Source organism: Ambystoma mexicanum, chromosome 7p, assembly GCF_040938575.1.
Source record: "Ambystoma mexicanum isolate Mex_15411 chromosome 7p, UKY_AmexF1_1, whole genome shotgun sequence".
NCBI classification, from domain to species: Eukaryota; Metazoa; Chordata; class Amphibia; order Caudata; family Ambystomatidae; genus Ambystoma; species Ambystoma mexicanum.
The window spans coordinates 468,904,717-468,976,805 of record NC_090939.1 but is presented as its reverse complement, the minus strand read 5'-3'; positions in this window follow the sequence as shown (position 1 = coordinate 468,976,805).

The following is a 72,089-nucleotide window of genomic DNA, read 5'->3' as shown; positions in this document are numbered from 1 at the left end:
GATGGAACAAGGGGGCACACTCAGAAAGCCTGCCATTATGTTCTGACATGTACCAAAGAAAGGGAGTGAAAAAGCAGCACTGCTTTCCTGCCAGCCAAAGTTCCCATTTGAAAAAGGGAAATATTTCCAGTTAAAACGGATGCCGTTTTGATGCTCTTTTCCTCTGATTCCTCATCAAACTACTTTTATTAATAAGGCCCTGCCATGCCCATTCATATCCCCACGGTACCTCAGCAGAAGAAAGCATGACCCCTGAATGTCAATCTGTGTCAGACCAAGGCTGGGAAAATAACAAAAGCCTTCCTTCAGCCATACAGAAAAGCGCTTGACTTTGTGCTACAAAGTGTCAAAAATAAACCCTGCAAAAGAAATCATAGCTCTGTGCACATGTCAATTTCAGGAGACCTTTGACTTGTACAGACTGTTGTGTAAAATAGGCTGGCTGCAGCTACAGAACAACATTGGGAAGTAGATGGAAGAGAAATCCGAGCAACATTTACACATGGAAAAATTGGCTTTTGCAAAGCAGAAAAAATGCCTGTTTTAAAAAGTGCCATGTTGAACAAAAACTTGTCCATGCCTAGCAATAAAAAGGGTTTTGTTTCTGTGGAATATATAGGAGATGTTTTATCCAACAGGTTTGTTTTGATGCAGGACAAAATAAAAGAAAATAAAACTGTTAAACTGCATGGGCTGGATTTTGCAAGCTACACAAACAGGTTTTTCCTGTTGCTCAGAGCTAAGGCTTCCCCCAAATGGAGCCACCATAAACTTCCAGGACACGAAAGTGATAATTGCTAGGTTGGAAAACTTTGACTGACCAGGACAAAGAAACTCCACATACTAATCAGACTTGGGTCTGGGCTGAACCATCTAACACTGGAACTTCCAGGACACGGATGTGCGAAGTAAAAAATCACACCTACTCGGGACTTCTACAGGAAGCTTCAAAGGAAATATCTGTGACAACCCTGGATTGAGAGGGTAGCTTGGAAGCTATGCCCATATAAGGGAACAGTGCTGACCATTTGTTTCCAAAGACTATTTTATAAATAAAACTTGTACGATTTTTATCTTTGCAACCAGACTTTGCAGAAATGTAAATAATTAACAGCTTTAATGTAATTTTGTGGGTTTTCATTTAAGATGTCATAGACTTCGCTGACACATGGGAATAGAAATGGCAGAGAATTGGGTATTATAAGGAAAGTATCCATGATGCCGTTGCAAATTTTTATACTTACATGCCTAATGATAATCCACACCCATGTATAAAGTTATAGAAATTTTAGGTAATATCATTGTCACTGAAAAGCGCAAAAAACTGGTGGAAGGGCAAAACAAGGTCCCACAACCGTGAGGATTGGACTGCTATGCTCTACCTACATATATAATCTGCCCATGTGATTGGTTAAAGTGCCACAAATGTATACATGTGTAAATTAGTTTATGACTGGTTTTTGGCAAAAAGGACTGTGGGATGGCTTTTTACATCATAAAATGCAACCTCATAAACTGGGACTCCTCCTTGAGGAGGCAGCCAACATTGATTGTCCAATCCGCTTCTTGGAGGTAAGCCTAGCTCAGTCATGCTCACCAATAGTTCCGTGATATCACCATGCTCTATAAATAAGAGTGGTTGACAGAGCTCCAGGACAGCCTCTCGTGAATTCCTGCACTGAGTTCCTGATCTGCTACATTCATCTTCCTGATTCCAGATTTCCCTACAAGGCCAAAGCATTGCTGGCCCTACTCCAGCAAGGCCAAAGCATAGCTGATTTTCTCCCATCAAGGCCATTGATCCAGAAAAACCCACTGAATCCCATTAAAAAGGGGAAAGCTGTGGTACCTTAAGTATCCTGAAACCAGACGGCTTCTTACCACTACCTGCATGCCCACTGACCCTTAGCATCCGGCGACCAGATCTTGCCCAGCTGTCTTTTGTCAGGAGAGTCCACATCTGGTGACCAAAATCTTTTGTAACCAGAACCTGTTGACTGTCCAAAATCCCTAGACTTAAGCGTGAACTGTGAGTATAAATCCCCAACCCATAGAAACACATAGCCTACCTTATCTTGACCCTTTCTCTGTATTACACTCTCTAGGCAATCCTATTTATACCCTGGTAACTTGTTAAAACTGTTAGAATTCTCTGTGCACCCTGTCCTTGATTTCTAATTGCTAGAACCATCTGTCTTTTCATTTCTGTCTGGTCTAAATCCTAAGCCCTTAGTTATATTTTGAGTAATCAAACTAATTTCCAGTTAAAGTTGAGAACTGGGGTGATAAGGGTGACCTCGCAAATCAACCTTGGAGCCTACTGTGTTCCTCTTTAACAATATAGTCTAGATAATTTAATAGCAGTCAAATTTGCCTTTCTTTCAAAACAGATTTTCTTATTTTTAACTGTTCTATTTTCCTAAAACGAACCTCATTATACCTTCCAAATCTCCCTCAATTCACCACCTATACCCATCCTTTCACCTCTATATTGTTCCTGTGATATATATCTATCCCTCAGCCTAAAAACCGCATCCCAATTCAGTGATTTTCACCCGTTCTTTAAAAAAAAAGGTTTTTGCAGTTAAAACTGCTTCTGTGTTAAAAATGCAACTTTCCAACATGTGATTTGACTGCACTGGGTTTTACATTTTAACTTGCTTTGTGAACTGTATGCTTCTGTGATACCTTGCCTGATGGTTGCTAGTGATATAACATCCCTGATACTGTGATAAAACATATGCATAGCATTATTTAAACACAAATATAATTAATTATTTATCAAAATCTGAGTGTCATTTCAGGCCTTTGCCAAGGGTAAAATCTGTTTTTCCCTCTTTATTTGATTCTGTTTTCTGTCTCTTATCCCTGACTACACAATGCTTCTTTCTATCCACTCAGAATTCGATTATTTGTGGGTTGAGGGAATATTGCAGGGGGAAACCTTAACTTGGGTGCTATCTATCCTAATTCAAAAAGTGCTCCTAGGCAATTGTACTTTGGATATGTTCTACTAGAAGGTTAACCAAGTGCATTTACTCCATTCCCATTGTAATTATAACCCCTTGGTGATTTCTGCCCAATATTAAAATTTGTGTGATTTTTGTGAATTTTCAAAAAAAAATAAATTTATTTTTCACCAACTGGCCTGGTTCCTGTTCAATTGTGACCTTGGGTATTTGTAAAAGGGGGCTTGAGACGGGTCAGGTATCGAATCAATTTGAATTCATTGAAATTAAAGAAAAAGCATTCCTATTGAGCGCCACATCCCAGGCTAAGACCAAGTGTCCTGGTCCAGTGTGTGACGCTCGATTGGTATCCTTAACAAATATAGCTCAAGACAAGGTCTTGGAAGACTGCACAGTAGGGCCGTTGAGGGCCCAGCCTTCTTTTGAGCATAACTAAATGAGGCAGAGGGATAAGGTTATCCCGTGGGGAACCGGAAGACAGGTGTATTTTTGTGTTGTATTGTGGTTTAATTGATTAAATTATTGTTTGCCGGCATTGTATTGTGTTGTGAGGTAGGTCCTTTAGAGGAGATTTTTGTTGTATGTTGTGAGAGCAGCAGATAGTATTGTTTGGTAGAGTTTGATGGGGTAAGTATGAACATTTAGATTGTGAACAGATTTTGTTGTTGTGATCCAAAAGTAGGATTTGGATTTTGGGGTGTGGCCCTAAGGGAAGAGGGTAAAATAATTGTCAAATAATTTTCAAAAAACTATTTCTGCTCTAAAAATGTCAGTAAGCTTACAACTATGTTTGCATTATTTTTCCTGTGTAAGTGCCAAGCTGCGCGCTGCGTAAAAGTCATCGCCATATCAGATGCACAAATAATTCACATATGTAAAGTGTTCCCTAGATATAGTGCCAAAATCATGATGAGTGGATGAAGGGGACTGCTGGAAATATATACCTGTCGTGGCCACAAGAGGGCACTTACTGTAAAAATGTACTCCAACACATGTGCCCATACTTACAATCCACACACAAGGGCAGGGAGCACAAGAACAGGCTCAGGGTATAAGAAGTCTGGAAGGCCTGTGAGGAAGAAACAGAGGGGCCTATGAAGGAATGGAAGCTTAAAATGTGTCAGGGGAGCACGAGCAGCCCACAGCCCCGCCAGCCCCTCCCTCTGAGGAAAGCGCTTACACGTAGTCAACAGCTCCACCAGTTGAGGCAGGCAGCCACACACAATTCAGAGTACCACCTCCATATAAGGACAGCACACCAGGCCCCACCATCCCAGGAATATACATGGTGCAGGTAGCAGCTGTAGGGTATAGTAATCCCCTGTATGAATACCCTGATGAGGAAAGTAATCAAAATAGGGAAAGGGTGAAAGTGGTAAAAGGTAAAGCACCATTAGTGCAAATGGAAATTGAAGCATGGCACAGCTCAGAGACACAGTTAAGGGAGGAGGAAGCATATAGAGGGCTACATAGCTTAGAAAAGCAGCTAAAAGCAGCTAAGGAAGAGCTCCAGAGAGTGAGAGGCATGCAGATAGATGGCCAAAGGGCGAGAAGCATACCCATAAGTAATGGGGATAGTGGAGAGACCAGGATGAAACAAGAGAAAAGCGTAGTAGGAAAGTTAATGTTAAAACTAGATGGAAAGGCACTGAAAATAGGTATGTGAAGAGAGTAGAGTATGAATAAATGAAGGAAGCAGCCAGGGAGAAAGTCAGGCGGAAGACACAGGAAGAGATAGTGCAAAATGGACAAAGGGAGAAAGAGAGGGAACAGAGAGAAGCAGCAGAGAAGATGCAGAGAGGGGAACAGGAAAGACAAAGAAGGAAGAGGGAGGTAGGAGAAAGGGATGAGTATGTAAAGAGGCTAAATAAGAACAGGAGAATGACAAAAGAAAAGGAAGACATTGAAATAATAAGGAAGGGATGAGAAAAATGATGAATAGGGGTATGATGCCAGAGATGTGGGGAGAAGGGAGTGGGACAATAACCCCAAAGACCGGGGGCAGAGATGTGTTACCAGAGAAAATGAGTGGAACATATGTAAGGGAGCCTGTTAAAGGAGTGAGTTTTGATCTCATAATTAAGGATGAATAGAGCGGAGAAAGTGACAGGGAAACAGATTGGGTAGACATGGATGGTGAAGAGGGGGGAGAAGAGGAAGTGCAAGCCCCACAAATGGATACCACAGGAACAGGCATAGGAGAGAATAGCAGATTTACTGGGACCAGACTTAAGCATGTATCCACCCCTTACTTCAGAACTGCCCATAAATGAAGACAATAAATCACCATATTTCTTAAGAAACATGCCAAAACACCAGCAACACCATGTAGCTGAGAAATTGAAAAGGAAAACCTGCGCAGCATCACCGTTGTGGAAGAAAGGGGTAACGCAATTCCTACTGCTCCTCAAAGGATTAGGGCAACCCCACTACACTCCATGTAATCAGATAGACAAAAATAACTTGATGGATAAGCAGCCATCACTGACAGTAGGCACGGGCCTTTGGATCTACAAGCTAGAGTAAGAGACAGCTGGGATAGCATTAGCTGCAGTAACAGAACATAACACCACTAAATATGATGGGTCACCCATTAATAATTACAGAGCTAATGTATGGAAGGCACTGAGGGAGCTATTTCTAGATCAATCTGACACCATAATGACTTGAAAGACGGGGCCTACTATGGACCCCACTGCCTATATTCAAGACATTAAAGAACATTGGTATTTGAAAACTAAAGACAATTGGGATACAAATATACCAATGTTTTATCATAGTCTATGTCTAGGCCTACCTGAAGAAGTACAGAGACAGTTGGCCAGCAATACAACTGACTATCATCCATCACTGTAGGTTAAAGCAGGAGAAGGATCAAAAGAAAGTAGAGGAAAGGTAAAAGGAAGAGGCAACATTTTCACAGAAGAAATTATCCAAAATGGGAGTAGAAGGAGTGGTATTGATAAATACAGAAGACAGGAATAATGGGCGGGGAGTTATTATGCCACAGCAGGGCATGCATGGTTGTTTTGCAGGAAGAGGGGAGCATAGTTTTTTTCCCCCAGAGGAGGAAGAAGATTTGTTCACAAAGGGAGAGGACTTGGGTTTGATGGAAGGACAGCCGCGCTTTGGAGGCCCTGCGGAAACTGGGACAGTATGTTGGACATGTGGGAAAATAGGACACACTTCATGAGTGTGTAGAAGTAGAGGAACAATGCAGCAAGGTGTGATGCAGTATGGGCCAAGAGGGTGGAGGGCATATTCACCACCATATGGTGCACCGCAGCAAATCTATGAGTACTATGACTAAACACAGTATTCACCAGATCAGACACAAGCAGAACAGGTGTAGCAACCCCAAGGGCCACAGATACAGCCACAGACAATGCCACAACAACCACAGCAGGAATTGACACAGAAACCCCAGAGTGCAGTGCAATAACAGCAAGCAATAACACAGTGGGATACCAATATTCTGCCACACACACAGGCACCACGAGATTGGAGGAGTGACAGTGGTTGGGGGAATACTTTAACAGGGACAGGAGTGAAATGTATCCCCAATATGACAGCTCACAGAATAGCTTGATATGCCCTATCCTATCAGCAACCACAAACACTGAACAGGATCAGAGGGTGGTGGTATCTACAGGTGGCCAGACACTTTCTTTCTTAGTTAACACTGGGACAGCAACATCCTGTGACAGTGGGAGAATCGACGGTAGCTATCACATTCCTCTATTCCAGGAAAACACCTGTTAACATACTGGGAAGAAATCTTATGGCCAAATTCAATATGTAAATATCATTAACAGAGGACAGCATAATATACTGTACACCGGGCATATATTTCCAGATAGCAAAAGAATACACATAAGCCTTAAATTGAAAATAGAGCATACAGAGGTGCCACAACAAATAATTCTAGCTAAAAAGGTACCACCATTTATGGAAAAAGATTTGGCAAGGGTACTCGGCACACTATGAATGACCAGTCCATAAACTCTGGGGTTGTTAAAGGAATTGAAGCAGTAAAAATAAAATTAAAGAAAGGGTCAAATTTACCTGAAGTGAAATAGTACCTAGTGTCCAAAGAAACAAATGAGGGTATAAAATTGCTCATTAAGAAGGGAGTGATAGTGCCATCAGTATCTCCTTGCAACACTGCTGTATACATAGTGAAAAAATATCAAGGAGGGTCATAGAGATTTACTTATTTATTTATTTTCCTCTTATAAAAAGCACAAAACAATTGGGCATCACGGGTTAGCAAGATCCGCAAGATTGCACCTGGCTCCTTATGAGTTGGTGACAGGTTGTAGGATGCATGTGCCCATTACCTTGCCCATGCGTGCGCAGACAGATTCCCAAAGCACTGCGACTGTTTGTAAATGTGTTACAGGACTATTTGATGTCCATGACTAAATACCCTCTCTTTTTTGGTTCCTGACAGGAAAGGAACGACGGGGAGGTATCGCTAAAGGCACAGAAAAAGATTAAATAGAATACCACTGCAGTTGTCAGCGTTCTTTATTAAAAAAAAAAAAAAATTCTATGGGTCAACACAACAAATATAAAGACGATAAAAGAGTGCTACCTCCTTGCCCAGCTACCTGCATCCCGAGGGAGAAGAGAAGAAAAACAGACCCAGGACAAGAGCTCAAGTTCAAAATAAAAGGAATAAGGAACTTGAGAGTAAAGTTGACATAAATGACATTGCACCACTTGAGGAACACTGATGCTGAAGTATTTCTGCTGCTGAGGATTATCTTTCACAAGGACAATCATCTATAACAGACAATTTTCTCTACCTTCCTACCTCAACATTGCATCGGGAATATTTTAAATACTATTTTTCACAATGACAATCATCTATAGCAGACTATCTACTCTACTTCCCTACCGCAACATTGTATCGGGACTAGTTTATATACTATTGTTCATGGAAACAAATCTTTAAAAAACTATTTTCTACTTTCCCATCTCCATATTGTATTGGGGCTATTTTCTTTTAAAATATTTTTCACAGTGAGCTGTTTTTCCTATTTTTTTATCTTCACATTTTTTATTGTGACTATTTCCATTTTCCAAATTTTTTATATTTTTATGTTTTTAACAGCCCTAATTTTATATCTTTATATTTTTCAATGAACCACATAATAGTGAAAGTGGTTTGGAAATCATCAATCAAATATTTTATTATTATCATTGGATGCCAAATATTTTGAAAAAGTATATAAAGCTCGCTTCACTCACTTGAAGAAATACAAATTCACTATTGTCTGGTACTAAGCAAACTGTACGAATGTTTTCATATCCTTATGTACCTCATCTCTTCATAACACCCCGATCAATACACCTCAGGACACATCTGCAAACAATTGACATCATGGCTATTGCAGCACTTCTATTTTCCTTTCTCTTTTGTTGTTTTGTTGCTTATTTTATCTCACATTACATTTAAATTGATTATTATAAGGTGAATGTGTCCCTATGGCATAATGTTAGCGAAGAAGTTAGAAAACAAGTAGATTTCCAGTTAGAGCAGGAAATGGTATTCCTCCCAGTTGTGCAAACACTAAGAGCTAGGAGAAGTATTTTGATAATTAGATATGGATTGAAACCCATGGTATAGCTCAATGGAAGAGTTGGAGAGAGAGAGAGAAAGAGAGAGAGAGAGAGAGAGAGAGAGAGAGAGAGAGATATCAAGGGAACGTTGTTTTGTTTGCTCACTTATTCCATATTCCATGACAGCCTCTCGAGTATTTATACTTCAAGAAGTACCTGAGGACGGAGCACACTTCTTGGTACATCTTGCAGTATGCCAGACTAGAGGACAATTTCAGGGACAGTAGGCCATGATAAAGTATGTCACAGGATCAGAATCACCATACGTAGACAACTATGTGAATGAAGCACATATGATGGAGAATATAAGAATGAAAAGTAAGGTACTGCAGTACATACTATCAGGTCCAAAAGGAGGAGATGTTGAAGTAGTGGATCAACAAATATTAAGGTGTAGAGATGCCCAATTTAATTTGATACCTCATTGTACCTACAGACCACAAATACAAATAAAAGAGAAAGTATATTCCTCAGGAGGATGGGCTGATGGAATAATGGGATGCAAAGGAGAGGCAGTATGGACTGCACCGATAGAAGTGATAAAAAACACAGTCAGAGTGTGCCTTGAGGAATGGAAAGAAACTGCAAATGTTTAACACGGGTGGAAGATGAAGCAGGACCACTACCCACAACCAAAAAACAAGCACCAACATTATGCTTCTGTTACGCTCACCTGATTCCCACGGGGGCGTCGATCTGGACTGGCCCGCTGTTGCTTCCACCAGAGTAACACGTAGAGCCGAGATGACAGACTGGACAGACCCACTTAGCTTCGTTTGTTGGACTCATACGAATATCTTTCTGCAATGGAGAAAGGGAATTAACCTCCCGTAATCTGAGCGTTAACCCGCCTTCCCACTCCCCTTGTCTGCCCACAGAACACTCCTGAAGTTCCCTCTTAATCTCACCTGAAGATTTGGAAAGATGAGCTCTCCATCCTGCGTAGAGCGCAGGGGCGCGTAGACGACCAGTTACTTCACTGGCGTGGAGAAATTGGTGAGTTCCAGAATTGACTCTAAGTCCAATTGTTCGTAAGAGTTCAAAAGTCTGATCTTCACTCTGCCAGATTCCTTGCAGGTTGCGGATTTAAACCACCAGAAGAGTTCCAAGTGACAATTGGTAAGATCCTGATAAGTCTATTGTGGTTCTCCCCTTTGGGGCCGGGGTACAGCGATGATGCAGAATTAACTGCACCGACCCGAAATGAGGTGAGTACCCCCCTGTGGTAAATCAGGTAAGTCTTTGGGGTTAGGTTGTATTGTCCTTGTTTTTTCCCCTTAGGGGCTGGGGTGCGGCGGTGATGCGGAATTGACTGCATCGACCCGAGATGAGGTGAGTACCCCCCTGTGGTAATCAGGTAAGTCTTAGGGGGTGATTTGTATTGTCCTTGTTTTTTCCCCTTAGGGGCCAGGGTGCAGCAGTGATGCAGAATTGACTACGTCGACCCGAGATGAGGTGAGTACCCCCCTATGGTAAATCAGGTAAGTCTTTGGGGGTGGTTTGTATTGCCCTTGCTCACCTATCTGTTCTTGTCTCCCCCAGGTGTTGAAGAATGGCCTGGAGATGCTGGATTCGCGATGGAGTAAAGGAAAGCAGCCTCGGTTGGTGAGTTCAACGCGACTCTGCGAGGTGCGTGGCAATGCACCTGAGAAGGCCTCTCTCTTCCAGATCGACGATGTGCTGGATCAAGGATTCAGGTAAGGGTTTTGTTCTGACCTCTTCTCCTTCTCCTTTTCTTGTTTCAGGTGTTCCAGGGCTGAAGCGGGCGTGGCTGAAGACTGGAGCTGCTGAAGACACGGTGAGCGTTACGCAGCAGCAAGCAGAATAACACGAAGCACGTGTGGCTGTCCGGGTGTGGCTTAAATAGCCTTGGAAGAAGTCCCAGGTAAGTATTCTTCCACAGCCCCACCCGAGAGCAAAGGAGTCCCTGAGGTAAAGTAGTCCCTTTAAGCCTCATTTGGCTTGTGGCTTCGTGCAGCATGGTCTGCATCAGGTAGGTATGCAGCATGGTCTGCAACAGGTAAGATTTCTGTAATGAGCCTGGCGCTCATGGCGCCAGGACTGACTTTATTCTTATGAGCCGGGCGCCATAGGCGCCAGGACTGTAGCCAAAGAGCCCCTAACTGGGGTTTTTGGGCATGCTTCAAGTGGCATGATGCCTGCTTCCGGAGTTGCTTGGCCTGGTCTGGCTTTCCGGGGGCAGGCATCGTGACAGCACTCCCCCTCAAGGCCCCTCCTAAAGCTGTTCTCCCTCTCGGCCTTGGTTTGTCTGGAAATTCTTGGTGGAACCTTTTCACTAATTGAGGTGCATGCACATGGTCACTAGGCTCCCAAGATCTTTCTTGTGGACCATACCCTTTCCAATCAATGAGATAGAAGAGTTTTGATCTCACCCTTTTAGAGTCCAAAATTTTCTTGACTTTGAATTCGGGTTCCCCGTCTATGAGGATAGGTTCAGGTGGGGTGGTTTGTCTAGTTCCTGGTTGCACAGGCTTCAAAAGAGACACGTGAAAAACAGGATGAACACGCATATGACCAGGCAGGTCCAACTTGACGGCCACTGGGTTAATAATAGCCTTAATAGAATAAGGTCCCAAGTACCTGGGGTTAAAAGTCCGTGTTCCCTTGAGTGGTAAGTACTTGGTGGCTAACCATACTTGGTCCCCTACTTGGTATTGCGGTGCTTCACTCCTGTGTTGATCAGCATCCTTCTTGTATTTATCCTTAGCCTTTTGTAAATGTGCAGTCGCTTCTTTAAAGGCTTGTGTGATAACAGCGTGGAGATGGTCCACCGCAGGCATCTCTAAATGCTGGGGAGAGTCTAAGTCTGAGGTTCGAGGATGATGACCATATATGGTAAAAAAAGGGCTTTGTTTAGTTCCTGAGTGTACAGAATTATTGTATGCATACTCGGCGATCCAAAGAATGTCTTTCCAATCCTCCTCAGATTGATGTAGCATACAACGTAGGTATTGCTCAAGAGTCTGGTTGGTTCTCTCAGTTTGACCGTCGGTCTGGGGATGGTGGCTGGTTGAAAGCCTAACATCAATTTGTGCCAGCTGGCAGCACTTCCTCCAAAAATGTAAAATAAATTGACTTCCCCGGTCTGAAATTAACACGGAAGGAAAACCATGTAGACGGACAACATTTTCAAGGAACTCCTTGGCCCGGATTGAAGCTGAAGGTATTCCTTTTAAAGGAATGAAATGGGCCATTTTAGAAAAAAGATCTACAATAACTAGAATGGTGTTATAACCTTTGCACAGGGGTAAATCCGTGATAAAGTCTAATGACAAGGTATGCAAATGAGTAGGTGGTATGTCTAACGGTTGTAATAATCCAGCAGGTTTTTTCTTTTCCCCTTTATTTTTAGCGCAAATGCCACAAGACATGACAAACAACTTGACATCTTTTCGCCAGGTGGGCCACCAAAACTGTTTCTTGATTTTGGCTTCAGTTTTAGCAATGCCAGGATGTCCTTCCATCAAGGTGTTGTGGTAATGAGAAATGACAAGTTTCTGTAGTTCCTCTAGTGGCAAAAATAGCCGGCCTTGGTAATAAGGTAGATTGTTGGTGACAGAATACTCTGGGCCTTTCCTTGCCCAGCCCTGTAAGTCATCGGAATCAAAGAGTTGATGGACCTTTTCTTGAATGTCCTCCAGAGAGTGTATGGATGTCAGACCAAGGATCCTCTGTTCAGGAATTATGGGTACAGGTTCTAAAGCTCTTTCTGTTTCTCCCATTCCTATTCGGGACAGGGCGTCAGCTTTTCCATTTTTACAACCTGGTCGATAGGTTATTACAAAATCAAACTCAGCGAAGAATAATGCCCAACGGAGTTGGCGTGAAGATTGGGCCTTGGCTACCTTTAGGTATTGAAAGTTGCGGTGATCAGTGATGACCGTAATGGTATGCCTGGTGCCCAGCAGATAGTGCCACCAAGCCTTGAAGGCGGATTTGATGGCCAACAGTTCCTTGTCGGTTATAGCATAATTTAATTCGGGAGCCGAAAACTTTCTTGACCAAAACGCCACTGGGTGCAGCTGGTTAGTTTCGGGATCCTTTTGAGAGAGCACTGTTCCCATAGCTGAACTGGATGCATCTGTTTCCACTATGTAGGGAAGCTCTGGGCGCGGGTGTCGTAATACAGGAGCGGACGTGAATTTCTTTTTTAACTCTTGGAAGGCGTTCTCGGCTTCTTCTGTCTATGTAAAGCGTTTATTCTTTCGCAATAGTGTTGTAATGGGATGTACAATGTGTGAGAAGTCCGGGATAAACCTACGGTAGAAATTGGCAAAGCCGAGCATGCTTTGCACTCCTTTGACTGAGCTTGGAGAAGGCCAATTAAGAATTGCGTCCACCTTCCGTGTATCCATCCGGATTCCTTTCGGGGTCAGAATAAATCCAAGAAACTCTACTTCCGTAGTGTGAAAGATGCACTTTTCCAGTTTAGAGTATGACTTATACTGGCGTAACTTTTCTAGGACTGCTCGGACGTGCTTTACATGATCGGATTCTGATAGGGAGTATACTAAAATATCGTCGATGTAAACGACTACACAAACATCGATGAGCTCTCGGAAGACATCGTTCATGAAGAACTGGAAGGCTGCTGGTGCGTTACACAGTCCGAAAGGCATCACCTGGTACTCAAATAATCTGTACTTGGTGTGAAAAGCAGTCTTCCATTCGTCACCCTCTTTGAAGCGTACCAGATGATATGCCCTCCGAAGGTCTAGTTTTGTGTATATACAAGCGTTCTTTACCTGGTCTAGTAGTTCAGGGATCAAAGGCAATGGGTTACGATTCTTGATAGTTATCTGATTCAGCGCGCGGTAGTCAATGCATGTTCTAAGGTCACCTTCCTTTTTTGGCACGAAGAACAAAGCAGAAGATGCAGGGGACTTGGACGGGCGGATGAAGCCATTAGCAAGATACTGGTCTAGGTACTGGCGCAAGTGGAGATTTTCAGGTTCCGTGAGGGCATACATTCTGCTGCAAGGTGGTTGTGCTCCTGGTATGAGATCTATTTGACAATCATATGATCTGTGCGGCGGTAAGGTGTTTGCCTGCTCCTTTTGAAAGACATCCTGAAAGTCTTGGTATTAAGCAGGTAATTGTATGGCAGCTGGGATTATTGGGGCCAGTACTGAATTTAGAGTTCTCTTTGGGTAACAGGTGTTAGCACATTCTGGGAAGGTTAGTCTCTTCTCTCGCCAATCAATACAGGGATTGTGTTTTTCCAACCAAGGGATTCCCAGTATCAGTTGAAACTGTGGAGCCTTGATTAAATCAAACACCATAACCTCTCGGTGTCCATCCCGACCCAGCAAAGTCATCTCTGCAGTGGAATGAGTTACTGGCCCAGAGGCAATTTCAGTTCCATCAACAGTGGTGACGACATCGGTAGTGGTCTTTCCGGTGAGAGGTAGATTCATCCTGGAAGCCAATCCGTAGTCCAAATAGTTTCCTATGGCTCCACTATCTACGTATGCCTTTACCGCGTGCATGCGTGATGGCTGCTCTGGATCTATAAGGACCATGGGTATGGTGAAATGCGAGGTCAGAGTGTCCTTCTTTAAGCTCGGCAAGCTGGCCTCTACGCTTGCCGGGCGTGATCGTTTCCCGAGTCAGGTTTCAAGTGGTTTTCGTCTGCTGCTCCTATAGTTTTCTTGGGTGGTTTTACAGGGCAGTTGCGAAGGAAATGACCAGTAGCTCCGCAATATAAACATAATTGCTGTTGCCGTCTTCTTTCCCTTTCCTTCTGGGTTAAGGGTCCTCTAACCCCCCCCGATTTGCATGGGTTCTGAGGCATCTACCCCCTTCGAGGGTATGTAGGTTTTAACCAAGACCTTGTTTTCAAACTTGGTTCGATCAGCCTTTCTGGTTTGAAGTCTGTGATCTAACTGGACCACAAAATCTATATATTCAGCACAGTCTAAAGGCGGGTTCACGACTTGGGCTAAAACATCCATGAGTTCTCCCCGAAGCCCTTGATGGAATAATGTAATTCGCTTGGCTTCAGGCCATTTGGTTTCCACAACTAATCTACTGAAAGTTGCAATGTAAGATAAAAGATCCTGATTACCAAGCCGTAAGGATAAAAGTTCGTTATCCAAAGCCTGTCCTTGGGAATGTCGGGCGAACAGTCTTTCCATGCTAGTTCAAAAACCTTGGAAATCTCAAAGAATCGGGTCATCCACTCTAAGGCCTGTTGGGTGCCTGCTAACCCCCTCACTCCACTCTTCCTCATCGTGGGGCGAGGGCAGGAGCCCCCCCAGCACCCCCAGCCCAGCAGAGGAACCACGCGACAAGCGGGGAACAGGACAGGGCCTGCCTGACCCTGTCCCCACACGGCGCCTGACTCGCCCATGCCGGGCGCAGCGCGGCCTGAAACCGAGGCTGAGCCTCATTTACATCAGCGGTAACCGCCGGCAGGCGGATCACGCCGGCGGCCAGCTCCAAGGCCACTCTAAGGCCTGTTGGGTGCCTGTTCGGAGCCGTAGGAGCCAGGGGCCAGGATCTCTGCCCTTTCAACTCCAGGATCTCTCACTATCAGAAGTTGGAGACGCCCTCAGCCGCATTATACTGATTCTAAACATGTATGGTACATTGGCCATGTACAGCACCATGATACCTATCAGCTTAACTGAACTGTTTTGGTGAGTAATGCTTAACTACATAAGATGGCTAAGTTCTCTTAAGAAATAACTGAAGCGATACACCTACATTTGTAATTGTTGATTTTCTAACAACAAAAGCGGTAACAATCACCAGCTGCGCAAATTCTGAGATTTTCTAACGTTAAACAAATTGTGCGCATTTCTTAATGTGTGATTGGAGCTCTCTCACTTACTGAACAGCTATCATTCTATAGTACTCAAGAAGCAAGTACAGTAGACACGAATACATGTTTACTCATACACAGCAATGCCCTCAACACCACAGATCCTTCTTGGTATCATGCGCCCCCCCGACCATGTGGTAGTCTTTTTCTACTAACTGGTCCAACTTGCAGAGTTATCTATATGTCTGTAGCCATTTCTAGCCCAAATGTGATTACCGAATTTAGGTGAACCCCTTGCCTACTTGCATCTACTTGCACATGCCATTTTTAGCCTAAATGTGATTACTGTTCTTAGGTGAACCCCTTGCCTACTTGCATCTACTTGCACATGCCATTTTTAGCCTAAATGTGATTACTGTTCTTAGGTGAACCCCTTGCCTACTTGCATCTACTTGCACATGCCATTTTTAGCCTAAATGTGATTACTGTTCTTAGGTGAACCCCTTGCCTACTTGCATCTACTTGCACATGCCATTTTTAGCCTAAATGTGATTACTGTTCTTAGGTGAACCCCTTGCCTACTTGCATCTACTTGCACATGTCATTTTTAGCCTAAATGTGATTACTGTTCTTAGGTGAACTACTTGCCTACTTGCATCTACTTGCACATGCCACCTTTAGCCCAAATGTGATTACTGTTCTTAGGTGAACCCCTTGCCTACTTGCATCTATTTGCACATGCCTTTCTTAGCCTGAGTTGCGAACTCAGGTAAACCCCCTGTCTATTTACACATGCCAAACCGTACAATGTACCTCAGCAAGAGCCAAACAGCCACCCTACTGTATCTCCTCATACATATATTACACCTTACCATCTTCATTGCCACCATAACCATGTACCCTGCAGAAAATGCACCCTGTCCAACCCTAGAAAGAAACACTAGACTACGAGCCAGACTACCCCGTCTCTACGAGCCCATCTACCACAACAAGAGACCCACCCTGCAACACACCAAAATCCACCCGAGCCACATCACACCCTGCTACAACTCCACCCAACCCAAACTCATCCCTATAACAATCCAGGATACACCCAACACTACCACTATATCCGGAGCTTTGATCAACGCCAGATCGATAATGGCCCACGCCACAGAAATAGCAGACACCTTATCCTCAAACAACCTCGACCTCCTAGCTATCACTGAATCATGGCTGCACGAAGCAGCAGGCCCAGCACTCTCAATAGCCATTCCAGAAAATTACCAAATAATCAGAATGGACAGGCCCAACAACAGAGGAGGCGGCCTAGCCATCATAGCTAAAACAAACCTCGAGCTAAGACCACTGCCTCAAGCACCTCTCAAATCCTGCGAACTCCTAGTAGCCAAACTACCCATCTCCAACTGTCGCACCTTAACCATCCTTCTAATATATAGGCCACCCGGCCCCATTGGCTCATTCGAAGCAGACCTATCCAGCCTCCTAGCCAACAACATAAAAGACACCACCCAAATATTATTGCTAGGCGACTTGAATCTAGGACTAAACGACCCTGACGACAAATCAGCACAAGCTATAGCCAACATGCTAGATGAACACGGCCTAATCCAAAGAGTGCTCACCCCCACCCATAATAAAGGTAGGACCTTGGACTGGATCGCCACTCTAAACTGCGACACCGTCATTACCAAAACCACTCCCCAGCACTGGACAGACCATCACCTCATTGACTTCACCTTATCTCTCAATAAAGAAGTCAACAAAAGAAAAATCATGGCACCACCACTACCCACTAGAGCAAAAAAAAACATAACCCCTGACAACCTCCTACCACTACTACTGCCAACCCTCAATGCTCTCCCCGATAATCTAAAACCAGAACGCCTAGTAGAAAACTATAACAATACCATAAAAAAAGGACTAGACATCATTGCCCCTCTAAAACTGCAAAAAAGCAAACAGCAAGCCCACCTGAACACCTGGTTCACCCCACATCTGAAAGAACTTAGACTGCACAAAAGAAAACTTGAAAGCCAATGGCGCAACTCCCCTACAGAAGAGAACAAATCACAACTCAAACTTTATGCAAACAACTACAAAAAAGAAATTCTATTCACCAAAAAGAAACTATTCAATGAAAGAATCGAAAAATCGAGCTCCAACACCAGAGAACTATTTGCTATACTAAGGGAACTAGAATCCCCTATACCCCCACCAGACAATATAATTAAAGATAAAGTATGGTGCACCAGCGTCCAAAACGCCCTAACTAATAAAATCAAAACTCTCCAAACCAAAATCGCTCTGAAAAAAGACTCTCTCACCACCAATGAAGCATCTCCCAGCAACCACGACAAAACAGCCAACCGTCCAGGCCAGAATCTCTTCAGATTTACCAAAATATCTATCCCAGAAACAGAAAAAGTTATAGCCTCACTTAAACCATCTAACTGCAAAGGCGACAACTGCCCTCCCCAGATAATCAAGGATGCTGCTAGGGATCTAGCCCCCTTTATAACCAAGCTGATCAACGCATCCTTCTCCTCCAACACCATACCAAGTAACCTCAAAGAATCTTGGGTCCTGCCTCTCCTCAAGAAGCAAACCCTAGACCCCGCTATTCCCACCAATTACAGGCCCATCACCACGGTGCCATTCCTGTTAAAGATAATAGATAGAGTAGCATACCTGCAGATTCAGCAATATCTTGAAACTCACAAACTACTAGGCACCCACCAATCAGGCTTCAGACCGAAGCACGGCACCGAAACAGCCTTAATCAATCTTAAAACCCAGATCAATGAGATTAACGACAAAGGGAACACTGCCATGTTACTACTCCTCGATCTGTCGGCAGCATTTGACCTGGTAGATCACGCAGTCCTGTGCGAACACCTGGCCTCAGCAGCCCACTTCTCGAAAGAGGCCATAGCCTGGATCCAATCATTCTTGGACAACCGAACTATGAGGGTCTTCTCCACCCTAGCCTCAGCAGACTCCATTAAAATAACCTGTGGGGTGCCCCAAGGCTCCTGCGTCTCTCCCACCCTCTACAACATCTTTACCAAGCCCCTATTTGACAAGTTGGACAGACTGGGTGTCTCATATACCAATTATGCAGATGACACCCAGATCCTCATACCCCTTTCAGGCAACTACGCTTCAGATACGGCCTTGGTAAACAAAATATATCTCATCATTCAGGCATGGATGGCCACACACGGTCTATGTCTAAATGATGAGAAAACCGAAATCCTGCTCCTCGGATCCAATACCAATCTCAAAAAACTCAGTTCCAACTATAAGGCCTTCAACATTGATGGCAACACCATCACAGTGGCCAAAACAGTGAAAACACTAGGCTTTCACCTTGATGCAACCATGTCACTAAAAAAACAAGTTAACTCACTAGCATCCTCCACCGCCTACACATGCAAGCTAATTAGGGCAAGTAGAGCCTTCCTCACCCAAGCTAGCTGCATCATCATAGCCAACGCCCTAATACTATCCAGACTGGACTATTGCAACGCCATGTACCTAGGAGCCAACAAATGCATAACCAACAAACTGCAGACACTACAAAACAACGCTCTCAGAACAGCCCTCAACCTACCCTCCAAGGAACACATCTCCAACAAAAGGAGAGAACACAAATGGCTTAAAATCCACGACCGCATCTCCCTCAAAACGGCATCACTCACCTACAAATGTTTAAACAACGCAGCCCCCCCCTATCTCGCATCCAGAATAAAGAAAAAAACGTCCACCCGCCCCACCAGATCGATTAATTCCTACTGCCTGCAGGTACCCAATTTCAGACAAAAGAAAACCGGCGGCAGCAGCTTCCCTGTCTTGGCAGCCCAACACTGGAACGCCCTCCCACTCTACATTAGGACAGACCAATCCTACTATAGCTTCAGGCGAAACACCCTCACTTGGCTGCGGGCCAATGATCCTCACGACTAACCCTGCCATCTAATCTGATCATGCCAGTGCTATAACCTGACTACCATGCACAGCCTTAAATATGTAAATATGTAAATGCAACCGAACTGCCCCCATGCACAGCACTAATTATGTAAATTTGTAAGCTTTCGCTCAATTATATGTATATATGCACATCCCACACAATGTAACTGTAAATGTAATGCTCTTTTTCTCATGCCTATCTTATTCTGTAACCAAGTTTTTATGTAATCCTATCTTCCTGACCTCTGTTGCGCCCTGTTACCTCTGGGTTTTGCGCGCTATACTAAATAAATAAACAAACAAACAAAAACCTTGGAAATCTCAAAGAATCGGGTCATCCTGATTTACTAGCGGAATGGACCAGTCCGCTGCACTGCCGCTGAGATATGACAGTACAAAAGCTACCTTGGCTTGATCGTTTGGGAAAGCTCCAGGTCTACATAAAAAGTGTAAGCGACATTGATTCATGAATATAGCAAACCTTTTAGGGTCTCCGGCAAAGCGTTCAGGCAGAGCCAAGGGAACGGCTCCAGGAAGGTTTATCTGCACAGGGTTACTCGGTGGCACCGGAGCTGGGCTGGCCCCGAGTCCAGGTAGAGGTGTTTGTCCAGCCTGGTTTTGTAATAGCTGTCTGGCCAAATCATCTGTTCGTTCTTTTGACACTATCAATTCCCTCCTGAGGGCATTGGTTTCCTGTCGGGCGGAATGCACTTCGGCCCTTAGTTCCCCTAATAATTGGGCCAACTGATCGTTTTCCGAGGTCTCCATGACGCCCAGGTGGGTATTTGTGGGTAGGCTTCGCGTTCTGTTACGCTCACCTGATTCCCACGGGGGCGTCGATCTGGATGGCCCGCTGTTGCTTCCACCAGAGTAACACGTAGAGCCGAGATGACAGACTGGACAGACCCACTTAGCTTCGTTTGTTGGACTCGTACGAATATCTTTCTGCAATGGAGAAAGGGAATTAACCTCCCGTAATCTGAGCGTTAACCCGCCTTCCCACTCCCCTTGTCTGCCCACAGAACACTCCTGAAGTTCCCTCTTAATCTCACCTGAAGATTTGGAAAGATGAGCTCTCCATCCTGCGTCGAGCGCAGGGGCACGTAGACGACCAGTTACTTCACTGGCGTGGAGAAATTGGTGAGTTCCAGTATTGACTCTAAGTCCAATTGTTCGTAAGAATTCAAAAGTCTGATCTTCACTCTGCCAGATTCCTTGCAGGTTGCGGATTTAAACCACCAGAAGAGTTCCAAGTGGCAATTGGTAAGATCCTGATAAGTCTATTGTGGTTCTCCCCTTAGGGGCCGGGGTACAGCGATGATGCAGAATTAACTGCACCGACCCGAAATGAGGTGAGTACCCCCCTGTGGTAAATCAGGTAAGTCTTTGGGGTTAGGTTGTATTGTCCTTGTTTTTTCCCCTTAGGGGCTGGGGTGCGGCGGTGATGCGGAATTGACTGCGCCGACCCGAGATGAGGTGAGTACCCCCCTGTGGTAATCAGGTAAGTCTTTGGGGGTGATTTGTATTGTTCTTGTTTTTTCCCCTTAGGGGCCGGGGTGCGGCAGTGATGCAGAATTGACTACGCCGACCCGAGATGAGGTGAGTACCCCCCTATGGTAAATCAGGTAAGTCTTTGGGGGTGGTTTGTATTGCCCTTGCTCACCTATCTGTTCTTGTCTCCCCCAGGTGTTGAAGAATGGCCTGGAGATGCTTGATTCGCGATGGAGTAAAGGAATGCAGCCTCGGTTGGCGAGTTTAGCGCGGCTCTGCGAGGTGCGTGGCAATGCACCTGAGAAGGCCTCTCTCTCCAGATCGACGATGTGCTGGATCAAGGATTCAGGTAAGGGTTTTGTTCTGACCTCTTCTCCTTCTCCTTTTCTTGTTTCAGGTGTTCCAGGGCTGAAGCGGGCGTGGCTGAAGACTGGAGCTGCTGAAGACACGGTGAGCGTTACGCTGCAGCAAGCAGAATAAACCGAAGCACGTGTGGCTGTCCGGGTGTGGCTTAAATAGCCTTGGAAGAAGTCCCAGGTAAGTATTCTTCCATAGCCCCACCCGAGAGGAAAGGAGTCCCTGAGGTAAAGTAGTCCCTTTAAGCCTCATTTGGCTTGTGGCTTCGTGCAGCATGGTCTTCATCAGGTAGGTATGCAGCATGGTCTGCAACAGGTAAGATTTCTGTAATGAGCCTGGCGCCCATGGCGCCAGGACTGACTTTATTCTTATGAGCCTGGTGCCATAGGCGCCAGGACTGTAGCCAAAGAGCCCCTAACTGGGGTTTTTGGGCATGCTTCAAGTGGCATGATGCCTGCTTCCGGGGTTGCTGGGCCTGGTCTGGCTTTCCGGGGGCAGGCATCGTGACAGCTTTAGAAATAATGGTTCAGTAAAGCTTGGTGACAATGAAGGTCGCAAACGCATTATTAATTTGCCACGAATTGAAGTTGGCACAGCTGTACTAATGGACCAATACTGGGCTTGCCTTACAAGAGTTTATGTGCAGCTTCCACCCAACTGGGGTGGCATATGTACCCGCACATGATGAGGAGAAGGGGACCTTGACAGAGGCCATATACTCCTTGAAGGAACTACAGGATAAAATGGAGGAGGAATTAAATGACATTGAGGATGCTAGCTGGTTCAGTGATCTATTGTCCTAGATGCCTACATGGCTGACAGATGTATTCAAATTTCTGTTGGCAATTTTGGTACTGTCCTAATGGCTTTTGCATCTTGAGAATAGCAATAAGCCAATGTAAAAAGACTGGCAAGAAGGCACTCCAAATGACAGTAATGGTTAATGTGGCCGACACCGTACATCAGTACACTCAAATGATGATGAAGTTTACTGTCTCATTTACCCATTGGGGCCGCCAGTTAGACAATATGGAACATTGTTCACATGCCCAAATGATACCCATAACTACAATGAGCACTGGATGAAATGTGACGACAGTGGTGAATGCAAGCTTATGACATGCAGTGCAGCAGAATACATAGCACAAGGAGGTAACATGAGGGTGGTCACCAGAGTGTGGCTGCTCAAGGATGGCTATAACATGATTAGAAAAAATGAAGGTGTGGTCAATGACTCAACCAGAGGGGGGAATGTAGTGGGGCAATTGTTGGCTAGAAAGCAGGTGCCTCCCTGCATTCCCGAGAAAACTCAGAATTATAACATCAGAAAGAACACATTTGAAACTGCACTTTAAATCCTCCTGGAAATGCAGCTGGAACAAAGAATAGTGAGCTTTGCTACACAAGTAGGAACAGAGGAAGCATTAGTTTGCACAATTAGTGTGTCCTTTTAAATAGAATAGACTAGGTGACAGGAGCGCGCGTACCAAGAGAGGGACTCACTACACATGTAGGAGCACCATGGCTATAATAGGTAGGGTCATGTTTCAGCGTACCCATAGATAGAAAAATCATGTGTCAGGCATGCACCAGGCCTCGGTAGGGAGCAAATAAAAGCAGTCGGCCCCGATGGTATTTCAAACATGATGCTAAAAAACCACAGCTCTATATGGGCAAATCTGATGAGTATCCTATTCGAAAGAATTGCTCTGGAAAGAGCACTGCCTCACTCTTGGTCCAAGGCGGTGGTTGTTCCGATATTCAAAAAGGGGAATCGGGATGATCCAAACAACTATCGCCCGATTGCCCTTTTGGATACTATCGGGAAAGTATTTGGGTCCTTTCTCCAGAAACGTCTTGCTCAATGGGCTGAAGAAGTTGCAGCTGTTGATCGACGTCAAACCGGATTTACAAAAGGTGTGGGGGTTGAGCTTAACTTGGTGCTTTTGAACTGCCTAAAACTAGATGCACTGAGGCGTAAGACAAAACTATATATCGCCTTTATAGATCTGAGTCAGGCTTTCGACAGTATAAATCGCAACTTGCTGTGGAAAAAACTTCGTGATTGGAAATGTCCAAGCGAGCTGCTGGCCCCTCTGATTGCGCTACATTCCAACACATCCATTAGAGTTCGGCTAAACGAGCAAGGCGACTTATCTGATGAGATAGTGACAAAACGAGGAGTCAAACAGGGTTGCCCTTTAGCAGCCCAGTTATTTAAGCTCTTCCTTTCTGATCTACCTCTAATATTAAGTGAATTAAGAGTCTTTCCTCCGTTGGTGAATGGTCATGAATTAAGTTGGGCTGTTTACGCCGACGATATTGTGTTTATGGACTCTACTCCTATTGGACTGCAGCGCCTGCTAAATGAATTCCAGCAATATTGCATGCAAAATGACCTACAAATTAATATCAAAAAGTCAAAAATCATCGAGGTGGGTCAGAGTAAACCAAAGAAGCCAGGTAACTTTGAATGGAAGATAAACAATGAACTTCTCACGATAACTGACAGTATAAGATACTTAGGTGTTTTGTTTAACAACTCAATTCGAGAATGGGAGTGGTCTCAAGACTTGGTGGCCCGGATGAAAATGTTTGCATTGCAAGGGGCAAAATTGCATGCAGCTTACGGAAAATTCACTCTAAAGCCGGTTCTATCATTCTACCTTCAAAAGGTAGTTCCCGCGATAACTTTTGGGAGTGAAACATGTTGGAATCTACCAGAAGACTTGTGGAACAAGCTAAGGTAGTTTTTGGCGTAAAGTGTTGAGATTACCAAATAGCTCATCAATTGTGGCAATACGATATGAGCTATGTATTGAGGCCCTATATGGAACTGTTCTGTGGAAATCAATCTCCATGTTTAGGAAAATGCGGACGGAGACGGTAGTAAAACCATATGAAATACTACACTCTGTTTCTGAACATTCATCTGCCTTTTTATTAAAGGAGTGGGAGAAAAAACTACTTCTTGTATTAGTAGATGCTGGAGTTTCTGTAGAGACTGTAATACTTCGCCCCCAAATTGCGAAGAAAAAAATTCGTCACCATAATTGGCTAAGAAATGAAGAATACCGAAACAAAATGACAACTTCTCCGGACCTCGGAAGTGCGCTAAATAAACTTGATGCAATTCCAAAATACTTGGAGAAATTTCCATCACAATACCATCGTAATATGTTCCTGCGGATGAGACTTAATCTATATAAAACTAGGGAGATACAGCTCCTGAGGTATGATCCACTGGTGCAGACGGCAGAATGTAGATTCTGCAAACTTGGCCATGAATCGGTGAGACACCTAATATTGGACTGTGAAGCCATTACAGCGCAGCGTAGTCTGCATTTAGACCGCTTTGCTCCCTCGTCAGGAAACATGGATTCCTGGTGGTGCTACCTGATCGCAGGTTTTAATACTCAGTTAACCTGCGCAATAATAAACTTTATGGACGCACTACAGTTAAACAACTTGTAATGTAATTAGTGATTTTAGTTAGTGAAGATTTTGAGGACTTGAGGTACAAATGTAACAAAAAGTTTTTCTTTCTTTTGTAATAAACTAATGTTACAATACAAAAATAAAAAAAAAAATAAAAGCAGATCAAATATGTGCTGTAGAAGAAACACAAGGTGCCATTTTAAAAATTGCACCAGCACAGAATTCAGCTTTGCAACTTTAAGGAAAGCCCAGTTGAACACACTTGAATAAATCAGGGAAAATGCTGTAGCCGGCTAGATGGTGAATAGCCAAAGGAATGTTGAGGCCGAGCAAGCCTTGCAGGAAGTGTACATGGTGGAATAAGATATTATTGTGTTTGGTCAGCTGTCAGATAAATCAAGTTGCAAAGACATTGCAAACCGTTTCAAGTTTATAGCATCCAAGGAAATCAGAAGGAGGTGACAGATTAAGACCAAGAAGCGGCCTAAGAAAAAACAACTAAAATGCCTTGATGAAATCTTAACAGGATGACTCCCAAACTAATTATTCATAAATCTGTCAAGAGCAGGATGGCGATTACAGATTGCGAACAAGGCCTTGAGCATGGCATGGGAGGTAAACATGGGCTATTTGATTTAATTAAAATAAGGCACTTGTCTCTCCCACTCTCTCACCTACACAAATTTGTCATCATACGGCCATTTTCATGGATAGTATTGTACCCGATTAGCACATGTCTTTTTTCACTGCAGAAGTAATTCAGGGCCTACTAATTAATTTCCAGGTATGATGAGATAGCACTTTTCTAGGGGAAGGTCTATGGGTCGGATTTTAGATAACGATAGTCCAATCCCTGGGTGCACACATATAGGTTCCATATGTAGCTTAGATGAGGGAGCCAATGAGCAGGAGTGATAGTTTTACATAACTATGACATCCATCACAGTGACCCTTTCTGTACTATATAAACTCCTGTTGTCTGTTCAAATGTTGGGGAATTTCGGAGTGAGAGCTTGGCTTTTATATTGATTTTTTCCCCCAGTATATTGCGACAAACTTGTTACATTGCATTTCAGCATACCACACTCTGTGTAGTCTCTTTTTAGACAAATGCCAGCTAGAGGGCAATTTGGCCTTTTCTGACCCTTTTATAGTTAGGATTGGTGGTCTGAAAAGGTAAACCAATGATAAAACACTTTCATGCTGGGAGGGGACAGGATTATCACAAATACAGTAACTAATGTAGGGAATGGAAGAACGTTGTAATTGCTTTAGTGCTGGGGTTTGGATCTGGCATTCTGCTACATGCTTTGGACTAGGAATTCCATGATCCCTCACAATTGCTTATACTGGGGAGCGCTAGTGGAAGTTGTAATGTAAAACCTCTGGCTATCCAAAGGTTTCAGAATCCTACTGTATTACATCTGAAAATGCAGATTGCTATGTGCAAGACCAACTTTCTTTAGTTATGCTATCATTATTTACAATGCTTGACAAATGTTTTCGGACATTCATGGCATTTTGTATCTGTGCTAGAATGCACTCTATATCGTCAAATGCAGATCAGAATGTTTCCCTATGGCTGGTACTTACAAGTAAGGTCATTGTGTAGGTCCTGGTAGTGTCCTAAGTGATTTCCGATATGATGTCATCACTGTTTGTAACTGACATGTTCAAAGTGATGTCATCGGAGCTGTCATTTGTGATGTCATCAGTGTGCTTAGGGGCTGCGCAATGGGGGCCTCATAGTTAAGGTAGTCTAGCTTCCAACACCTGTCGAATTTCAGGGGTTTTGTTGCATTACATCAGCAACCTAAAGTCACTTCAACTAAAGTTTTGTCACTGAATTTCAAAGGTTTTGTTGTGTTACACCTCCCACCACCTGTAATCTGCCTTTTTTCTGATAACACAACATAGTTATCAATATCTGTTCTTCAGCTATGCAGCATTGGCTTTATCAAGTATTTCATTTATTTGTGTCCATGAGATAAGAATGGATTCCTGATGGCGTACTGGCATGAGGAAGAGGTATGTGGGGATAATACTAGTGATTACTTTTGAGATACTACGACAAGGAAGAGTGAGGTAAGGGTGGTAGGGGAATGCGACGAGGAGGAGTGAGATGGGGTAGTGGGGTACTGTGATGGAGAAGAGGGAGATGAGAGTATTTGCACACTGTGAAGAGGAGTGAGGTTGGCTATGGGGCACTGTAATGAGAAAGAGGGAGGTGGGGTAGTGGGAGACTTTGATGAAGTAGAGCGAGAAGGGGTAGTGGGCTACTGTGACGAGGAAGAGCGAGGTGTTTTAGTGGGTGGCGGGGGCTGTGAAGAGAAAGATTGAGGTGGGCTAGTGGGGGACTGTGATGATGAAGAGTTAGGTGTTTTAGAGGGTGACTGTGATAAGGAATATTTAGGTAGGGGTATTGGGGAACTGTGATGAGGAACAGTGTGGAGCGGGTATTGGGGACTTTGATGAGTGAAGTGGGGTAGTTGGAGACTGACTGTGGTGAGGAAGAGTGGTATGGGGATAGTGGGGAACTGTGACAAGAAAGAGTGAAGTAGGGACAGTGGGGGACTGTGATGAGAAAGAGTGAGGTGGGGGTAGTGGGGGACTGTGACAAGGAAGTGAGGTGGGGTAGTTGGGGACCCTGAAAAGGAAAAGTGAAGTTAGGCTAGTGATGCACTGTGACGAGGAAGATAGATGTGGGCGTAAAGGTAAGATTACCATTCAGTACTGAGACGAGAAAGAGGGATGTAAGGGTTCAGATTAGATTGCTAATAATGTGTGATTAAGAAGAGGGAGGTGTGATAATGTAAACATGTTCCTTTCTGACATCAGTTGAAAATCGAGATCTTCACTGTTATGTCATGCCTGTTATCCCTGTTGAGATGAAGATTTTTCGGTTGAACCACCTTCCTTCTCCTTCTGCTTCTTCCCCTCTTCCTGCTTCCCAGAAGCAGGCTTTTCCTTATGGGACACCCTGTGGGATACCCATAAATATGCTGAAGTGGCTAACTTTTTAGGATCTATCTCCTTAGAGTCAGCCAGATGCTGCTTACGCTTAGGGGAACATGGTTCAAAAATATGTTCCAGCATGACAAAATGAATCATGCCTTTAAAAGTGGTAACTCTATAACCTTCCACCCAACCAGTCAAGCTTTTCAAAGATTTTGTTACATATGTGACTCACGTCGTACCTTCTCTTTTCTTGTACTACCTAAATCTTTTCAAGTATTGGGCAGGAGTCTTCCCAAACTTCAAAATCAGGGTTTCCTTTAATTTTGAAAAGTCCTTTCTCTCAGTCTTTGGCATTTCTACAATGGCCGGCCGGCAGAGTGAGATAGCCTACTGAGCAACCATGCAATCTTATCAGCATCTACTACTTCTTGCACTTCACAAGCATACTTAAAGGCAGTCAGCCAGCCCATGATGTCATTTTTCTCATTATATGCACTAAGCGGATCTTTAGGAAATCTAGGATGTGAGTAGGAACCAGAGCCATTTCCAGATCCCCTTGAGGAGCTGTTTGCAGCTTGAAGCCTAAGCTTTTGTCTCTTGAGATCTAACACAGCCTCAGCTTCAGAGGAAAAAGACATGGGATTGGGCATCATGATCCTCAACCTCTCTCTCTATGATGGCAGCAACAGACATGTCATGCCTGTTACTGGGAGCCGTCCCAGCCGCTTCTGCACCTGCATAAGAGGTCCAATTCTACTTTCCTGCCAATCAATAATTGTTGGGGTTAGCTCTGCGTTTGTGCCAGAGGCAGTGGTGCCTCTTTCTCTACATAGCCTTCTTAATGTTTCAGATCTAGAAGCACCCAAAGTAATAGCAGTGCCTGATTCCATTTTATAAGTTTAGTTAAGTGGGTTACAACTACTGACTAACAAACGTCACTGTGTTGCTGTGTAAATGTAATCCAGTGCCACACCAGTGTGCAACACCCAGGTATTTCAGTTCATATCCCACTGCAGCCACCAATTTGTAAGAATTATTTTCTGAACTCTGGTCTGGTGAACAGATGTTCAGGGGGCCAGTTAGTGAAACAAGAAACACTTCTATGAAGTTACTCTCTGAAACGATGTGGGTGTACCGGGGAGGCGGGAGGGGAGGGCAGACAGCGGATGTTCCGGCACCCTGTGCTGATTGTTGTTTTTATGTGTTACTAAATGCCAATAAACAGAGTTTGAAAAAAAAAGAAAAAAAAAGTTAGCCAGGACAATTCAAGGTAGTGTGGGATGTTTACCCATGCATCCAAGCCCTACCACAGAACTGTGCATTACTGGCATTGAAAACATCATGATGGCCAGAACTCCCCAGAAAATGCACAGGGAAAGAATGAAAAATAGGTTGCCACCCATTTTTGCCTCTGTAATACAAGAGACCATTGCCAGGCCCTATCCTTTGGCTACACACAGAGCAAAAACAAGTGCAAAGAAATATGGTGCTGTTCAAAATCTGAAATGTATTAATTCAAGACAGCTCCCTAAAAGGGGTTCAGTACCGGCGCTCGACACTAACCGGCGCTAGCGGTCTAAACTCTTACAGGAGGCCTGAATTTCAGGAGCTGACAATGAACATGAGTTAGCTGGAAACTTCAAAGCCTTGCTGGTTAATGAGAATTCTTAACACCTACTGTTCCCAGGCCCCACATCAGAAGGCAGTCTGATCTAATTAAAAGTTCAAGAGGCCTCTGTCCATGGGAAAAATTCACACCTGCCCCTACCAGCAACAGCACAAGGAGATCACAGGTTTCTGTTAATCAGATGCAAAGTGGCACCCTGCTCCGCTGACCTCAGGCAACACAATAGACTCTTCAGCTGAATAGGATATGCTGATTTGAGGTGTAATCGTCAACAGTTGCTCTGGGGGAAGGAAGACATTTGATCTCTGAGTCAAGCCAAGTTCCTGGGGGCGGGGACAAGCAAATGGGTGTACTGAAGGAGAGGCAAATGTACGTTTATTAAATTGCTTTTAAAATATTGTATGAAGCTTACAAAAATGTACAATTTGGAGATTCTTAATATGAAAAATGTACCTACAATTTGAGACTAAACTCAACTCTGTATGATGTTCTGAGACCGAACCCTGCGATTTATTAATCTTGCAGACACTGGGTTTATGGTAGAGACATGATAATTTATATTAATATGCTCAGTGAGCGGGTGCAGGTATGTGTACATTTTGAGGAAAAACCAATATGGTGAAAGTCACTAAAAAGCGCAAAATGTTGTTGTTTCTAAACCCAAGCTCGTAGAAACATGTGCCTTGAACCAAACTGTACCTTAAGCAATATGTGATGTGTACATGTAATTTCAACGACGTGTGTCTCTGGGAAACCTGTTAGTTATGAAAAATTAATTTTCTAAGTAAAAGCAAAGGGGTGTTTCTTCAATAGATTGTAAATTGGTAACCCTGGATGACTCACAACTCTGTTTCCCAGTCAGGCAACAGAGAATCCTATAGCCTATCAGGATCCTCAGAGGGTTGGACATAGAAAGTCAACCTTCCCACCCACTTTCACAAGACATAAAAAGACCCACTGAAACCCAGGTAGACGGTCACTTTCCACTTTCTTGCGAAGCACTTTGCCGGACCAGACAATATCCAGAAGGACCATAGACTCCAGATAGACTCCAGAACTTGAAGCAGAGAGACCTGAACCAAAAGCTGAATCCTTCTGAGCAGGCCTCAGAATCCAGCCACCTAACCAAACTATTCAACAGCCGGGCTGTGCTGTTCGCTTCTGGCTAGAACTTTTGCCGGAACCAGAGACCCAGACCAGACCACAGTGCCAGTGCCAGAACCCAGAAAGCAGAGCTGTATCCAGACCGCTGTGCAGTGCCGATAGAAGACCAGACCCAGACCAGACCGCTGTGCAGTGCCAGAACTTTTGCCAGAACCAGAGATCCAGACCAGTAGAGCAGAGAGAATCGCAGCTAAACCTGTTGACCAGATCTGTGATGAGGCCCATTCCTTCCAAAATTAGGAGTGAGTATCCAGCCAGAGCTGTGCAAAACCAATCTCTTAGTTTAAAATAATCTAATTCAAAACATTTCCACCTATTTAGAACTGCATAGAAATCGTGTGTCCATTCTGTGATTTCGAACCTGTGAAAGTGTCATTTGTCATTCTGAGCTTTACCTTAATTTTGAGAATCTACCTCCACTAAATTGTCCGTATCTTTTGAACCGCAAGTGCTAGGAACTAGATTTTAAAGCTAAGATCCTCGGCTTTCCAACAAGCCCTAAACCGACTTTCTACTCCTTATAGTTTTTCCGTAATCGCGCTTTACGCACTCGGAAAAAGTGCAGCGAATTGAAAACTAGCTCAATCTCACCACACGTTAAAAAATAGCTGTCTCTTGCTTGCATTGCTGAAAATCCGTTTTCAACCTGATAATGCCTCCTGAATCTTTGCTAGTGTTGACCTGGACTAATTGAAAGTAGCTGTCACCTACCCTGAATCTCCTAAAGGGAATTAAAATCATTTTTAGCATATTTTCACTTCATTGCAAATCATATTAAAAGTATTTCTGCATGTTTTAAAAGCATACCGGCTGGTCTAAGCTTGCTAGGGGGGAACTGAATTGGTATTGCATTCGATTGTATTCCTGAAAATTGTGTGCTCTCCTTCCATCTCCTTATATTGCATAGGGGGGGAGTGAATTGTCAAAAGAAAAAGTGATCATATTATCTCTTGTTGAAACCATTATTTATGTGCTGCATTCTTTTCCATCATTGCATTTCCTTGAGACCATAAAGGATTCTCAGCTACCTTATCCTTTCTATACCAACTCCTAAGTAATTAAAACAGTGTGCTAGTGTAATATTATCCATTGTTGATCACCGTCATATTCATAAGTGTGCTATCAAATATAAATTTATTTATAAAAGTGTGATATATATCTTGTTTAATTTTTCAAATAAATCTTTTAATTTGCAAAACAAACCTACTTCTTGGCTCAGTGAGGTCAGGGGGATTCAAAGAGAGGGGCTTTATACAAGGGTTTATCATCCAGATCTATGAACTTGTCATAAAAATATATAATTAAGGGCTTCCCTTGGGCATCCCAGACTCGGCATTGACTTAATTGGAGTGCTGAATTGAGGTCATTTAACGGAGTGGGGGCTCGAGCCTGGTTGTCTGGATTAGTTCTACCACTTGTGCAGCTCAATACAGTGTGCTAACTGACAGGATACATAAATCCTGTTGGATCACCACGCTGTGTTACACTGTAAAATCACCCCTCAAAAGAAGGACGCTCTAAGGAGACGGTCAGTTTTGCAAAATAAAATACAAACTTCTGTAAGCCAGGAAGGAAATCAATTTCCAGAATGACGACATAGATAGATATGAAGATAGCTAGAGAGCACCTCTTACATAAACTGTTTGTGATAGGTGAATGGTCTGAACAGGACCAGAATGTGTGGCTGCAGGCGATCAGACAACAGGTCAATGCGACTGGGTTAGACAGCTGGAAAGATCAGGGTTCCTTACACGTGGCCCTGAGCGAATTATACATGGCCCCTAAGGCCAAAGATGAGCACAACAAGATTGTTAGGATAGCGACATATTTGTATTTATATAGGGGAGCCATACAGGACAAATGTGCTGAAGGCCAAGATCTGGTGAATAGGCAACAGATGGCATTAGAGAAGGCCCAATCTGACCTGGTCTCTTCCGAGCAGAGGCTGCAGAGGAGCCAGGAGTCAGCAAATGATAGTAGGCAGTATATCATTAAAATAAAAGAGGATTTAACAACTGGACTTCAATTGGGCATGCGCAGAGCAGGTAGTCACCCTGCAAAGCCACCTAGATAGGGAGAAGGCAGAGAGCAACAAACTGATTCTGAAAGACCTGGATACCCAGACAGAATTTGAGGAGGAGCGCCAGAAAGCTGGTGCCTTTCAAAGGCAGAGGGACGACCTGGCGGCACAGATGCAGGCTCTTAGTCAGGAAAGGGACGCCTTAGGCCAGGAAGTCTACCACTTAAAAAGAAAAATGGAAGAAAATCACCTGGCCCTCTAGGGACTGGGTGACCTCCAAAAAGAGTATCATAATTTGTTGGAGCACACCAGGAGGGTGGAAGATGCTCTGGCAAGAACGGAGCAGGCTAGTAGGGATGGGACTCAGGAGGTAACCCTCCTGCAGCAAAGACTGGCCCAGTACTCCAAGACTAACCAGGAAACACAGAGAGAGGATGAGGCTCTCTGCCAGGACAATGATAGGCTCCAGCAACAGGTAGCCATGCAGGAGAGACTGATAGAGTCTAGTAAGGCCTTGACTGAGGAACTGAAAGCACAGGCTCTTGCATGGCAACAGGGAGCAGGGGCTGATAGAGATGAGGTTTGCTGGGAAAGGGAAACACCTGAGCATAACCTCAGGAGCCCAAGTACCAGAGGCCTTCACCTCTCCCAGTCCCTGGACTCTGCCACCCCCATGTCCCCTGGCGCACATGAGCACAGGGCCACAGGGATGGCAGATTACTATCAAGCCAGAAGTATGGGGCTCATAGGCCAGTACCACCCAGGAATGGATGGGCGGGAACCCCGGTATGGGCACCTAAGTACAGTGCAATTTAGTGGGGAACCCCAGGAGAGTAGGCCCACTAAGGGCATCCTGAAATCCTCTGCCCAGTTAGGTCAGTGGGGGGGTACCCATCAAATCCTGGCAGCAAGGAGGGATCTGAAGACTCCTCTGAGCGTCACAGGACACAGGAGACCAGGTCCCCACATTCTGCCAGCCATTCCTAGGCTTGCAGAATCCGGGAAAACCTGGAAGATCAGACGGGCACCTCTGGGAGCATTGCTTCTGAGTCCGAGGATGAATGGACCAGGGTTACCCAAACCAAAAAGGCCAATAAGGCAAAAAGTGCCTTGCTTAAGGACCCCTTAAAACAGATTAAGGCAATAAGGAGTGTCATCACCCCTTATCACAAGAACGCCAAGTATTCTGTTTGGGAACACTTGGAGCTTTACGAGCAAATGATGGAGACTTTCCATTTGAAGGACAGCAGTATCTGCATCCAGTATGTAAAATGGACATTCTCCCCAGAATACTCCAGTTTCTTTGCAGGGCTGGAGGACCAAAACCATTCAAGATGGTCCACATATAGGACGGCCATCTTGAAATATTTTTCTGTTCACCGGAATCCCCAAGAGGCTCGCAAGGCAGCCTACAATTTGCAATGTGGGGAGGATCAGGCCCCACAAGAATTTGTGCAGGAATTGAAGCGTGCCTTTGCGCAGACTACCAGAAGGGTGCGCATGGACAGCAAAGAGTTAGTAAATATGTTTTTCCATGCCTTACCCAAATACATAATGACCCAGCTAGTGAAAGATTTTCACGAGAAAAGGTCACTAGACTGGGTCATTGAACAGGCTACCCGGATCTATGAGATGCAGAAGCCCATAGAAAATAAAAATAACAACCAGAAAAGCCCCAAACCGACCAGCACCCCTGCTGCTGCCAAGGTGGCAGAGGTAAAGGTTGCCCCCATTTTAGATTTGGAGATGGGGGAGCCAAAAAACCTGCCTGCACCGAATAATTCTCAGCCCAGAAGGCCCTCGGGCCAGTCACAGACAGGAAGTCAAGGAGGTAGTCCCACAAAGGGGGTCCCTCGCTCCCCTGACTATGTAAGTCCCCGCTACAAGGGAAACCGACCCATCCTGGGTTATGTGTGGACTCCTCCAGCCCAAGGGGGGGGATCCAACCAGACACCCAACCAAGGGAACTTCCCTCATAACTTCCCCCAGGAGGGCAGAAATTCACCAAACCCTGGGCAGAACTTTTTCCCAGGTATCCACCCAATTTCCAGCCCCAAAATCATCCATCCTTCTTTCCCCAATTCCCTGAGCCCAGACCATCTAATCCGGGAGAGGGGAGGCCAAGGGTGGAGGGGTACCCAAATCTTCCCAAACCGGGGTACTAACAGAGAAGGGATAGCTACCCTTCCCGGGATCAGGCCAGGGGAGAAAATAGAACCCTGTATCAGCCTGAGCGGGTTTTACAGTTAGAGCGCCAGGTCCAAAATATGGCACGGGATCTGGGTCACATGCTGAGGTCTCAACAGAACCCTCAGATGAGCATGCCGGTGCAGAATGCCCCAAACCCTGGGCCTGGTGCTCCAGAACAATGACGGGGCAGCACCCCGATAACCCACCGGTTCCCAGGGAGGAGGCACAAGGGGTGGGGGGTGTAAAGCCTTGGAGGAAGCTTCCTTCCCCACTTGTAAACAGCCCCTGGAAACCCAGGAACCGGAAACAAAATCTCCTACCCCTGAAAGTCTGCCACCCAAGGAGCAGAGAGGAGTTAGGAGAAACAAAGGACACAAACAGACCCAGTTTGTGGAAGAGGTACAGATCTTCCAATTTGAGGGAGAGGGATCCTTAGAGGATCCTGGGAAAAGGATCTTCTCCTTCAGAGATGGGGCAACTCCTCTCAAAGTAAGATGGGTCCCAAGGGATTCACATCCCGACTGGGGAGATGTGGGGACTCAGCTAGCGCCGCCCATCATCTCATCCCAGAACCAACAGCATCAAAATCCCCTGGTTCAAACCCATCCTGGTGACTGCCTCCAAAAAGGGGGGGTGGCCCAGAACCAGAACCAGGGGAACCCACAATGGCTCTGATTTCAGTTGCCAACTTTTTCTTGCAGATTCCCATGACTCTCCACAGAATTCTGCCCAAATCTCTTCTCTCGCAATGCCCAAACCAAATAAATTAGCCCACCAGTTGTTCAATAATGTGCATTATCTGTGCCCCCTTGAGGAGAAGGAGGGAAGATACTATGCCCCTGTACAAGTGCAGGGGCAGGGTACAATTTTGGCACTGGTGGACACTGGATCCCAAGCTACCCTTTTGTCCAAAAGGGCCTTTGATGAACTAAATGCAGGAACGGGGGAGAATTACCGTATTCCTCTCACTTCTCTTCCTGGACAACTTCAGAACTTTGAAGGGACGGAAATTCCCGTCAAGGGGACTGCAGATTTGGACATCAAAATTGGGTGACACAAGGTGAAACACCTGGTCATAGTAGTGACTCCAGAGGGCACCCCTTGTTTACTAGGGAATTACCTCCTGAGAAGGTTGTCACCCCTAATAGATTGCGTAAACAAGGTTCTCTGGACCCAGACTAGCCGACCAATAAAATTAAAACAGAGTGTCAACCATGTTAGTTTAAACGGCACCTGCCACATGGTTGAACAAAAATCTGACCAAGTAGAATTTCACTTCCAGAACAACCAAATTCCAGACGTGACAGTAATAGCATTAGGACAACAGACTGGTGATGGGGGTCCTCTCTATATCTGAAAATCAACCTTCCTTCCAGTTTAAGGTGGTATTCCACACTGGAAGGAAACACTCTGAAATTCTTTACTAATCCACAATCAGACATTCCCACTCCAATAGTCCAGGAAGATGTGAAATCAGCTCAGAGCCTGGCTGATATTCAGCAAATTGAAGAGCAGTTGTTCATCCCTGTTCAGTTAAATGATGGGAAGGACTCTGTTCTCGCCCGAGTGTGTGTGAACAACGGTAAGAGCTTCATCAGCGAAGCCATGTTCCGCCAACTCCCAAAAGATCCAGCCATTCCCACATTCAAACTGATAGACAAATGGGAAATGGATCTGGAAACACCCATTTCCAAACATCTCCTGCCAAGCAGGTGTATGCTCAAAATCTCCATTGGCAACAAGAGCATAGTCCATAATTGTTGGGTCGTGCGAGACATCACTGCCGCCTTTTACTTAGGCAGTGACATTTTCAATCGCTTTGCCATTAGTTTGGACCTAATAAACTTCAAAGCGTGGTCCCGATTAGCAGATAATCCCATGGGCTTTGATGATCCAGAAAAAGCATTTAGGTCAGCTCAATTGCTACCTTATGCAGTTGAAATTCAGATTAAATAGGAAGTCACCATTCCAAAAAGGACCCGACAATTCTCCCTGGAAGTGAAAGTTAAAAGAGGACAAAAATTGAAAAACCCTGATGCTTATATTCATATAAATGCTTCTCTCCAACAGCAAGGGTTGGGGGTAAACCCAACACCATTAGTCAACATAGAACATGACACCATTCCAATAGAGGTGGATAACAGCGACTTAAAGATTATGCCTCATTATAACTCAGGCGGTCCGGAAATAACGGTGGCGGTAAACCTGCCGCCACCGTTGTTTCCGGACCGCCTGATCCCGACTCCTGCAGGCGGGAGGTGATGTTCCCGCCAGGTCTGACCTGGCGGGTTTAACACTGCCCGCCTGCAGGCGGACGAGGAAAAACCGGCAGCATTACGAGATGCTGCCGGTGTTTCTATGATCCCCATTCCCATCGAGTCCCATAGGACTAGATGGGAATGGGGATTAACACCATTCCGCCTCCGTGATTCCCGGAAAACCGGGGTTGTAATGCCCCGGTAATTCCGGGAATCATGGAGGCGGAATGGTAAGACGAGTCCGGCGGTAACCAGGTGGTTTTACCGCTGCGGTTACCGCCGGACTCGTAATGAGGCCCTATAACTCTAGCCGCAGGCATCATTATTGGAATGGCGGTTGATGACTGACATTTTTCCATTGATTTAGGAAATTAACTGTTAGGACCAATCCCCAAGGACTGTTTTGACAGTGATAGCGTTGACAATACAACACCAGACAGGATCTTTACCCGGCATGGGGGGAACTTCCTGGTGTACACTTCCTGCCCTTATGGTAAGGAAGATGTGACTTGTGACTTCAGGAGGGATGAGGGGATTTTCCAGGTCCATGAGGGCTGCCTTTCCCACCTGAAGCCTCCAGTCCAAATCAGCACTCTGACCAGGGACTTCTCCACCCAGCTGAGGAGGCCGCTGAAATATCAAAACCAGAAGTCTTTCCAGGCTTCAGGCAGATGGTGGAAGAGAGAGTCAACCTAGCTGATGCCTGTGTGACTCTGGAACAGAAGCAAAAGTTGAAACAAGTTTTCTTGAATTTCCAAGATCTCTTTGCGGTAGACTCATATGACTGTGGTAACACCGACATCCACACTACAACAATTCCCACGGACCCTGGCATGAATCCAATGTTTGTGAAGCAATATCGCTTGCCTCTCGCATCCATGGAGTCCCTTACTGAAATAATTAAGAACCTTGAGTCCCGGTGGATAATCCGTCCAGTTCACAGCACCTTCAATAATCTGGTGCTGGGATTATTGGAGCCAAACGGCCAGTGGAGACTCTGCGTCGACCTTAGGGAGCTCAACAAACGGGTCCATACTTCCCGATGGCCTCTTCCCTACATTGACCAAGGGCTGGCCCAGATCCGGGGTCACAGGTATTCACTGCAATAGACCTGACCAATGGATACTGGACTGTGCCTGTCAGTAGGGAGGACCAATACAAGCTGGTTTTTACCTTTGGGGACCAGCAGTACACATGGACCCGGACTCCCTTAGGATACCTCAACTCCGGCAATGAATTCAACATTTTCCTACAGAAGGCCATGCCCGACCTGGGTGCAAGGGGTAACCTGGCTTATGTAGATGATGTCCTCATCAAAAGTTCATCTGTGGAGGAACACATAGCGGAGATCGGTTATGTTCTGACACAGTTGAGGGCCGCCGGAGCAAAACTTTCCTTTCACAAAGCACAGTGGTGTAGAATCCATGTTAATTTCTTGGGGCATGAGATTACTCCTCAGGGTCTCTGTCCCCAGAAAAAGAAAGTGGAAGCACTTCAGAAACTGAAAGACCCCACAACTCTGCGGGAACTAAGGAGCCTCCTTGGACTGACTAATTACAGCAGAAAGTTCATTGAGGGCTACGCAGAGATCACCAGACCCCTTATTCATCTCTTGAAGGGGGTGGTCAAGTGGGAATGGGGTCCAGAACAATCCGAGGCATTAAGACAGCTCAAAAGAAGCCTCTCACAAGTGCCTTGCCTAGCTTACCCTGTCAGAGACAAGGAGGTTTTCTTGGGGACAGGGTTCTCTAATACATGCTTGACTGCAGTATTATATCAAAAGAATGACAAGGTCAATCAAATAATTTCCTATGCGAGCAAAACTTTATCCTCTGTGGAGGAAAAATTCTACGATTGTGAGAAGGCACTTCTGGCAACAGTGTGGGCATTGAAGAATTACCGCCCGTTTATCCAGGGGGAACACATCATAGTGGAGACTCCAACCAGCCTCTGCAATATCTCCAAAGTGACAGAATCCGGCCCGGAAATGTGAGTAATTCCCAAATTACTTCCTGGATTCTGTCAATGCAAGGCTTTCCTGTGGAGGTCAGATATGGCCAAAACAAGAAGAGTCCCCTCGCGCAAGGTCTGGTTGACTTGCATGATTGTGCCAGAGAAAACTGTCTCGAGGACGAAAGTCTAAAAATCAAGGACAATATTGAGGCATACCTTAATTCCCCCCATAAAGTCTTTGAAGAAGACAAGTGTGAGGGAATGCCCACTGTCTATGTGGATGGATGCTCTTACCATGTTGACAACAACGGGGAAAAAGAATTTGTGGCCGGCATAGGGAATGCATGGGTGAATGAGTCCCCAGAACCCTCCGCTGGGTACAAAATTGGTCCCCTAAGTAGTCAGGTGGCAGAGTTGATGGCTGTGCATCAGGCCATCCTCACTGCTGTCCAACATCAATTCCACGAACTGGTCATAATCACAGATTCAGATTGTGTACGGAACGGGTTTGTGGAGAACCTGGTTAATTGGAAAACCAGAGGCATGTTATGTGCTAATAACAAACCCTTGAAACATGGGAAGTTAATTCAAAACATTGATGATCTGGTCACCGTGAATGGGATGACCATCTACTGGAAGAAGATCAAGGGTCATTCCAAAGTAGAGGGACCAGACAAAACTGGAAATGACTTAGCTGATCAGCTGGCCAAAACCGGGGCCATCCAAAGGGATCTAATAGAGATTGACTCCCTGTTGGGGGAAATCCAGGTCACTGCTATCACTAGGCCCCAGACAAATGCTCACAATGATCTTTCAACTGCACAATGGAGTAAGGAGACCCCAGATGCTGATTTGATCATGGCTCAGATGGGGGATCTATTAATTGGTAAGTTTTACCAACGCATTGAGGACCCTGAGAACTTTCCCCTGACGGATACTGATTACATTGGGAAAGAGGACCTTAGAGTGTTGATGAAATGTCCAAAAATGTTCAAGACGGTTTGTTGGTAAGGAAATCCCAAGCTGGCCATGATCAGTGGGTGGTCCCTACCTCATTCCAAAGCCTGATTTTAAGTCACGCCCATGATGCGGCCACCGCCGGTCATAGGGGGTTTCATACAACACTTGAGATCCTAAGAGAGGTTGCTTACTGGCCACACATGGGGCAGGACCTCGACCAATACTTGAAGGGGTGTCTTGTGTGTGCACAATTTCAGCCAACATCCCCCACACACTGTGCGCCTCTCCAAAAGAGGGGGAGGACACTGCCATGGTCAGATTTGCAAGTCGACTTCATAGGCCCGGTGATTCGCTCCTCTAGGGGGAATAAGTACATGTTGACAGTGACATGCTTATTTACTAAATGGGTGGAAGTTTCCCGGCCCCAAACTGCAAGGCAGAAACAGCAGCTGCCCTGATGATCAACCACATCTTTTCCCGTTTTGGTCTACCCCAAAGGATCGAGTCAGAAAGAGGTAGCCATTTTACCAGCAAAGTAATGACTAAGAAGTGGGAGATACTGGGGGTTAAAAGGAAGCTACACATTGCTTACCGGCCAGCCTCTTCTGGTGCAGTAGAACGTTACAACCGAACCATTATGAGTATCTTAAAAAATGTTTGTGGCAGATTCTGGGCCAAGATATCCGATTACCTATGGTCCTAATAGCCATCAGATCTACCCCTTCATCTGCAACCAAAATGTCACCGTTTGAGCTGATGACTGGACGCAGGATGGTGCTTCCCCTTCATTTGCTCTACAGGACCCAAGAGCAAACGTTGATCAATGCCTCCACAACGCATGAGTATGTTGAAAATTTAAGGAAACACCTCCAACATGCTTTTGCCTATGCTCAGCGAAACCTAGAAAGATCAGCCGATAGCATGAAGACTACTAGGAAAGAATACAATGTAGGGGACCGGGTTTATCTATACAATTTCCAAAGGAACCAGGCCAAACAGCAGAAATGTCTGCCTACATGGAAGGGACCTTTTGAAATTGTAGACAAGATCTCCCCAGTCGCCTACAAGATCTGCATCCCCAAAGGTAGTTTGGCGGAAGGGGAAGACAAGTGGGTCCATATAAATCAGCTAAAGTGTTGCCATCCCATGCACACTCTGCAGCAACTGGAGGAGTCCTCTGCAATCCCAGAGGGGGCCGCTCCAGAGTAATACAAGTCCAACCCTAAAATATTCTACATATAGCCTATAAAATCCTACGATTCTTGAATGCAAATGTCTCCTGATGTATAAAATGTATATGTTCGCCCCACCATTATTAGTGGTGGGGAAATGTCTACGAATATGTTTCTGCCGCTTTGCTTTGTCATCAAAGGAGAGATAAACCATGGAGACTGACCAAGGAGGACGACCCAAGGACCGGGGGCAAAGATCCGAGGGGCCTGGGGTACCGCCCAATACTCCCCTCAGCACCAGCAAGGAGAACCGATCGATCCACCCTGATGGAGGAAAAGATGCTGAACTGTGCCATCTGCGGGTCGGAAGAAGATGAGGCGAACAATTCAGATCTTGCGAGTTCCATCAGTGAAAGTTCAGAATGGCCATCACAAGAGGGGGGGCTTGTGGGATGTTTACCCATGCATCCAAGCCCTACCACAGGACTGTGCATTACTAGCATTGAAAACATCATGATGGCCAGAACTCACAGAGCAAAAACCAGTGCAAAGAAATATGGTTCTGTTCAAAATCTGAAATGTATTAATTCAAGACAGCTCCCAAAAAGAGGTGCAGTACCGGCGCTCGACACTAACCGGCGCTCGCGGTCTAAACTCTGACAGGAGGCCTGTATTTCAGGAGCTGACAAGGAACCTGAGTTAGCTGGAAACTTCAAAGCCTTGCTGGTTAATGAGAATTCTTAACACCTACTGTTCCCAGGCCCCACATCAGAAGGCAGTCTGATCTAATTAAAAATTCAAGAGGCCTCTGTCCATGGGAATCATTCACACCTGCCCCTACCAGAAACAGCACAAGGAGATCACAGGTTTCTGTTAATCAGATGCAAAGTGGCACCCTGCTCTGCTGACCTCAGGCAACACAATAGACTCTTCAGCTGAATAGGATATGCTGATTTGAGGTGTAATTGTCAACAGTTGCTCTGGGAGAAGGAAGACATTTGATCTCTGAGTCAAGCTAAGTTCCTGGGGCGGGGACAAGCAAATGGGTGTACTGAAGGAGAGGCAAATGTATGTTTATTAAATTGCTCATAACATATTGTATGAAGCTTACAAAAATGTACAATTTGGAGATTCATGTACCTACAATTTGAGACTAAACTCAACTCCATACGATGTTCTGAGACCGAACCCTGCAATTTATTAATCTTGCAGACACTGGGTTTATGCTAGAGACATGATAACTTATATTAATATGCTCAATGAGAGGGTGCAGGTCTGTGTAAATTTTGAGGAAAAACCAAAATGGAAGAAGTCACTAAAAAGCGCAAAATGTTGTTGTTTCTAAACCCAAGCTCGTAGAAACATGTGCCTTGAACCAAATTGTACCTTAAGCAATCTGTGATGTGTACATGTAATTTCAACAACGTGTGTATCTGGGAAACCTGTTAGTTATGAAAAATTCATTTTCTAAGTAAAAGCAAAGGGGCGTTTCTTCAATAGATTGTAAATTGGTAGCCTTGTATGACTCACAACTATGTACCCCAGTCAGGCGACAGAGAATCCTATCAGGATCCTCAGAGGGTTGGGCATAGAAATTCAGCCTTCCCACCCACTTTCACAAGACATAAAAAGACCCACTGAAACCCAGGTAGGCGGTCACTTTCCACTTTCTTGCGAAGCACTTTGCCGGACCAGACAATATCCAGAAGACCATAGATTCCAGATAGACTGCAGAAATTGAAGCATAGAGGCCTGAACCAAAAGCTGAATCCTTCTCAGCAGGCCTCAGAATCCAGCCACCTAACCAAACTATTCAACAGCCGGGCTGTGCTGTTTGCTTCTGGCTAGAACTTTTGCCAGAACCAGAGACCCAGACCGGGGTGCCAGAACCCAGAAACTAGAATGCCAGAACCCAGAAAGCAGAGCTGTATCCAGACCGCCGTGCAGTGCCGATAAAAGACCAGACCCAGACCAGACCGCTGTGCAGTGCTAGAACATTTGCCAGAACCAGGGATCCAGACCAGCAGAGCAGAGAGAACGGCAGCTAAACCTGTTGACCAGATCTGTGACGAGGCCCATTCCTTCCAAAATTAGGAGTGAGTATCCAGCCAGAGCTGTGCAAAACCAATCTCTTAGTTTAAAATGATCTAATTCAAACCATTTCCACCTATTTAGAACTGCATAGAAATCGTGTGTCCATTCTGTGATTTCGAACCTGTGAAATTGTCATTTGTCATTGTGAGCTTTACCTTAATTTTGTGAATCTACATCCACTAAATTGTCTGTATCTTTTGAACCGCATGTGCTAGGAACGAGATTTTAAAGCTAAGATCCTCAGCTTTCCAACAAGCCCTAAACCGACTTTCTACTCTTTATAGTTTTTCCGTAATCTCGCTTTACGCACTCGGAAAGAGTGCTGCGAATTGAGAACTAGCTCAATCTCACCACACGTTAAAAAATAGCTGTCTCTTGCTTGCTTTGCTGAAATTCATTTTCAACCGAATAATCCCTCCTGAATCATTGCTAGTGTTGACCTGGACTAATTGAAAGTAGCTGTCACCTACCCTGAATCTCCTAAAGGGAATTAAAATCATGTTTAGCATATTTTCACTTAATTGCAAATCATATTAAAAGTATTTCTGCATGTTTTAAAAGCATACTGGTTGCTCTAAGCTTGCTAGGGGGGGAACTGAATTGGTATTGCATTCGATTGTATTCCTGAAAATTGTGTGCTCTCCTTCCACCTCCTTATATTGCATAGGGGGGAGTGAATTGTCAAAAGAAAAAGTGATCATATTATCTCTTGTTGAAACCATTATTTATGTGCTGCATTCTTTTCCATCATTGCATTTCCTTGAGACCATAAAGGATTCTCAGCTACCTTATCCTTTCTATACCAACTCCTAAGTAATTAAAAAAGTGTGCTAGTGTAATATTATTCATTGTTGATCACTGTCATATTCATAAGTGTGCTATCAAATATTAATTTATTTATAAAAGTGTGATATATATATTGTTTAATTTTTCAAATAAATCTTTTAATTTGCAAAACAAACCTACTTCTTGGCTCAGTGAGGTCAGGGGATTCAAAGAGAGCGGCGTTATACAAGGGTTTATCATCCAGATCTATGAACTTGTCATAAAAATATATAATTAAGGGCTTCCCTTGGGCATCCCAGACTCGGCATTGACTTAGTTGGAGCGCTGAATTGAGGTCATTTAACGGAGTGGGGGCTCGAGCCTGGCTTTGCAGGGTGACTACCTGCTCTGCGCATGCCCTATTGAAGTCCAGTTGTTGCTCCAGCTTTTTCTGGCTCTGCAGTAGGGCGTCCAAACCTTCTTGGTACTGCTTCTGCAAGGCCAGAAATCTGGTATCCTGGTCAGACTTTTCCTGTTGTAGGATACCCATATCCTCTTTTATTTTAATGATATACTGCCTACTATCATTTTCTGACTCCTGGCTCCTCTGCAGCCTCTGCTCGGAAGAGACCAGGTCAGATGCCTTCTCTAATGCCATCTGTTGCCTATTCACCAGATCTTGGCGTTCAGCACATTTGTCCTGTATGGCTACCATATATAAATACAAATATGCCGCTATCCTAACAATCGTCTGGATTAGAGTTTGGGGCATTCTTGTGATGGCCATTCTGAACTTTCACTGATGGAACTCGCAAGATCTGAATTGTTCGCCTCATCTTCTTCCGACCCGCAGATGGCACAGTTCAGCATCTTTTCCTCCATCAGGGTGGATCGATCGGTTCTCCTTGCTGGTGCTGAGGGGAGTATTGGGCGGTACCCCAGGCCCCTCGGATCTTTGCCCCCGGTCCTTGGGTCGTCCTCCTTGGTCAGTCTCCATGGTTTATCTCTCCTTTGATGACAAAGCAAAGCGGCAGAAACATATTCGTAGACATTTCCCCACCACTAATAATGGTGGGGCGAACATATACATTTTATACATCAGGAGACATTTGCATTCAAGAATCGTAGGATTTTATAGGCTATATGTAGAATATTTTAGGGTTGGACTTGTATTACTCTGGAGCGGCCCCCTCTGGGATTGCAGAGGACTCCTCCAGTTGCTGCAGAGTGTGCATGGGAGGGCAACACTTTAGCTGATTTATATGGACCCACTTGTCTTCCCCTTCCGCCAAACTACCTTTGGGGATGCAGATCTTGTAGGCGACTGGGGAGATCTTGTCTACAATTTCAAAAGGTCCCTTCCATGAAAGATGCTTCCTCCAAGGCTTTACACCACCCCATCCTCTTGTGCCTCCTCCCTGGGAACCGGTGGGTTATCGGAGTGCTGCCCCAGTCATTGTTCTGGAGCACCAAGCCCAGAGTTTGGGGCATTCTGCACCGGCATGCTCATCTGAGGGTTCTGTTGAGCCCTCAGCATGTGACCCAGATCCTGTGCCATATTTTGGACCTGGCGCTCTAACTGTGAAACCCGCTCAGGCTGATATGGGGTTCTATTTTCTCCCCTGGGCTGATCCCGGGAAGGGTAGCTATCCCTTCTCTGGTAGTACCCCTGGTTGGGAAGATTTGGGTACCCCTCCACCCTTGGCCTCCCCTCTCCCGGATTAGGTGGTCTGGGCTCAGGGAATTGGGGAAAGAGGATGGATGATTTTGGGGCTGGAAATTGGGTGGATACCTGGGAAAAAAGTTCTGCCCAGGATTGGTGAATTTCTACCCTCCTGCGGGAAGTTAGGAGGGAAGTTCCCTGGGTTGGGTGCCTGGTTGGATCCCCCCCCCTTGGGCTGGAGGAGTCCACACATAACCCAGGATGGGTCGGTTTCCCTTGTAGCGGGGACTTACATAGTCAGGGCAGCAAGGGACCCCATTTGTAGGACTACCTCCTGGACTCCCTGTCTGTGACTGGCCCGAGGGGCTTATGGGCTGAGAATTATTTGCTGCAGGCAGGTTTTTAGGCCCCCCCATCTCCAAATCTAAAATGGGGGCAAGCTTTACCTCTGCCACCTTGGCAGCAGCAGGGGTGCTGGTCGGTTTGGGGCTTTTCTGGGCGTTATTTTTATTTTCGATGGGCTTCTGCAGCTCATAGATCCGGGTAGCCTGTTCAATGACCCAGTCTAGTGACCTTTTCTCGTGAAGATCTCTCACTAGCTGGGTCATTATGTATTTGGGTAAGGCATGGAAAAACATATTTACATACTCTTTGCTGTCTCTGCGCACCCTTCTGGTAGTCTGCGCAAAGGCACGCTTCAATTCCTGCACAAATTCTTGTGGAGCTTGATCCTCCCCACATTGCAAATTGTAGGCTGCCTTGCGAGCCTTTTGGGGATTCCGGTGAACAGAAAAATGTTTCAGATGGCCGCCCTATATGTGGACCATCTTGAATGGTTTTGGTCCTCCAGCTCCGCAAAGAAACTGGAGTATTCTGGGGAGAATGTCTATTTTACATACTGGATGCAGCTACTGCTGTCCTTCAAATGGAAAGTCTCCATCATTTGCTCGTAACGCTCCAAGTGTTCCTAAACAGAATACTTGGCGTTCTTGTGATAAGGGGTGATGACACTCCTTATTGCCTTAATCTGTTTTAAGGGGTCCTTAAGCAAGGCCCTTTTTGCCTTATTGGCCTTTTTGGTTCGGGTAACCCTGGTCCATTCATCCTCTCACTCAGAAGCACTGCTCCCAGAGGTGCCCGTCTGATCTTCCAGGTTTTCCCGGATTCTGCGAGCCTGGGAATGACTGGCAGAATGTGGGGACCTGGTCTCCTGTGTCCTGTGACGCTCAGAGTAGTCTTCAGATCCCTCCTTGCTGCCAGGATTTGATGGGTACCCCCCCCCACTGACCTAACTGGGCAGAGGTTTTCAGGATGCCCTTAGTGGGCCTACTCTCCTGGGCTTATCCACTAAATTGCACTGTACTTAGGTGCCCATATCCGGATGCCCGCCCATCCATTCCTGGGTGGTACTGGCCTATAAGCCCCATACTTTTGGCTGAATAGTAATCTGCAATCCCTGTGGCCCTGTGCTCATGTGCGCCAGGGGACATGGGGGTGGCAGAGTCCAGGGACTGGGAGAGGTGAAGGCCTCTGGTACTAGGGCTCCTGAGGTTATGCTCAGGTGTTTCCCTTTCCCAGCGAACCTTATCTCTATCAGCCCCTGCTCCCTGTTGCCATGCAAGAGCCTGTGCTTTCAGTTCCTCAGTCAAGGCCTTACTAGACTCTATCAGTCTCTCCTGCATGGCTACCTGTTGCTGGAGCCTATCATTGTCCTGGCAGAGAGCCTCATCCTCTCTCTGTGTTTTCTGGTTAGTCTTGGAGTACTGGGCCAGTCTTTGCTGCAGGAGGGTTACCTCCTGAGTCCCATCCCTACTAGCCTGCTCCGTTCTTGCCAGAGCATCTTCCACCCTCCTGGTGTGCTCCAACAAGTTTTCATGCTCTTTTTGGAGGTCACCCAGTCCCTGGAGGGCCAGGTGATTTTCTTCCATTTTTCTTTTTAAGTGGCAGACTTCCTGGCCTAAGGTGTCCCTTTCCTGACTAAGAGCCTGCATCTGTGCCGCCAGGTCGTCCCTCTGCCTTTGAAAGGCACCAGCTTTCTGGCGCTCCTCCTCAAATTCTGTCTTGGTATCCAGGTCTTTCAGAATCAGTTTGTTGCACTCTGCCTTCTCCCTATCTAGGTGGCTTTGCAGGGTGACTACCTGCTCTGCGCATGCCCTATTGAAGTCCAGTTGTTGCTCCAGCTTTTTCTGGCTCTGCAGTAGGGCGTCCAAACCTTCTTGGTACTGCTTCTGCAAGGCCAGAAATCTGGTATCCTGGTCAGACTTTTCCTCTTGCAGGATACCCATATCCTCTTTTATTTTAATGATATACTGCCTACTATCATTTTCTGACTCCTGGCTCCTCTGCAGCCTCTGCTCGGAAGAGACCAGGTCAGATGCCTTCTCTAATGCCATCTGGTGCCTATTCACCAGATCTTGGCGTTCAGCACATTTGTCCTGTATGGCTACCATATATAAATACAAATATGCCGCTATCCTAACAATCTTGTTGTGCTCATCTTTGGCCTTAGGGGCCATGTATAATTCGCTCAGGGCAACGTGTAAGGGAACCTGATCTTTCCAGCTGTCTAACCCAGTCGCATTGACCTGTTGTGTGATCGCCTGCAGCCACACATTCTGATCCTGCTCAGACCATTCACCTATCACAAACAATTTATGTAAGAGGTGCTCTCTAGCTATCTTCATATCTACCTATGTCATCATTCTGGAAATTGATTTCCTTCCTGGCTTACAGAAGTTTGTATTTTATTTTGCAAAACAGACCGTCTCCTTAGAGCGTCCTTCTTTTGAGGGATGATTTACAGCATAACACAGCGCGGTGATCCAACAGGATTTATGCATCCTGTCAGTTAGCACATTGTATTAAGCTGCACAAGTGGTAGCTCTAATCCAGACGATTGTTAGGATAGCGGCATATTTGTATTTATATATGGTAGCCATACAGGACAAATGTGCTGAACGCCAAGATCTGGTGAATAGGCAACAGATGGCATTAGAGAAGGCATCTGACCTGGTCTCTTCCGAGCAGAGGCTGCAGAGGAGCCAGGAGTCAGAAAATGATAGTAGGCAGTATATCATTAAAATAAAAGAGGATATGGGTATCCTGCAACAGGAAAAGTCTGACCAGGATACCAGATTTCTGGCCTTGCAGAAGCAGTACCAAGAAGGTTTGGACGCCCTACTGCAGAGCCAGAAAAAGCTGGAGCAACAACTGGACTTCAATAGGGCATGCGCAGAGCAGGTAGTCACCCTGCAAAGCCACCTAGATAGGGAGAAGGCAGAGTGCAACAAACTGATTCGGAAAGACCTGGATACCAAGACAGAATTTGAGGAGGAGCGCCAGAAAGCTGGTGCCTTTCAAAGGCAGAGGGACGACCTGGCGGCACAGATGCAGGCTCTTAGTCAGGAAAGGGACACCTTAGGCCAGGAAGTCTGCCACTTAAAAAGAAAAATGGAAGAAAATCACCTGGCCCTCCAGGGACTGGGTGACCTCCAAAAAGAGCATGAAAACTTGTTGGAGCACACCAGGAGGGTGGAAGATGCTCTGGCAAGAACGGAGCAGGCTAGTAGGGATGGGACTCAGGAGGTAACCCTCCTGCAGCAAAGACTGGCCCAGTACTCCAAGACTAACCAGAAAACACAGAGAGAGGATGAGGCTCTCTGCCAGGACAATGATAGGCTCCAGCAACAGGTAGCCATGCAGGAGAGACTGCTAGAGTCTAGTAAGGCCTTGACTGAGGAACTGAAAGCACAGGCTCTTGCATGGCAACAGGGAGCAGGGGCTGATAGAGATAAGGTTCGCTGGGAAAGGGAAACACCTGAGCATAACCTCAGGAGCCCTAGTACCAGAGGCCTTCACCTCTCCCAGTCCCTGGACTCTGCCACCCCCATGTCCCCTGGCGCACATGAGCACAGGGCCACAGGGATGGCAGATTACTATTCAGCCAAAAGTATGGGGCTCATAGGCCAGTACCACCCAGGAATGGATGGGCGGGCATCCGGATATGGGCACCTAAGTACAGTGCAATTTAGTGGATAAGCCCAGGAGAGTAGGCCCACTAAGGGCATCCTGAAAACCTCTGCCCAGTTAGGTCAGTGGGGGGGTACCCATCAAATCCTGGCAGCAAGGAGGGATCTGAAGACTACTCTGAGCATCACAGGACACAGGAGACCAGGTCCCCACATTCTGCCAGTCATTCCCAGGCTCGCAGAATCCGGGAAAACCTGGAAGATCAGACGGGCACCTCTGGGAGCAGTGCTTCTGAGTGAGAGGATGAATGGACCAGGGTTACCCGAACCAAAAAGGCCAATAAGGCAAAAAGGGCCTTGCTTAAGGACCCCTTAAAACAGATTAAGGCAATAAGGAGTGTCATCACCCCTTATCACAAGAACGCCAAGTATTCTGTTTAGGAACACTTGGAGCGTTACGAGCAAATGATGGAGACTTTCCATTTGAAGGACAGCAGTAGCTGCATCCAGTATGTAAAATAGACATTCTCCCCAGAATACTCCAGTTTCTTTGCGGAGCTGGAGGACCAAAACCATTCAAGATGGTCCACATATAGGGCGGCCATCTGGAAACATTTTTCTGTTCACCGGAATCCCCAAAAGGCTCGCAAGGCAGCCTACAATTTGCAATGTGGGGAGGATCAAGCTCCACAAGAATTTGTGCAGGAATTGAAGCGTGCCTTTGCGCAGACTACCAGAAGGGTGCGCACAGACAGCAAAGAGTATGTAAATACGTTTTTCCATGCCTTACCCAAATACATAATGACCCAGCTAGTGAGAGATCTTCACGAGAAAAGGTCACTAGACTGGGTCATTGAACAGGCTACCCGGATCTATGAGCTGCAGAAGCCCATAGAAAATAAAAATAACGCCCAGAAAAGCCCCAAACCGACCAGCACCCCTGCTGCTGCCAAGGTGGCAGAGGTAAAGCTTGCCCCCATTTTAGATTTGGAGATGGGGGGGCCTAAAAACCTGCCTGCAGCAAATAATTCTCAGCCCATAAGCCCCTCGGGCCAGTCACAGACAGGGAGTCCAGGAGGTAGTCCTACAAATGGGGTCCCTTGCTGCCCTGACTATGTAAGTCCCCGCTACAAGGGAAACCGACCCATCCTGGGTTATGTGTGGACTCCTCCAGCCCAAGGGGGGGGATCCAACCAGGCACCCAACCCAGGGAACTTCCCTCCTAACTTCCCGCAGGAGGGTAGAAATTCACCAATCCTGGGCAGAACTTTTTTCCCAGGTATCCACCCAATTTCCAGCCCCAAAATCATCCATCCTCTTTCCCCAATTCCCTGAGCCCAGACCACCTAATCCGGGAGAGGGGAGGCCAAGGGTGGAGGGGTACCCAAATCTTCCCAACCAGGGGTACTACCAGAGAAGGGATAGCTACCCTTCCCGGGATCAGCCCAGGGGAGAAAATAGAACCCCGTATCAGCCTGAGCGGGTTTCACAGTTAGAGCGCCAGGTCCAAAATATGGCACAGGATCTGGGTCACATGCTGAGGGCTCAACAGAACCCTCAGATGAGCATGCCGGTGCAGAATGCCCCAAACTCTGGGCTTGGTGCTCCAGAACAATGACTGGGGCAGCACTCCGATAACCCACCGGTTCCCAGGGAGGAGGCACAAGAGGATGGGGTGGTGTAAAGCCTTGGAGGAAGCATCTTTCCCCACTTGTAAACAGCCCCTGGAAACCCAGGAACTGGAAACAAAATCTCCTACCCCTGAAAGTCTGCCACCCAAGGAGCAGAGAGGCGGTAGGAGAAACAAAGGACCCAAACAGAGCCAGTTTGTGGAGGAGGTACAGATCTTCCAATTTGAGGGCGAGGGATCCTCAGAGGATCCTGGGAAAATGATCTTCTCCTTCAGAGATGGGGGAACTCCTCCCAAAGAAAGATGGGTCCCAAGGGATTCACATCCCGACTGGGGAGATGTGGGGACTGAGCTAGCGCCGCCCATCAACTCATCCCAAAACCAACTGCATCAAAATCCCCTGGTTCAAACCCATCCTGGTGACTGCCTCCAAAAAGGGGGGGTGGCCCAGAACCGGAACCAGGGGAACCCACAATGGCTCTGATTTCAGTTGCCAACTTTTTCTTGCAGATTCCCATGACTCTCCACAGAATTCTGCCCAAATCTCTTCTCTCGCAATGTCCAAAACTAAATAATTAGCCCACCAGTTGTCCAAAAATGTGCATTATCTGTGCCCCCTTGAGGAGAAGGAGGGAAGATACTATGCCCGGTACAAGTGCAGGGGCAGGGTACAATTTTGGAACTGGTGGACACTGGATCCCAAGCAACCTTTTTGTCCAAAAGGGCCTTTGATGAACTAAATGCAGGAACGGGGGAGAATTACCATATTCCTCTCACCTCTCTTCCTGGACAACTTCAGAACTTTGACAGGAAGGAAATTCCCATTGAGGGGACTGCAGATTTGGACATCAAAATTGGGCGACACAAGGTGAAACACCCGGTCATAGTAGTGACTCCAGAGGGCACCCCTTGTTTACTACGGAATGACCACCTGAGAAGGTTGTCACCCCTAATAGATTGTGTAAACAAGGTCCTCTGGACCCAGACTAGCCGACCAATCAAATTAAAACAGAGTGTCAACCATGTTAGTTTAAACGGCAACTGCCACATGGTTGATCAAAAATCTGACCAAGTAGAATTTCACTTCCAGAACAACCAAATTCCAGACGTGACAGTAATAGCAGTAGGACAACAGACTGGTGATGGGGGGTCCTCTCTATTTCTGAAAATCAACCTTCCTTCCAGTTTAAGGTGGTATTACACACTGGAAGGAAACACTCTTTACTAATCCAAAATCAGACATTCCCACTCCAATAGTCCAGAAAGATGTGAAATCAGCTTAGAGCCTGGCTGATATTCAGCAAATTGGAGAGCAGTTGTTCATCCCTTTTCAGTTAAATGATGGGAAGGACTCTGTTCTCGCCCGAGTGTGTGTGAACAACAGTAAGAGCATCATCAGCGAAGCCATGTTCCGCCAACTCCCAAAAGATCCAGCCATTCCCACATTCAAACTGATAGACAAATGGGAAATGGATCTGGAAACACCCAATTCCAAACATCTCCTGCCAAGCAGGTGTATGCTCAAAATCTCCATTGGCAACAAGAGCATAGTCCATAATTGTTGGGTCATGCGAGACGTCACTGTTGCCTTTTACTTAGGCAGTGACATTCACAATCGCTTTGCCATTAGTTTGGACCTAATAAACTTCAAAGAGTGGTCCCGATTAGCGGATAATCCCATGGGCTTTGATGATCCAGAAAAAGCATTTAGGTCAGCTCAATTGCTACCTTATGCAGTGAAAATTCAGATTAAAGAGGAAGTCACCATCCCAGAAATGACCCGACAATTTTCCCTGGAAGTGAAAGTTAAAAGAGGACAAAAATTGAAAAACCCTGATGCTTATATTCATCTAAATGCTTCTCTCCAACAGCAAGGGTTGGGGGTAAACCCAACACCATTAGTCAACATAGAACATGACACCATTCCAATAGAGGTGGATAACAGCGACTTAAAGAGTTTTACTCTAGCCGCAGGCACCATTATTGGAATGGCGGTTGATGACCGACATTTTTCCATTGATTTAGGAAATTAACTGTTAGGACCAATACCCAAGGACTGTTTTGACAGTGATAGCGATGACAATACAACACCAGACAGGATATTTACCCGGCATGGGGGGAACTTCCTGGTGTACACTTCCTGTCCTTATGGTAAGGAAGATGTGACTTGTGACTTCAGGAGGGATGAGGTGATTTTCCAGGTCCATGAGGGCTGCCTTTCCCACCTGAATCCTCCAGTCCAAATCAGCACTCTGACCAGGGACTTCTCCACCCAGCTGGAGGAGGCCACTGAAATAGCAAAACCAGAAGTCTTTCCAGGCTTCAGGCAGATAGTGGAAGAGAGAGTCAGCCTAGCTGATGCCTTTGTGACTCTGGAACAGAAGCAAAAGCTGAAACAAGTTTTCTTGGATTTCCAAGATCTCTTTGCGGTTGACTCATATGACTGTGGTCACACCGACATCCACACAACAACAATTCCCACGGACCCTGGCATGACTCCAGTGTTTGTGAAGCAATATCGCTTGCCTCTCGCATCCATGGAGTCCCTTACTGAAATAATTAAGAACCTTGAGTCCCGGGGGATAATCCGTCCAGTTCACAGCACCTTCAATAATCCGGTGCTGGGAATATTGAAGCCAAACGGCCAGTGGAGACTCTGTGCGGATCTTAGGGAGCTCAACAAACGGGTCCATACTTCCCGATGGCCTCTTCCCTACATTGACCAAGGGCTTGCCCAGATCCAGGGGTCACAGGTATTCACTGCAATAGACCTGACCAATCGATACTGGACTGTGCTTGTCAGTAGGGAGGACCAATACAAGCTGGCTTTTACCTTTGGGGGCCAGCAGTACACATGGACCCGGACTCCCTTCGGATACCTCAACTCCGGCAATGAATTCAACATTTCCCTACAGAAGGCCATGCCCAACCTGGGTGCAAGGGGTAACCTGGCTTATGTAGATGATGTCCTCATCAAAAGTTCATCTGTGGAGGAACACATAGCGGAGATCCGTTATGTTCTGACACAGTTGAGGGCCGCCGGAGAAAAACTTTCCTTTCACAAAGCACAGTGGTGTAGAACCCGTGTTAATTTCTTGGGGCATGAGATTACTCCTCAGGGTCTCTGTCCCCAGGAAAAAAGTGGAAGCACTTCCGAAACTGAAAGATCCCACAACTCTGCGGGAACTAAGGAGCCTCCTTGGACTGACTAATTACAGCAGAAAGTTCATTGAAGGCTACGCAGAGATCACCAGACCCCTGATTCATCTCTTGAAGGGGGGGTCAAGTGGGAATGGGAACAATCCGAGGCAGTAAGACAGCTCAAAAGAAACCTCTCACAAGCGCCTTGCCTAGCTTACCCTGTCAGAAACAAGGAGTTTTTCTTGGGGACAGGGTCTCTAATACATGCTTGACTGCAGTTATATCAAAAGCATGACAAGGTCAATAAAGTAATCTCCTATGCGAGCAAAACTTTATCCTCTGTGGAGGAAAAATTCAACAATTGTGAGAAGGCACTCCTGGCAACGGTGTGGGCAATGAAGAATTACCGCCCGTTTATCCAGGGGGAACACATCATAGTGGAGACTCAACACCAGCCTCTGCAATATCTCCAAAGTGACAGAATCCGGGCTGGAAATGTGAGTAATTCCCAAATTACTTCTTGGATTCTGTCAATGCAAGGCTTTCCTGTGGAGGTCAGATATGGCCAAAACAAGAAGAGTCCCCTCGCGCAAGGTTTGGCTGACCTGCACGATTGTGCCAGAGAAAACTGTCTTGAGGACGAAAGTCTAAAAATCAAGGACAACATGGAGGCATACTTTAATTCCCCCCATAAAGTCTTTGAAGAAGACAATTTTAAGGGAATGCTCACTGTCTATGTGGATGGATGATCTTACCATGTTGACAACAACGGGGAAAACGAACTTGTGGCCGGCGTAGGGAATGCATGGTTGACAGAGTCCCCAGAACCCTCTGCTGGGTACAAGATTGGTCCCCGAAGTAGTCAGGTGGCAGAGTTGATGGCTGTGCATCAGGCCATCCTCACTGCTGTCCAACATCAACTCCACGAACTGGTCATAATCACAGATTCAGATTATGTACGGAACGGGTTCGTGGAGCACCTGGTTAATTGGAAAACCAGAGGCATGTTATGTGCTAATAACAAACCCTTGAAACATGGGAAGTTAATTCAAAACATTGATGATCTGGTCACCGTGAATGGGATGACCATCTATTGGAAGAAGATCAAGGGTCATTCCAAAGTAGAGGGACCAGACAAAACTGGAAATGACTTAGCTGATCAGCTGGCCAAAACCGTGACCATCCAAGGGGATCTAATAGAGATTGACTCCATGTTGGGGGAAATCCAGGTCACTGCTATCACTAGGTCCCAGACAAATGCTCACAATGATCTTTCAACTGCACAATGGAGTAAGGAGACCCCAGATGCTGATTTGATCACGGCTCAGAAGGGGGATCCAATAATTGGTAAGTTTTACCAATGCATTGAGGACCCTGAGAACTTTCCCCTGATGGATACCAATTACATTGGGAAAGAGGACCTTAGAGTGTTGATGAAATGTCTAAAAATGTTCTGAATCCAAGACGGTTTGTTGGTAAGGAATTCCCAAGCCGGCCATGATCAGTTGGTGGTCCCTACCTCATTCCAAAGCCTGATTTTAAGTCACGCCCATGATGCGGCCACCGCCGGTCAAAGGGGGTTTCATACAACACTTGAGATCTTAAGAGAGGTTGCTTACTGGCCTCACATGGGGCAGGACCTCGACCAATACTTGAAGGGGTGTCTTGTGTATGCACAATTTCATCCAACATCCCCCACACACCGTGCGCCTTTCCAAAAGAGGGGGATGACACTGCCATGGTCAGATTTGCAAGTCGACTTCATAGGCCCTGTGATTCGCTCCTCTAGGGGGAATAAGTACATGTTGACGGTGACATGCTTATTTACTAAATGGGTGGAATGTCTCCCGGCCCCAAACTGCAAGGCAGAAACAGCAGCTGCCCTGATGATCAACCGCATCTTTTCCCGTTTCGGTCTACCCCAAAGGATCGAGTCAGACAGAGGTAGCCATTTTACCAGCGAAGTAATGACTAAGATGTGGGAGATACTGGGGGTTAAAAGGAAGCTACACATTGCTTACCGGCCAGCCTCTTCTGGTGCAGTAGAATGTTACAACCAAACCATTGTGAGCATCTTAAAAAAGCTTGTGGCAGATTCTGGGCCAAGTTGGGATATCCGATTACCTCTGGTCCGAATGGCCATCAGATCTACCCCTTCTTCTGCAACCAAAATGTCACCATTTGAGCTGATGACTGGATGCAGGATGGTGCTTCCCCAGCATTTGCTCTACAGGACCCAAGAGAAAATGTTGATCAATGCCTCCACAACGCATGAGTATGTTGAAAATGTAAGAAAACACCTAAAACATGCTTTTGCCTATGCTCGGCGAAACCTAGAAAGATCAGCCGATAGCATGAAGACGCACTATGATTTGAAGACTACTAGGAAAGAATACAATGTAGGGGACCGTGTTTATCTATACAATTTCCAAAGGAACCAGGCCAAACAGTGGAAATTTCTGCCTACATGGAAGGGACCTTTTGAAATTGTAGACAAGATCTCCCCAGTCACCTACAAGATCTGCATCCCCAAAGGTAGTTTGGCTGAAGGGGAAGACAAGTGGGTCCATATAAATCAGCTTAAATGTTGCCATCCCATGCACACTCTGCAGCAACTGGAGGAGTCCTCTGCAAACCCAGAGGGGCCGTTCCAGAGTAATACAAGTCCAACCCTAAAATATTCCACATATAGCCTATAAAATCCTATTATCCTTGAATGCAAATGTCTCCTGATGTATAAAATGTATATGTTCGCCCCACCATTAATAGTGGTGGGGAAATTCCTACGAATATGTTTCTGCCGCTTTGCTTTGTCATCAAAGGAGAGATAAACCATGGAGACTGAACAAGGAGGTCGACCCAGGGACCGGGGGCAAAGCTCCGAGGGGCCCGGGGTACCGCCCAATACTCCCATCAGGACCGGCAAGGAGAACCGATCGATCCACTCTGATGGAGGAAAAGATGCTGAACTGTGCCATCTGCGGAATCGGAAGAAGATGAGGCGAACATCCCAGATCTTGCAAGTTCCATCAGTGAAAGTTCAGAATGCGCCATCGCAAGAGGGGGGGGCTTGTGGGATATTTACCCATGCATCCAGACCCTACCACAGAACTGTGCATTACTGGCATTGAAAACATCAAGATGGCCAGAACTCCCCAGAAAATGCACAGGGAAAACATGAAAAATAGGTTGCCATCCATTTTTGCCTCTGTTAATGTTGATACAAGAGACCATTGCCAGACCCTATCCTTTGGCTACACACAGAGCAAAAACCAGTGCAAAGAAATATGGTGCTGTTCAAAATCTGAAATTCAAGACAGCTCCCAAAAAGGGGTGCAGTACCGGCGCTCGACACTAGCCGGCGCGAGCGGTCTAAACTATGACAGGAGGCCTGTATTTCAGGAGCTGACTAGGAACCTGAGTTAACTGGAAACTTCAAAGCCTTGCTGGTTAATGAGAATTCTTAACACCTACTGTTCCCAGGCCCCACATCAGAAGGCAGTCTGATCTAATTAAAAGTTCAAGAGGCCGCCATCTATGGAAAACATTCACACCTGCCCCTACCAGCAACAGCACAAGGAGATCACAGGTTTCTGTTAATCAGATGCAAAGTGGCACCCTGCTCCGCTGACCTCAGGCAACACAATAGACTCTTCAGCTGAATAGGATATGCTGATTTGAGGTGTAATTGTCAACAGTTGCTCTGGGGGAAGGAAGACATTTGATCTCTGAGTCAAGCCAAGTTCCCGGGGGCAGGGACAAGCAAATGGGTGTACTGAAGGAGAGACAAATGTATGTTTATTAAATTGCTTATAAAATATTGTATGAAGCTTACAAAAATGTCCAATTTGGAGATTCTTAATATGAAAAATGTACCTACAATTTGTGACTAAAATCAACTCTGTACGATGTTCTGAGACTGAACCCTGCAATTTATTAATCTTGCAGACACTGGGTTTATGGTAGAGACATGATAACTTATATTAATATGCTCATGGAGAGGGTGCAGATCTGTGTACATTTTGAGGAAAAACCAATATGGCGAAAGTCACTAAAAAGCGCAAAATGTTGTCGTTTCTAAACCCAAGCTCGTAGAAACATGTGCCTTGAACCAAACTGTACCTTAAGCAATCTGTGATGTGTACATGTAATTTCAATGACGTGTGTATCTGCGAAACCTGTTAGTTATGAAAAATGTATTTTCTAAGTAAAAGCAAAGGGGCGTTTCTTCAATAGATTGTAAATTGGTATCCCTGGATGACTCACACCTCTGTTCCCCATTCAGGCGACAGAGAATCTTATAGCCTATCAGGATCCTCAGAGGGTTGGGCATAGAAAGTCAGTCTTCCCACCCACCTTCACAAGACATAAAAAGACCCACTGAAACCCAGGTAGACGGTCACTTTCCATTTGCTTGCGAAGCACTTTGCCGGACCAGACAATATCCAGAAGGACCATAAACTCCAGATAGACTGCAGAACTTGAAGCAGAGAGGCCTGAACCAAAAGCTGAATCCTTCTCAGCAGGCCTCAGAATCCAGCCACCTAACCAAACTATTCAACAGCCGGGCTGTGCTGTTCGCTTCTGGCTAGAACTTTTGCTGGAACCGGAGACCCTGACCAGACCGCGGTGCCGGTGCCAGAACCAGAACCCAGAAACCCGAAAGCCAGAACCAGAAAGCAGAGCTGTATCCAGACTGCCGTGCAGTGCCGATAGAAGACCAGACTCAGACCAGACCACTGTGCAGTGTCAGAACTTTTGCCAGAAACAGAGATCCAGACCAGCAGAGCAGAGAGAACCGCAGCTAAACCTGTTGACCAGATCTGTGACGAGGCCCATTCCTTCCAAAATTAGGAGTGAGTATCCAGCCAGAGCTGTGCAAAACCAATCTCTTAGTTTAAAATAATCTAATTCACACCATTTCCACCTATTTAGAACTGCATAGAAATCGTGTGTCCATTCTGTGATTTCGAACCTGTGAAAGTGTCATTTGTCATTTTGAGCTTTACCTTAATTTAGAGTATCTACCTCCACTAAATTGTCCGTATCTTTTGAACCGCACGTTCTAGGAATGAGATTTTAAAGCTAAGATGCTCAGCTTTCCAACGAGCCCTAAACCGACTTTCTAATCCTCATAGTTTTTCCTTAATCGCGTTTTACGCACTCGGAAAAAGTGCTGGGAATTGAAAACTAGCTCAATCTCACCACATGTTAAAAAATAGCTGTCTCTTGCTTGCATTGCTGAAATACGTTTTCAACCTGATAATCCCTCCTGAATCATTGCTAGTGTTGACCTGGACTAATTCAAAGTAGCTGTCACCTACCCTGAATCTCCTAAAGGGAATTAAAATCATGTTTAGCATATTTTCACTTAATTGCAAATCATATTAAAAGTATTTCTGCATGTTTTAAAAGCATACCGGTTGCTCTAAGCTTGCTAGTGGGGGAACTGAATTGGTATTGGATTCGATTGTATTCTTGAAAATTGTGTGCTCTCCTTCCACCTCCTCATATTGCATAGGTGGGGAGTGAATTGTCAAAAGAAAAAGTGATCATATTATCTCTTGTTGAAACCATTATTTATGTGCTGCATTCTTTTCCATAATTGCATTTCCTTGAGACCATAAAGGATTCTCAGCTACCTTATCCTTTCTATACCAACTCCTAAGTAAGTAAAAAAGTGTGCTAGTGTAATATTATTTGTTGTTGATCACTGTCATATTCATAAGTGTGCTATCAAATATTAATTTATTTATAAAAGTGTGATATATATCTTGTTTCATTTTTCAAATAAATCTTTTAATTTGCAAAACAAACCTACTTCTTGGCTCAGTGAGGTCAGGGGGATTCAAAGAGAGCGGCGTTATACAAGGGTTTATCATCCAGATCTATGAACTTGTCATAAAAATATATAATTAAGGGCTTCCCTTGGGCATCCCAGACTCGGCATTGATTTAGTTGGAGTGCTGAATTGAGGTCATTTAACAGTGCTTGGAGAGCAGTCAAGGCTAAATCTCAGGAATTGTGGGGGTGATCTGAGGTCTTGGATGAGCACACAGAGTAGGACAAGAATTACCCTTAGACAGTAGTATATCAAAAATGCACCATTTATTAGGCCCAGAACAAACACCAGTGAACAATGAAGAACACTAATAATACCACTTAAACACACACTATGTAAACTATATGTACAGTCACTTTTCGGTCAATGCTGTAAAGTGCACATTTCCGCCGAAACCTGTGAGGAGGGAAAGCAAACACACTTTATCACAATGGTCAACTCCAGAAATGGATATCCCTAACCTAACATATGAAGTCCAGCTCTAGGAAGACTGGAGCCTTGTGAACAATGTTATGTGTGTGTGTTAAAGCACTGGGCCATGTGTAAAGCAACAAAGTACAAACTTCCAGGGAGAGGAAAAGTTAGAAGAGGACACTGGAGTGTAGAAAATTATTTTCCGAGAATCAGAGGAGGATCTGCTGTAGAGAACAAAGCTGTTCCCAACTTTCGGATGGCTTTAGGGAGTGGAGTCCACCCAAGCCAAGGCAAGGACCACCAGGGATTCTGTGTGCGTGAAAAGATGAACTATGGACCACATGTAAGTGGTATGATTACTCACCATCCTTCGCTCACTCTGGGTCAAACTTGGCAAGTTGGAAGAAGGTCGTCTAAGCTATGAAATTCCCTGCTTGGATAAGCTTCTAATAGCAAAGGGTGTGGATTCGGGTCTGGTTTACAAGTGGAGCTGGATCTCTCGTCACAAATGCAGGACAACAACAGCACTGATACAGCTGGTCTCAGGACACTTGTTGAAAGGCGGGAAAGTTGCCAGCAGTGACCGTCACTTTCGCACAGTGACGCAGGGGCACCCAAGTCTCGCGGACTGACGCAAGCTTCTCTCTCATGCCCCAAAGCAGTAGGGACGAGATTTGTCAAGAATTTGTCAGTGCGAACTAGGGTTCCCCCAAAGCTGAAGCCAAAACTCTATAGGTGCCAAGGTACAAGCTGGTCAGTCCACTGGAGGGCCCAGGGACACTTCTGAGAAGGCTCGTTTTCAGGGCACCAGGGAGGCATCGAGAGTGATTGGTCCCGCCACTCTAAGGGGTTGAAGCACCTTTCCAGGTCTTTGGCGCGGTGCAGGGCTCTACTGGGACAACAGCAGGCTCAGGGTGCCAAACCTTCTCTGCGGGGTTCCGGATAGTCCTTGTATCTGCTTCACTTCTCTGGATACTTGCCTCTATGTATAGGTCGATTCGGTCCTATGGGTGATCTGTGGGTCTGCACTCAGACACCCTGCTCATATCCCAAAGTCCAGTGAGTGCTCGCACCCAACTGGCCAATGGGGAGATCTGCACCACTCATGCCTGCCAGCAGTGGTCTAATCAGGGACCAGTGTGGCTCTCATGCTCTCGTGCACACCCGACATCATGGCACCAGTAGTGAGGATTGGGACCAGACAATCCCAGCCGATTTCCAGGGTAGCCACACACGTGACATGCATTAGCCTGTGAAAAGCGCTGGCTTTCGTGGGTGAATGAATGCCCAAACAAGGGCTCCCCATGGCACAAAGTCCAGGTGGAAGGCTAACTGACAAAATAGCCAAAGGAGAAGACAAAAGACCTTGTGGCATGCCCATGACGGACACTAGCCACAGTCATCAGCCAAATGCGGTAAGCATGGTATGGCTCGGTAAAGAAATGTAAAAACACGTGAAAAAAATTCTGCTGCCACCAGTCGACTCTAGTCTAGGGCCCAAAAACGCAAGGACCCCCAGTGCACGGTACAGCAATGTACTTTGCGCACTGAAATACAGTTGCCAAAAGTGGCAACAAAGCCATGAGACTGAGGTCCCTCTTCTCAACTTGGCGCAATAAAGGTGCTAAACAGCACGATTCACTGCGCCAAAAGATGACACCCAGGCTCCACTAGTATTCTCACGTGGGCCTGGGCGTCCTCGTAGAGCACGACAGTGAGCTGTGTGGAATGCGCCGGTTTTTAGTTGTAACGGGTGCAGTCCAATCTCAGCAGCATTTCTGTAAAATAACGACATATTCGTTATTTTACAAAAATGCTGCCGAGAACACAGATGAACATGTTCCTATACACTAGAGTGAGCAGCTTCAACATTGCAGGATGTTGAAGCTGCTTACTTTGATGTATAGGAAAGTGTTCACATACACCTATATGGTGTATATGAACACTTTCATTTAAAGCGAACAGCTTCAACGTTGCAGCCTGCAACGTTGAAGCTGCTCGCTTTGGTGTAAAGGAAAATGTTCATATACACCCGTGCGGTGTATATGAAAACTTTCATTTACACCAAAGCGAGGAGCTTCAACGTTGCAGTATGCAACGTTGAAGCTGATAGGTTTGGTGTAAATTAAAGTGTTCATATACACCCGTGTGTTGTATATGAACACTTTCATGTACACCAAAGCAAGCAGCTTCAATGTAACGTTGAAGCTGCTTGCTTTGGGGTAAATTAAAGTGTCCATATACACCACACGGGCAACGAAACATTGAAGCTGCTTGCTTTGGTGTACATGAAAGTGTCCATATACAACACACAGGAGTATATGAACACTTTCATTTACACCAAACAAGGCTTCTTGTGGCACTCCTCCAGTTTAACGCTACCAAAAGGGTACCGTATATGTGCGCTAGTTTAGCGCATATATTAAAATGGAGGAGTGCCACAAGAATAGGCTTCCAAAAAGCCAGTTTACGAATGTGGCGGTTGCTAGGTTGGTTTCCAACCCATCCCAGCAATTGCCACATGTATTCCGAAAGTGGCGCATTCCTTCTGACTTCGGAGGAATGCGCCACCTTCAGAATGGGCCTCATTAGGACCCAGGCGGTAAGGGGTTTACGGCGGCGTAAACAGCGCCGACCCTTACCGCCTGATTCCGAGGTCCCTTAGCGCCATGGAGGTTTTAACACCTGCTTTTAGCAGGTGTTAAAATCCATGGCGCTAAGGGACCTTGTTGTTAATTACGCCACCGTAATTTACGGTGGCGTAATTAACGCCTTCCCCACTCCCATTATGCCCTATGGGGCAAAAATGGGAATGGGGAAGGGTAAATGGGTTAATGGGGACTTACCGCCCCACTCACCTCGGAGTGGGGCGGTAAGTCCGCCAACCACCATGGCGTAAACATAGTTTACGCCATGGTGGTAAAGGTACGACCCAGGCGGTAACTTACCGCCTGGGTCGTAATGAGGCCCAATAGGTCTTAAGTACCGAAAAGGTTGTTAAGCCTTTTAACGTCCTTTTCGGTACTTAACTCCTGGATGAGAATAGGGCCCTAAGAGAAGCAAAGTTTCTTAGTACTGACTGCCTGAAGGACAAGTCAGTTTCCCCTTAACAATGAGTGAAAAGCCCAGTGGAGTGTAGCTGAAGGCTGTGCTTCAATAGCAGAAAGTCAGGACAGGAGGCTGAAACGAAAGCAAAACATTGGTGGGTGGCTACTGAAATATAAAGGTAAAATAGCAATAAGTGAAATTTCACCTAACATAATTGCACTTGATATAACTATACAGTGCTGTATGTTAGCATCCCAGACGAGGGTTCAGCCAATTATGCTGATCAGAACTCGGGCTGTATTCACAGGTACACACCTACTGTTCTTGGTAGTTTGAGACCTACACAGCCATAAGCTTCTTGCTTCAGTTACCCTTCTTCCCCACCTGCAGCCACCATCTTCAGCCCCCCAGCCACACAAATGGTGAAGGCTTTTTTTAAATTAAAAAAAACCATGAACAACTAAACTTACATCTGCAATGCTGCAACACAACTCTTCTCTCTGACGAAGTCTGCTTCCATGTTGATTACATCGAAGAGAAGCGTCTTTTCGGGAACATAGGCATGTTTTAGTTTTCACTGCATGATCACAGATGCTACAGCGGATATTACACTTCAAGGATTAACTTGGACAGCAGGGTGTGCAATATGACGTCAGCCTAGTAGATAGTATTCGTTATTATAATTTAGTACAATCTAGAGTTTCGAGTGGACCGATTACTTGGACGTCCCAACCTATTCCACCATTCTCGGCATGTAATGTGCCATATATCATATGAGCAAGCACTCACCAACTCACTAAACTATGTGCATCTAGCAGGTGGCTTCCCTCAGAAAAGAAACGCAAAACTCCCATGGCCAGTGACGAGGAGAGTGAATGCAGAAGTAGGCCGAGTATTGCATGTGTACATTGACTTTGGCTTCATCCAAGTCATGCATGCCAAATGTGAATACACATTTGCAAATGTGTCTATGCATCCTTTGTTTTGCACTAAATGTACTCGTAATCGTCTGTAAGTAAGGTTATGCGTGTTTTTTTTTTCGTGAATGATAAAGAGCGGTGGTTGGAACCCTAGCTGAGGAGGCACTGGATGAGGCTGTTGACATGAGGTAGGGGTCTGCCCGAGTGAAAGCTCAAACAGTGCTTGACACAGTTCAAGTATTCAAACTGGTTTTATTTATTTATTTATTTATTTATTTATTTATTGGGGCATGGTGCTGCCTAGGTATTGCAAACAGCTGGGTAAATTTGCATGTCAAGGAGGAAGCCAACACCTGTTTCAGAACTGGGGTCTTTGTTAAGTCGTGAATGGGTGGGCCTGTTAAGTCCTAGAAGTATTGGCCGATTAGCTTCTAAAAGCCCAGCGGAGCTGCTGTAATGTGTACTTCTCTCGTGGATCGTCGGTTTTATTTTCAGTTCAAGTCACTTCAGCAAGTACCATTTTCAAATGGGGTTATGCTTCTCAATTCTTCAGCACAACTGCATTTTTGTGAACTACTTCATGCCCATACAGGTGTGTAATGATTTTTAGCCGCAAATTGGCTGGAAATTTCATCCGCTAAAATGAATCGTGCAGACAAAAAAATTAACAGTGCACGGAAGCAGAAAAATAGGGCACACTCCACAACTTCTCACAGCTGTAAAGACAAAACCCTCCCAAATGTATTGCAGCAAAAACAAAGTCGTACTATGAGACATGCAATATTTTTGTTGCCGCTGCAGACTGTAATTGTCACCTTAAATGTTTTGGGGCCAGGTCGCATTTCCCGTGCATACACATTCAAGGTAAAGGATTGCAGAATGTTGTGGGAATGTTCATGTCTAAAGCGCCTTCTCTAAAAACCAAAGCATGAGGTAATCATTTCATTAAGTGGCGCATGTCTGAAAGTGGTGCTGTTTTTGCTGCTCGGGAGATAGGACATTATTTTTCATTACCACCAACTGATGTGCGTACATGGCTCTCAAAGAGACGGCTGCCTTTTCTGCACACTAGAATTATCTGAATTCTTTTAATTCATGAACATGACAGATTTATGGAAGCGCATTAGGAAATACATAGGTGGACTAGTCAGACAGACCGTATTGCTTCAGTAAATTCACTTCCACTTTATTTTCTTTTTAAATTGTAGTTTAGAAACTGATGTACTAAATGGATTTGAACAGTAAACCTTGAAAATAAAAGATACAAAAAAACTGCCTTTTATTTCAGAAAGGAGAAATCACGCTGCCCTCTGTTTCATGAAGCAGGCTGTGTCATTACTGGAACAGTGGGATGATAAATGCGCATAAGATTTTCCCTTTCTCTTAAGAACCACCACCCACATACTAAGTCCCACTGTACATTATTGTAAAACACCGACAGGCTGACTGGAAAAATCAACCACCTTTGTTCAAGAACAGTTTGAAGAAACCCAGGGATTTTTTTAGTCCCTTTCATGAAAACAACATTCTTCATCGAGGCGGCATCGTTTTGCAGAACAAGCTATATTTTTTAATTTTATTTTGCAGATTATTTAGAAAATGTTTCAGTTACCTTCCTAATGTAAGATTGATGTATTGTTAAAGTGCAAAATAAATCATGGACATTGTTTTTGAAAATACAGAAGGGGCAGCCCAGAAGACGATAGATATTTTTAGGTTGCGTGCCTTGGTATTTTAAAAGTGCTATACTGCCACAAGTATGGCCTTGTAGAGCTAATTAACCGTTTGTTTACCTACAGTAGGCACCAGGTTATATGGGCTTAAAGTGGTCAAGCCTCACCTACATTGAATATTTTTGGGCTCGAAGACCCGGGAAAGGGCTTCCGTTCAAGGTGGATGTCCACACAGATTTTGGGTGAAGTGTAGCCTGTGTGCATGAGGACCACAGCTATCAGAATTGCGGGTCTTCCAAGGGCAGCTCGTACATAATGAGTGATGGAGTGCTGACCCACATGCACCCTTGCTCATTATGGAGGAGCCGCCAGCCCAGGAGTGCTCCTCAGTTGCTTGTTGCTGGCTTGAACTGTCAAAGCAAAACTCGCATTTCCTTTGACAGTTCTTACCTCCAGCGTGCATGCTCAATGAGCACGGCCGGGGGCATTTTGCTTCCCAAGTCTTGCATGGCCCATTGGGGATGCAGGCCAGGGTACTACATGTTTGTATGTTTGCGAGAGTTCTCCTGCGCTTCCCCGCACATACAATTGGAGCGGGGAGCTCCCACTGGAACACTATGAATCCTGCCCGTGCATGTGCAGGAACCTGGATGTGCTCTTCACTTCCTGGTATTTGTTGGTGCTGTGTGGGAGCTGGATGGCTCTCTGGAGGGGGCAGCGGAGCTGAGTCTAGTCCAGGGCTGCATGCAAGTAAGATTTTCTTAAAATATAACGTGTGTGTGAATGAGTGAGTGTATGATGTATGGGTGTGAGTGCGAATGAGTGAGTAAATGCCTTGTGTGTATAAGTGAATGACTGTTGTATGAATGTGTGTGCACGTATGTTTGCGCAGGGGCCAGTAACTGGTGACGGCTGTGGTGACAACAACGTTTATTACTGGCATCACTCATAGATGCACAATAAAAAAAAGTCTTAACAAAAGAAATACTGATGTTGTCTTATCTGGCTAGACTTCCGTTTTGGGGCATTCAGCCTAACCATCTCCTACTGTGGCATGGCATTTTGTTACTGGGCATCTATGAAAACTAAACACGGTAAGTGTTATTACATGGCTAGACTGGAATATTGGGGCAGGCAGTCTAGCCATTTCTTATTGTGGCATGATATTTTTTGGTAGGATTCAAAGATAAAGCAAGAATATTAAGTGTTATTATGTGGCTAGACTGGCATTTCGGGGGCAGCCAGTCTAGCCATTTCTGGCATGACATTATTTACAAGGCATCAAAGATAAAGCATGCATGATAAGTGTTATTACCTGGCTAGACTCGCATTTTGGTCCAACCCATATAGCTATTTCTTCGGCATGATATTATTTACCGACTGTCTCCAATCACACAAGCATGATCTGTTATTATGTGGCTAGATTGGCATTTTGGTGCAGCCAGTTCGGACATGTCCTCATATTGTGGCATGTCATTTTTAATGACAAAGCCAACTGGAGTATTTTCTTAGGTGGTGGTACTGCCATGTATTGGTAAAAACAGCGTGGACAGTTTTCTTACGGTATCATTACTGGCATTATGCGTTAAGCAAACTTGAATGTGTTCTTATATGGGTGCACTCTAAATATAGGGGGGGGTACCGATTATCACTAGCTGCCTGCTAGTGAAATCCCTCCCTTTTTCTGGGTATGGATAATATGAAACACATATAGAGGTAGATGGATTTTAAGACAGTTCAAAGAATCATCAATTAGTTAGAAAAAATACATTGATTTTTATTAAAAAGAAATAGGGCCTCATTATAAGGCTGGCGCTCCCGTAATGAAGGGGGCCAGTACGGGATTACGAGCTTCCCATCGCGGGACCTGGATCGCATGCCTGGTAAAACCAGGCGTGCTTTCCGGGTCCCGCGAGGGGAAGAGGGAGGCAATAATGGGCCAGATGTAATCTGCCGGTTATTACCTCCCTCCCCATTCCCATTGAGCCCTATGGGGGCTCAAATGGCAATGGGAATAGGTTCCTGCAAGGAGGAATTACCGGGTCCTCCTATGTCGGAGTAACCCGGTAAGTCCCCATTGCAGGAACCCGGTAATGGAGCCCGGAACGGAGGCAGCCATGGAGCTAATAGCTCCGTGGCTACCTCCATTCTCGTAATGAGGCCCATAGTATTAAAAGACAACATAAAACATCAATTAGTACATATACATTGTATAAAAACTATTATAAAAAAATGTATATGACCAGCAAAGTCCTATATAGGAAAGTCTTAACAGTAGAATTCTTTCATTGAAAGGTTAGAGGAAATCTCTAATTCCTATTCAGGCTATTATCACTACACCTTTCGTATCTAACCCTTGTAAGTAATTATACAAGATTTGTCTCAAAAGTTTCTGTCCAGAGTCTTTAAATGATGAACATTCTTCAGGAGAAATCGTTGTAATCACTGTTCTATTCAGGGTTAAATAAATTCTTCCCTTCCTTGTCTACAATTGAGCGGAGAATTTGGACTGGTTAGGTTTGTGGGAGCGGTCTTCAGAACTTAAGGATTAACTTGTAATTAGTTGGTTACTCTAGTAATATCTGTTATGGGTGACGTTAGGGATTAACCCGGTCTTTATAGTAGTAGAATCCCTTACCCTTTAGTTGGATTGTGTTTCAAATTTTGATGCGTAGATCGTAAGTGGTGTTCTTGTCAGCCCTTACGATTTTCTAATATTTATAGGATCTGCGATATTCAATGTAATAGCAGGTCCGTAATATCCACTCTTCTCTGTAGAGAAATTCTAAATCTCTAGCATGGAAATGTTTTTATACTGGCATACATTGTGAGCAAAGGTATCATGAAAATGCATTTGGAAATGCTCCTCTGCAGTGTTACTGACTTGCTTCAATTGTTTTTTTTTCATGAGTAAGCCTACAAAACCAATTGTAAACTGCTTGGCCTTTTACCCAATTTTTCACTCAAAGTGAAATCTATTATGCACAATTTCAACCCATTATTCAAAAAGTTTTCTTTAGGGAAGATGGCCCAACCCCTGCATGGTTGGTTCAGGCTCCCTCATTACGCTTGGTCACTCTGGTATATTTGGAGGAAATATTTAGACCCTCTAATTAAAATATTCACCAGCCATCATTGGGCTCTTAAAAGCTTCCTGCTAGCCTCTCAATAAGATTGTGGCATTTTTTCTATGGTCTATGATTTACAGGAATTGTGTCACTTACCAGCTGCTCAGCAAGCAACAATTAATCATTGCTCAGGAGGTCAAGTATATTTCAGAGACCCTTCATTGTGAAAAGCTGCACATATTTGTGAAAAATGCTGATGTTCCAGTGCTGCCATTGATGGCCCATATGCATTTTTAAAGGAATAGTGAGCTAAAGAATTGTATTGTCCTGAGCGTTCGGGCATGTGGTTTTATGCAAACTGTGATCGATCGTAAAAATATTTCCTATGCACCTTACCTTAGTTTTCCTCACTTATAGACATGTGAAATCAACGAGCGGGCGCGGCCATCTTGTGCTAATTTTATCCATTGCCGCATCGCCTGAAGTTCAACTGCCCTCGCGGCACAAAATCATATCCCCCGCCCCTGAAGCTGACATCATTAGACGCGTCTCGTGTCAACGTTCTCTGTGCCCCAGCTAATAACGTACCTCCATGGAAATGGCAGTACGCCTCTTTCCTCAATAAGTATAAACAGACCGCTTCTCAACAGACAACATCAGAGTTGCTTTTTCAATCGTTTCACTTTTTTTTTGTATAGCCTGTGACTCGTTTCTGCTCTGATCAGCTATCTTTGTTGCTCGGAGCCCATGAAAACAGATACTTGTAGTAGCATTACTATCGATTTTAATTTGTCGTATAATGGCTACAATACAGACCTACCAGTACGAGCCGGACTATTCCGAGGTGGAATTAGTTGGGAGAAAAACATGCAGAAACAATGGGGCATCAGACGGCAGTTGGGAAGACGAATCACTGGATCCTGAGCCAGAGCCTAGTCGCATGGAAGATGTTTCCACCTGGTGTACCTGCAATCGATGTGAGGTCATGCCAACCAAGGAGGAGTACTGCTGCTGCAGAGAAAACTCTGGATGCTGGCCTACATATTGGAAGAAGAGACACTGCCGTTATGCGTTACCGAGCTGCATGACTTCAGGGCAGCCTGCCTCACAAGGTCCGTGTTGAGGATTATGATGGTGCTTATGCACAAACTTTGCGTGACAGTCCGCCCTCGCAATCCAAGTAACGAGTAAGAGTACTCTAGATTTGATGTCACTTTGACCACTGAGGCCACTGACATTTCTTGTTTTTATCCTATATTGTCGTAACTTTCATCTATCACTGCCAAATGAATGTAGACTGGCAATTCAAAACATCTCTCGCGTTTTGGGGAAATCATAGTGGTCATCTTATGTGCCTTTCAATTTCAACTAAGAAACAATATTTCTCTGTCCCCCACATGTTATGGATTGCATGGGTGTTCACTTTTGTAATGTGTTTACACTTTAAAGCCCAAGTTGATTGATCCATGAAGTAACATTTGTACGGGCAACCATGCCATAGGATATAGGAAGCATTTTCAACTAAGGTGTGTACACTTATCAGGTTCATTTAAATATATTATGTATTTTTCTCTTCCACAGGTGGTACAGTCTGGTGGCCTATCGTTCGTTTACATGGTGGCGTCATGGGAGGCTTGGATACCACGTTCGACAAGTAATACCCGCCTGTGCCGTTGGAGCCATTCACGCTAGATTCCTCAGTGATAGCGGAAAGTACAGGGGTTTTTCCTACACTGTGCTGTAACCCAAAGTATACAATGTGTAGTACATTTGAACCATCAACATTAGCAACAAAATAAAATACAAATGATCTTTTACGAATAGTTGTTTACATTTTTCAGTGAATCAGGGACACGCTCACTTTTCTTGAGTGACATGCAACAATGGTTGGTGCCCTTTTATGCTCACCTCCTCTGCAACAATCCATCCCCCTTCCATTATAAACGGCCAAGGTGCCAAACCCAGTGTCTCCAGACTCCTCTCTTGCAGACCGCGCCCCTGCAATCCACATAAGTGTGTCTCCCTTCAGCAGTGTTCCGGGCCTTTTCTGCATGCCTCTTGCCCATCCATCCCCCCTCCACTATCAATGGCAGTTTGCACCTGTGGCCCTGCCCTCCCAAGGGGGCTGGCAGGGTGGGAATGGTCAAGGTGCCAAACACCATGTACATCTCAAAGGTATCTTCCACACAGGGGCAATATTAACACATGGCCTCCCCAGACCCCGTGTCTCCAGGCTCCCCTCAAGGAGACCACACCCCTGCAATCCACAGAAGTGTGTCTCCCTGCAGCAGTGTTCTGGGCATTGTCTGCATGCTTCTTGCCCATCCATCCCCCCCTTCACTATAAATGGCAGTTTGCACTATGGCTCTGCCCTCCCAAAGGGGGCTGGCAGGGTGGGAATGGCCAAGGTGCCATACACCATGTACACTTCAAAGGTATCTTCCACACAGGGGCCAGTGTACACACGGCCTCCCCAGCACCCTGTCTCCAGGCTACCCTAAACCAGACCGCGTCAGAAACATGTTACACATTCACATACACACCCACTTTTCTAATCCTTTATAAACCCCTTGATATTTATCCACAGAACATCTCTGAGCACTGGAAGTGAACTCTTGATTGTGCTACCTGTGAACATCCATGAGCACTGTAAGTCACCTCTTGATCGTGCAACCTTTGAACATCTGTGAGCACTGGAAGTCAACTCTTGATCATGCTACCTGTTCTCCTCCTACTAACTCTCCTGCTTGCTGAATCTAATTGTTTGTTAGTCAAGGTAATGGCAGGTCGCCTTTTAACTTCACTACAATCATCTCTTTCTGATCTCAAAATTTCTATCTATTTCGACGGAATGTACCCAGTAGTGTAATGTTCATTCACCTCAATGACTTTACCATTGTCTAATGTTTCAAGTGTTCT